Source organism: Rattus norvegicus, chromosome 5, assembly GCF_036323735.1.
Source record: "Rattus norvegicus strain BN/NHsdMcwi chromosome 5, GRCr8, whole genome shotgun sequence".
Lineage (NCBI taxonomy): Eukaryota > Metazoa > Chordata > Mammalia > Rodentia > Muridae > Rattus > Rattus norvegicus.
The window spans coordinates 60,592,550-60,663,654 of NC_086023.1; the positions used below are offsets into that span (position 1 = coordinate 60,592,550).

General features: G+C 44.2%; 3 protein-coding genes and 1 non-coding gene across 9 annotated transcripts in view; 2 read left to right on the forward strand and 2 right to left on the reverse strand.

The window, feature by feature from the left end:
* Positions 1-788: 788 nt before the first annotated feature.
* Positions 789-26,397, reverse strand: Aptx (aprataxin). Of its 6 annotated transcripts, none has more exons than XM_017593171.3 (9): positions 26,104-26,291; positions 21,149-21,264; positions 18,990-19,126; positions 17,194-17,240; positions 16,716-16,982; positions 14,961-15,020; positions 12,780-13,006; positions 6,695-6,798; positions 789-5,533 (listed from the first exon to the last, which is right to left on the reverse strand). In XM_017593171.3, the coding sequence occupies exons 2-9, from the start codon at positions 21,181-21,183 to the stop codon at positions 5,379-5,381; spliced, it is 1,032 nt and encodes a 343-aa protein (XP_017448660.1). In that variant the 5' UTR covers positions 21,184-21,264; positions 26,104-26,291; the 3' UTR covers positions 789-5,378. The 6 variants fall into 6 exon arrangements, with proteins under 6 accessions (XP_017448660.1, XP_006238090.1, XP_006238089.1 ...); NM_148889.2 differs by having other exon boundaries at positions 5,287-5,533; positions 21,075-21,264; positions 26,104-26,241; XM_006238028.5 differs by lacking the exon at positions 21,149-21,264 and having other exon boundaries at positions 26,257-26,397.
* A 19,457-nt stretch (positions 26,398-45,854) lies between these two features.
* Positions 45,855-56,766, forward strand: Dnaja1 (DnaJ heat shock protein family (Hsp40) member A1). The gene is made up of 9 exons (NM_022934.1): positions 45,855-45,965; positions 47,019-47,160; positions 47,257-47,434; positions 49,982-50,086; positions 51,841-52,068; positions 54,233-54,347; positions 55,317-55,432; positions 55,722-55,822; positions 56,253-56,766. Exons 2-9 carry the CDS (start codon positions 47,029-47,031, stop codon positions 56,469-56,471), a joined length of 1,194 nt encoding a protein of 397 aa, NP_075223.1. The 5' UTR covers positions 45,855-45,965; positions 47,019-47,028; the 3' UTR covers positions 56,472-56,766.
* Mir207 (microRNA 207) lies at positions 46,247-46,324 on the forward strand. Its single transcript, NR_032107.1, has one exon. It is a non-coding gene; the product is annotated as a microRNA 207 (primary transcript).
* Positions 56,767-60,130: 3,364 nt separating the features above from the next.
* Smu1 (SMU1, DNA replication regulator and spliceosomal factor) overlaps positions 60,131-71,105 on the reverse strand; it is an 18,572-nt gene continuing 7,597 nt past the window's right edge. Inside the window, 6 exon segments of the mRNA NM_057195.1 lie at positions 60,131-60,390; positions 61,070-61,222; positions 62,363-62,530; positions 65,375-65,501; positions 66,135-66,262; positions 67,667-67,783. Coding sequence (NP_476543.1) covers positions 60,292-60,390; positions 61,070-61,222; positions 62,363-62,530; positions 65,375-65,501; positions 66,135-66,262; positions 67,667-67,783 — 792 coding nt within the window. The 3' untranslated portion in view covers positions 60,131-60,291.

Sequence of the window (71,105 nt, forward strand, 5' to 3'; positions counted from 1 at the left end):
CGACTTTAGATCCAGCACTGGGGAGGCACAAGTGCCCCAAGGCACAAGACCTCTGGGTTTCAGGACAGCCAAGGCCATATGACAGAAGAAACCTGTCTTAAAAAGAAAGAGTCGGGGTTGGGGATTTAGCTCACTGGTAGAACGCTTGCCTAGCAAGCACAAGGCCCTGGGTTCGGTCCCCACCTCCGAAAAAAAGAAAAAAAAAAAAAAAAAAGAAAGAGTCGTAAGGAGACTATTACTTTGGGCAACTCACATGTGCTGGTAAGAGTTAAAACACGTACATATTTTAAAGTCTCGACTCTGAAACAGGAGACTTACATAACTTCCCAGAAACCTTAGGCCAAAAGATGATTAAAAATTCTTATTCAAATGCTGCCACCCGGTGGTCAGAGTGAGAAAACTCTGAAATGCTACCACAGAAGAAACTCCCTATTTTGTTAGCTGAAAATCTAATTAGGTGGAAAAATAGTCTTCTCTTCGTCCCCCTCACTTCTACCTATTAGAGATCCTTTGCCCATACAGGATGGCATCAAGAGGTTTATCAGCTGAACAAACTGGCTGACCAGACAGCACACTAACTAGCTCCTTATATCCCAGTGCAAGAGAAGTCTCTTTACTATTTGCTTGCAAAACATGACACAAATTTATTCACTCAGTAGAATCTTGTGTCCTTTATTTCCATGTAGTCAGAATTCCATTGTGAAGGTGAGAGAGGACTCCATGGGAAACAGAGTCCTCACCTGTCTTAGTTAGGGTCTTACTACTATGAACAGACACCATGACCAATGTAAGTTTTATAAAGGACAACATTTAATTAGGGCTGGCTTACAGATCAGAGGTTTAGTCCATTATCAAGGCAGGAGCATGGCAGCATCCAGGCAGGCCTGGTGCAGGAGGAGCTGAGTTCTACATCTTCAACCAAAGGAAGCCAGGAACAGACTGAGCATCCCCAGGCAGCTAGGAGGAGGGTCTCCAAGCCCACCCCCCCACAGTGACACACTTCCTCCAACAAGGCCACACCTTCTAATAGTGCCACTCCCTGGGCCAAATATGCAAACCATCACATCACCCTATGTGGTCATGTAGTTGTGCCTCACATGGGCTCCGGCCTCAGGGGATCTGGGTTAAAGGCCTCCACATACAACAGGCACCTTTTTCTCATTCATGTGAAGAGTATGCAATGGGCTGTCAGCTTCAGGGGCAAGTTCAGTCAGGTCTACATACTGGGGTCTCCTAAAACCTTCAGTCTCCTTTCACTCAAGGTCAGCCACATCAGCTGTATTTGAGAAACAGACCTATCACTGGGTTCTTGAAAGCAAAAATAAGTTCCCAGCTGCCATAGGCTAGAGGGTGCCTGTGGTGTGGAAATGTTAGCAGCAGGTAAGAATCTAGGTGGTCCACAGGCTCCTTAGAGTGCCAGAAGTCTCTCCTCTGCCCTGCGCTCCACCCCTTACCTGCAGGGTCCAGCCACAGAAAGGTTAGTTGACTCATGATAGCCTACACATGAAGGTGTCTCGTGCTCTGAAAACATTATCTGAGAACACTTCCTAGCACACACCCAGAACTGCTAAGGCAGTTGGGTCTTGAACTCAAGACCAAACTGAGCTGCATGAATTCCAGGTCAGTCTTTGCTACACAGTAAGACCAATCTCAGAACAAAGTGGTGTCTCTGCCTCTTTGTCCCATGTGCCAAGAAGGCTTTGTACATGCTTCAACCTCTGCTATGCTCTGCCTCACGATGGGCATAGAGTCAGGAGAGCCAAGACCTTTGAAATACCAGTATGAGGTGACTGTTCTGAGTCTGGCTGATTGCGTTTCACAGGATGACCTCCAGGGTATCTGTCTTCTGGCAAAGGACACAATTCCATTCTGTTCATTATTTATGGCTTAAATAACACTCCATTATGCACCTCCCAATTCTGAATGCCCTGGGATACCATAAAGCCCGAGTGACAGACAGGCAATCACACAGCAGTCATGTTCACCACCAAAGGCAGCCAGGACAGGAACTCAGACAGAGCAGGAACCTGGAGACAGGAGCTGAGGCAGAGACCATGAGTGGGGTGCCCCCACCCCACACTGGCTTGCTTCCCCTGGCTTGCTCAGCCTGCCTTCTTATAGGACCCAGGACCACCAGTCCAGGAGTGGTACCACCCACAATGGCGCTAGCCCCACTGATCCCTAATTATGAAAATGTCTTACAGCTGGAGCTCATGGAGGCATTTTCTCAACTGAAGGTCCTTCCTCTCTGATGACTCTAGCGTGTGCCAAATTGATACACAAAACCAGCCAGTACACCATTAGCAACATTCAAAAAGAAAGACCATTCTAAAGAGGCAGATCTGAGCATTGCTGCAAAAGGGAATATTTCATGACAATATTTCCACTCTCAGAAAACACTGAATTTTAATTAATTATGGGCAATGTCTATCTAATCCTTGTACATTTGCTTATTTTCCTCTTTGGTGGGATACTTGAATCCCAGTACCCTGGCTCTGGACTGGCAGATCTCAGCAAGTTCAAGGTCATCCTAGTCTACATGGTGAGTTTAGGGTAGCTTGGGATAAGGTAGGAGAGAGAGAGAGAGAGTGTGTGTGTGTGTGTGTGTGTGTGTGTGTGTGTGTGTGTGTGTGTACGTACTTGAGAATTAAGTTATTTCTTTTTTTTAAGATTTATTTATTTATTATATGTAAATCGGATCCTGTTACAGATGGTTGTGAGCCACCATGTGGTTGCTGGGAATTGAACTCAGGACCTCTGGAAGAGCAGTCAGTGCTCTTAACCCCTGAGCCGTCACTCCAGGCCCTAAGTTGCTATTTCTTAAAAGAGTACTTCTGACTTACTGGAACTCAGTGGGTAAAGACACTGAGTCAAGCTAGTGAGTCAATCCCTAGGGCCAATATGGTGGAGACAATTGACTTCCAGAAATTGTCCTCTTGTGTACACACGCGCGCGCGTGTGCGCACGCGCACACACACACAGTGTCAGTCCATAGTAGCAGAGATGGGTGTCCTGTTCACAGGAGGTAAAGCAGCCCACCAGGAGCCGGGAAAGGGTATAGCCTTCAGGGCCTGCCTGCTCCTAGACACCTACTTCTGCCAGCCCGGCTTCACCCTAATGGCTTCACAGTCATCTAAACAACACTGCAAGGAAAGGACCCACGCTCCAGAACATGAGCCTGAGTTATCCCAGATTCCAGCCATAACAGCTGCTTTGATAACAACTGGTCTTGCCTGGCCATGATGGGCCAAATAATATGCTTTGGTACCTTAGATAGAATTTTATTTCCCCTTTTTAAATCTTTTATTTATTTGCTTCTGTGACATAGGGTCTCATGTAGTCCAGACCTCAAGTTCACCATATAGACAAGGATAACCTGGAATGCCTGGCCCTCCTGGATCTACCACCTCCTAAATTTGGGATTGCAAGAGAATTTGCCACTGTGCCTAGCTTTAAATGTGGCTGGCTTTCTTCTACTTTGCAGTCTCCCAACATCCCTCCCTCTGACTCTGAAGGAAAGCTTCAACTAATTGTACAATGACATGTCTGTCAAGTAATCCAGAGTCCAGACAGTCTTCTTCCCCATGGTGATAAAAGCCCATTTCGGAGAGGAGGGCTAGGGAATGAATAAACCTCAATACCTCAATACCTGCTTCCTGCCAGTCATTATTGACATTTTTCCTCTAAGAGATCTATTTTTTTTATTTATGTATTTATTTATGTATAAGTGCACTGTGGCTGTCTCCATGCATACCAGAAGAGGGCATCAGATCCCATTACAGATGGTTGTGAGCCACCATGTGGTTGCTGGGAATTGAACTCAGGACCTCTGGAGGAGCTCTTAACCACTGAGCCATCTCTCCAGCCCGAGATCTGATTTTTACAGATTTAATTATGTGTGAATGTGTGTCTGTATTCAGGTTTGTGTACTTGAATGCAGTGCCCACAGAGGTCAAGAAGCAGGTGCAGGATCCCTGGAGCTACAGGCAGCTGTGAGCCACCTAATATGGATGCCGGGAACAAAACTCAGGTCCTAGGAAGGGCAGCATGCACTCACCCCAGTCTTAAAAAAATCTATTTTGGGCAGAAGGAAGAATGTAAGCATGGTCACCTCATTCCCCAAATGTTTCTCATTATACCTGACATTCTTACGCTGTCTGATACAGACACTCCTAGTAGTTTACAGCAAATACTCATTTTAATACTGATGTGCTAAACTATATTGTATCAGGTGGAAAGTAAATGAACTATTTTGCAACATCTGTTTTTCTAAGATACATTATCCGAAGTTTAGTTAAATGTTCTGTAATTCTCAAGAGCAGTGGCTGAAGCCTCCGTAAAATCTGCCTGAAGCTAACAATACACACTGCCCAGGCTGCCCTCAACACAGACTGCACTGTTAACTGACAGTTCACACCATCCCAGGATGCCCTCAACAGACTGCACTGTTAACTGACAGTTCACACCATCCCAGGATGCCCTCAACAGACTGCACTGTTAACTGACAGTTCACACCATCCCAGGATGCCCTCAACAGACTGCACTGTTAACTGACAGTTCACACCATCCCAGGATGCCCTCAACAGACTGCACTGTTAACTGACAGTTCACACCATCCCAGGATGCCCTCAACAGACTGCACTGTTAACTGACATCACTGTACAAGGCTGCCCTCAGAACAGACTACTGTTCACTAACAGTTCACACTGTTCCATGCTGCCCTCAGCACAGGCTGTACTGTTTACTGGCAGTTCACACTGCCCCAGGCTGCCCTCAGCAGAGGATGTACTGTTTACTGGCAGTTCACATTACCCCAGTTTGCCCTCGACACAGGCTGTACTGTTAACATACTGTGCCCAATATTACCACTTCCAGTTCCCTGGCACAGTCATACACAAAGTATCTCTCTGTGCAGATGACTGCCACATATGTTCACCCAGGCACTCAGCCTGGTACAGTAGATTGAAAGCCTCCTCATGGAGGGAAGAGGAATATCATAGAGCAGGAACCAGGCCCCCTCAGAACCTCAGCTATCTTGATAAAAAGATAGAACATGATCCAGGGGCAAGGGTAGGAACAAATACATTACCAGTCCTCTGCTTCTACATCTTGTATTTGAACCTCAAGCTGGCTCTGCCCTCTTATTAGTCAGGCCTGACATGGTCTTGGGAAGAGTGATCAGGCATGTCTCATCCTCCATTACCAGAAAATATACCATACAAACCCATATTCCCAGTTCCTGACCCAGAGTCACCCTGTGTGGTCACTCAAGAATAATAAGCTTTGTTTTGAAGAGCTGCATGCTTTAGTTCAGGACTGAACGGAGCGCAGGCAATGCAGAATGATGCTAGCACTGCACTCGGTCACCAAGGCGAGTGTCACCCGCCCCAGTGCTTCCTGAGGTGCTCCTTCAGCTGTGGGATGGAAGGCAGCAGCTGCTGACACTCATGGCAACGGAGAGGCAGCTTCAAGAGTTCGCAAGTCCCATCTTTAACAGTCACTCTGCCAGCTTCCTGAACCATCTTGATCACAGCTGCAAACACAAGTAAAGAGCAGATCCCAATTATCTTGGAAAGCTGGTAAGACATCAAGAAAAAAACTAAAAAACATGACTCTAATCGACATATCCCAGTATCCTAACGCTCAGACCTTAGAGTTAGACTTCACACTGAGAAAATGTACTCGACCAGATTCTGAGCCTGAGCAGCCTATCTTTGAGATACACACTCCTTGAGAACACACTCCACGTAACCACATCAGGGGCTCATCACCATGCTTTTCCCCAGACGGCTCTTTGCAAAATGGTGGCTGCCACATTAACACCATATCAGTACTGAAGTTGCATAGAAAACATACTGGGAAATGCTTACATTCCAAACATACTTAACATTCCTGCCCCACTGCTAACAGGAGAGACACCTACTCAACTCCTGCCACAGGAAACAAAGAACTACTGAGCCCTCCTGATCTAAGAACCCTTTTGCATTTGGACATAAGTGTCCCCTCTAAAGCCTGTATTGAAAGTGTGGTCCCCAGATGTTGGTAGCATTGAGGTGGTAGCAACTTTAGGAGATGGGACCTCCCAGGAGAAAATAAGTCACTGGGGACACCCTTGAAGCTGTCCCAGGTCCCTTCCCTGAGTCTCTCTCCTCTTTCTCTCACTCCCTGACTGCCGAGAAGTGAGCAGCTTGGCTCCTCCTCGCCCTCCCTGCAGTGTTCAGCCTCACCATAGCCCAGCATCAGAGGCATGGGCAAGTCCTCTCAAACATGAACCTACATACGGTTTTAGTTTCTTAGGTTACGTCAGTATGACACAATGACAAACAGCAAAGTCTGGGTAGCGTCAGGTTCAGAACCTGTTCACACACATCTTCCCAGCAAAGAGTCTAATCCAGCTTTCCAGCTTCAGGACACCTGGCATTAATTGGCATTAACCTTACTGAGCTGCCATGAGCTCATCTGAGCCTGACATAACAGCTAACTGGGCCCTCCAGGATGTTCACAGCAATGTAGCCATCCTAGTACAATGAAGCATCCGTGTTCATTTTAGGAGTGGCTTTTTTATAGAGAGCACTAACTATATGAGGCTCATCTGAGGCCAGGTTGTTACTGAGAGAAACAGCTGAGTCAGAGAGGAAAACATCTAAGAAAATGAAGTAAATATTAATAAAAATAACAACAGAGTACTCCTTACCTTGTGACTCCAGAAAATATTCTGTATTGAAAGAATTCCAATGCTTTTTGTTTTTAAGGCAAGGAGAATCAAAATCCTGGCTGATCACATGAAGATGTACATGGCTATTTGAAAGTTAGAGAACAAAACAGAACCAAGTATTAAAAACTATGGATAATCAGAACGACAGCAGTCAAGGTAAGTACAGGTGCATAAAGTTCTGACCCTGTGTTCACTCGGTCACTGAGCTGAGAATAGTTAGTGTTTGCCATGTGTGCTGGGCAGTTTCATATCAACTTGACATAAGCTAAAGTCATCTGAGAGGAGGAACTCTCAATTAGAAAATTCTTCCAGCCAGGCGGCAGTGGCACCTTCCTTTAAGCCCAGCACTCTGGTGACAGAGGCAGGCAGATCTCTGTGAGTTCAGGGCTAGCTGGGTCTGCAGAGTGCATTCTAGAACAGCCAGGGCTGTACGAAGAAACCCTTTCTCAAAACAAAAAACAAAAAAACAAATAAGAAGGAAATGTCTCCATAAGACCAGGCTGTATGAAAGGCTATAAGGTATTTTCTTAATGAGTGATTGATGGAGGAGGGCCCATCAATTCTGGGTGAGTCCATCCCCGGGCTGGTGATTCTCGGTTCTATAAGAAAGCAGGCTAAGGAGCAAGCCAGCCTCTACATCAGCTCCTGCCTCCAGGTTCCTGCTCTGAGTTCCTGCCCTGACTTCCTTTGATGATGAACAACAATACGGAAGGGTAAGCCAAATAAACCCTTTCCTCCTCAAGTTTCTTTGATCATGGTGTTTCACAACAGCAATAATAACCCTAATCAAGACATCATCATGCAAGCACAACGACCTAAATTTAATTTTCAGCACTGAGGTGAAAAAGCCAGGCACAGCAACACACACTCTCCTAGCCCTGAGGAGGCAGCCTAACAAATCAGCAAGCTCCAGGCTCAGGGGTTCACATCTCAAAACATAGCGTAAAGGCTAGGTATGGTGTATGCCTTTAATCTCAGCACTCTGGAGGCAGAGACAGCAGAAGCTCTGTCTGTAAGTTCAAGTGAAGCATGATTTGCATAGTAAGTTCCAGGCCATCCAGAGCTACACAGTGAGATGCTATCTCAAATTGATGGATGGATGGATGGATGGACAGATGGACGGATGGAAAAGCGGTAGTGAGAGAGACTGTCTCAAATAAATATAAAAATAAATAAGGGAGAAAGCAACTGGACACAGACACACACACACACACACACACACACACACACAAATATTTAATGCTTAGTAAGTATCTAATTAAACCAAGCACTAGGTTTCATAGTGAATAATATAGGAAAGGACTTTGTATCTAGAATAATTAAATTCTAATGAAGAAAAACAAATAAGAAAGAAAAATTCAAATAAAGAATAAAATGTTTTAAAAGAACATGCCATGCATGCTGGCACATGCCTGAAATCCTAGCACTGGGGAAGTTGATATAGGAGGATCCTGAATGTAAGGCCAGCCTGGGCTAAACAGTGAGAACCTGTCAGAGGGGGGGGGGGGGGGAGAAAGAAAGGAAGAAAGAAAGGAGAAGAGAAGAAAAGAAAAGAAAACTAGTTGGGAGGATCAGAGGGGGACAAAAAGAACAAGATATAATCAATACACATTACATACATGTATGAAAATGTCATCATGAAACCCATTATATATAATATACACTACCAAAAAAGCAAAAGGAGGAAAAGAGAGAAATGCAACAGTGATCTAACCCCTGCCCTAATCCAGTCTAAGCCTAACACTAGAGCAGTTAACAGTGCCAGAGAAGGCCTCTGCCAGATGAAGCAACAGCTAGGCAACTGTGTCTTCAGAGGCACAGTTCAAAATCCTGAGATTCTCGAGAAGCAGCTTTGTGCAAATGGGGACCACACTGAAGGTAAGGAGGACACAATGATGGCCAGAATTAGGAGAGCCAAAGAGCAGGAATTCAGCGGGAGCCAAATCATAATGGGTCTTAGAGGTCTGTAAGAGTGCTGTGGTTTTGTTCTGACTACATCAGGGAACTGCTGGAAGAGTTTAACCAGAAGAGATTATCCCACTTGTACCTTTAAAAGACCACTCTGGGTGTTGGGAGAAGGGACGGAGAGTACGTAAGGTAGGATATACGGGGTCTGACACCAGGCTACTGCAACAGTCAATGCCAGAAACCAGCACAGCTTACACCAGAGCTGCAGCAGAGATGACGAGAAACAACCCAAGTTGGGCCATGTTGCAGAATAAGACAGGACGTGCTTCGTGGGTGCACATTTGGGCAGTGCCACTTGACGAGATATTCGGGCGGAGCTAACAGCTCTGTTGCTAATGTGCTTGTGTCCTACGAGCGTGAGAATCTGAGGTTTGATCCCTAAAAAGCACACACACACACACACACACACACAGAGAGAGAGAGAGAGAGAGAGAGAGAGAGAGAGAGAGAGAGAGAGCCAATTATAGTGTCATGTACTTGAAATCCTGCATGGGAGAGGTGGAGACAGGTGGACTCCTGGGCTTAGCTGGCCAGCTTAACCTAATCAGCAAGTCCCAGGTAGTGAGAGTCCCTGTTTCAAAAATAAATAAATTAAGGTAGATGCACCTGAGGGGAAAGGCACTTGGCATTCACCTCTGACCTCCACATGCATGTGCACAAGCATAAACACACACATGTGTACACACACACACTCGTGCCAGTAGTTTTACTTTATTAAACTAAACAGAATGCCTTTTGTATAATTTTTTTCTTGGAATTAGTGGTATTTCACTTTGTCCCATTAATAATCAAAAGCCGCCAGTATGGAATACAAGCAGTAATAAGTGAGTAAAAATGAAGGGAGCCATATTAAAGAGAGTGAGAGAGCAGTATTTTGGCTAGATACTGTAAAGCTAAAGGGGAGGAGAGGCTTTTCACAAATACTGTACTACAGCAGTAAATGTCTTTCCACAGAAGATGGGTAGCAATACTATAAGTATATTTATGTATGCTCGGACTGAACACACAGTGAGCTCATTATAATGAATAACATCCAGTTTCTCACTGCTGGAGAAAGAAGACAAAAAGGCAAGCTGGGTGTTGTTTGTGGAGAGGGACTGGGAGGCAGGAACCAGCACATCCTGGAAGCTAAGCCGGGTCAAGTCCGGAAAGAGAACCTGCAGGAATCACCACTTCCCATACACACACGAGAACGCAAGTCAGGGAAGGGGAGGGGGCTTAGGATTTGTTTTTACTTCCTGGCTCTACCTGCTGAGAGGACGAGAGGACGTAGAGGCAAAGACACCCTAAAATCAGCCACTCGTACCTCTATAGAAAGCTGGGGTACCTAGGTCTCTCCGGAGAAGATGAGCCCAGGATACCAGGAAGGGACAGAAAATAACCTAAGCCTTAAAAGATGTTGGGGACAACAAGTGACGAAGAACCAATCTAAAGGAGCTTCCGGTGACCAAAGATGAAACATTTTAAGCAGCAAAAAAATTAAAGTATTAATTAGAATGTACAGAACTCCATGAGCAATACTGGGAACGAAGTTCTGCACACAACAGAACAGTTCACACAGTAGATGGGAGGGGCATGAAGAGGAAAGAGTACAGCAGCCGCAGGCAGGCAAGCAGCCCCCACTCCAGCTGAGTGTGGGCGGCAATCTGTGATCCCAGCACTTGGGAAACTGAGGCAGGAAGTCAATTCTGAGATCAAGGTCAACCTGAACAAACAGCAAGATCTAGGCTGACCTAGACACAGACTGAAGCCAGTCTCAAACAATTAAATAAAAATAGAAATAAAGTAAAATCACCAATGGTAATAAAACAATGGGTCTAAATTTGAGTGACAAGATAGAAACAGTCTTGACAAACTATCAAAGGTCACAGTCATCTCAACAGCACACACCTCTGACAGAATGAGGACACTTCACAGATGTCACACATACCTACACTGAAGGAGATCTCATGCCAGGGATGAACACACCTAAGCCCAGCACCCAGGAGGAAGGATCATGAATTGAAGACTAGCCTAAACCATGTGATTTCAGGGCCAGCCTGCACCCAGAGAAACCCAGCCTCGGGGCTGGAGAGATGGCTCAGTGGTTAAGAGCACTGACTGCTCTTCCAGAGGTCTTGAGTTCAAATCCTACAACCACATGGTGGCTCACAGCCATCTGTAATGAGATCTTCTGCCCTGCAGGCACACATGCAGACAGAATGCTAGATACATAATAAATAAATTAAAGAAAAAAAAAAAGAAACCCAGCCTCAAAAAAACAAAACAAACAGCCAGTACTCATCAAATGCATGAAGATCAGGGACTCAGACTGTGGAGGCTGAGGGCAGACAAAAAGTAAGTGCTTTGTGAATCCTGAGGCTGAAAAAGAACACATTAGCAAAAACAGGTGACCTTCAAACAAGCCTACCTTTCAGTCAGCAGGGGAAGGTCTTTGTTCTACTTCACATGTTACATTGTATCTTTTAATTAAAAACATTGCTCTATAGTAGGAAAACTTGTTAAATTTTCCTTTGTTGTTGGTTTTGTTTTAGAAAGTGTCTCACTTTCTATTATATGTATTCAAAAATTCTATCCGGCTGGAGATGTCATTCAGTTAAGACAGTGACACCAGGCATCGTGGCCTATTCTATAATCTCAGCATTTGGGACACAGAAGCAGGAAGATCAGGAACACATGGGCCAGCCTTGGCTACCTGAAGCCCTACCTCAAAATAAGTAAATAAACAAAGGTAAAAATGGAAAAATAAAAGTATGATTAAGGGTTGGGGACTTAGCTCAGCGCAAGGCCCTGGGTTCAGTCCTCAGCTCCGAAAAAAAGAAAAAAAAAAAGTATGATTAATACCAATATGACACATCTTAAAATGGCTAGCTAAGGGGTCGCAGAGATGTCTGAGCAGTTAAGAGCAGCGGCGGCTCCTCTAGGGGGACGAGGTTCAATTCCCAGCACCACATGGCAGTTATCAACCATCTCTAACTCCAGTTCCAATGGATCCCATGCCCCCTCCTGACCTCCATGGGCACCAAGCACACATATAATAGAATATATGCAGACAAAACATCCATACACATAAAATAAAAATAAATCTCTAAAATATTCAAGTGGTTATCTGGAGTAGAAAACACCTGTAGCCGCAACCTCAGGAAGTTGATTTGACAAGAGTAAAAAAAAAAAAAAAAAAAAATAGAAACTTATAAAAATCTAAGTTTTATGTTGTTTATTATAGTATAGTTTTTTAAAAGTTGGGAGTGAAGCATATCCCCTATTGCTTGGACCAAATAAACTGAAGGAATTTGTCCTGCATGCAGTTGTGGGGAGAAAAACAACCATTTTGCTCCAAATCCTTCTGCAACTAAGCCCATGAAGAACAAATCCCACATTCTCCCCTCATTTTATTTGAAATTGTGCATACCCTGAGCTTACATTTACAGAAGTCTATGGTGCCTTGTTTCCTTTAGAGCAATGGTCCTTAACCGATTAAGGTTAGAATGGCAACAAGTCACAAGCCACTGAGCCTCATCTAAGGCAGAGGAGCTCCTTCATCAAGCCTGCATGTTAAGATACTTAAACTCGGGGTTGGGGATTTGGCTCAGTGGTAGAGCGCTTGCCTAGGAAGCGCAAGGCCCTGGGTTCGGTCCCCAGCTCCGAAAAAAAAGAAAAGAAAAAAAAAAGATACTTAAACTCCCAGCTGGGGAGACAGCTCAGTGGTTAGAGCACTGACTGCTCTTCCAGAGGTCCTGAGTTCAATTCCCAGCAACTACATGCTGACTCACAACCACCTGTAATGGGATCCAATGCCCTCTTCTGGTGTGTCTGAAGACAGCTACAGTGTACTCATATAAATAAAAAATAAATAAATCTTTAAAAAAAAAAAAAGACACTTGAACTCTGAGAAAAATAAGAAACTACAGGGGACTGAATTACATGCAGAAGCAGGAACTTGGGCTCACAGGCAAGTTGGGCAAGTATGAGATTTGGCCCATCTGCCTCAGAAACCTCCCATCTTCTCCCCTGGACCTTAAAACTACTCAGACACTCAAGTCTAAGCTGCTCACCCGAACCAAACCAGTGTGCACCACCTCACCCCAAGGCTTACCTCATGCTGGGAATGGCATGGTAACCCAGTCGGAAGCGCAGTTTGCTGGATCCAGTAAAATCTGCTATCACCTTTTCCCCTACTGCGTGCATGTGTTTGAGAAGTTCGAGGTGTTCACTGGTCACAACCTTCAGACTGGAAATGGAGGCCCATGGTAAGACCAGCCAGTGGTGCCGGGCCTTGGGGTATTTATCCTTAATCACCACCACCTGATCATCCTTATAAACCTAGCAGAGAGCACGGGAAGGAAGAGACATGCGCTGAGGATTTTTGTCATGTGCCATCTACTCCTTCAGTAACTTACTTGAAAACACAGTGGAGAAAGTTTGAAGAGGTAGAGCAGACACAGACACTGACAGCGTCTTAGCCCTGTCACATCATTACACAGTGAAGAGTCAGGGTTCCAACCCAAACCTCCTGAACTCCAGAGCCCATGTTTTTAAACACAGTACACAGGATGCAGAGAAGATACACAATACAAGAGTTCTCAAGAACCAATGTAAATCTCCCCAGACAGGATCCAATCGTAGCTCTCACACCACAGACCTGGAATACATGTGTGGAGAGTTGGAAGAGCCCTGACTGAGGCAGAGCACTAAGGCTCCTCAAGGACAACAGTGACTTCTGACAGGAAGACAGCATTACTACAGTCACCATCTGACGGTCCCTTCAAAGGGCCTTGCTGGGGTTAGCACTTTCTCTTTTTAACATTTATTATTTATCTGTGGAGACCACAGGACAACTTAACGTTGTTCTCTCCTTCTGCCACGTTGATTCCAGGGACTGAACCCAAGTCGTCAAACTCGGCAGCAAGCACCCTGACCCACTAAGCCATCTTGCCAGTCTACAATCTCTCCTAATAGCACCCAGAAGGTAAAAAGAGACAAAGCAGACAGTATATTCACCTCACGAAGTGAGCGGGGGTTTGGGGATTTAGCTCAGTGGTAGAGCGCTTGCCTAGCAAGCGCAAGGCCCTGGGTTCGGTCCCCAGCTCCGAAAAAAAAGAAAAAAGAAATGAGCGAACTCCAGTTACTTTTTATAAACCCACTTTAACAAACTCACGAACAAAAACCAGCACACAGAGTAAGGTAGTCACTCACACACACACTTGCCCATTACCCACTGCTATACAGCTCATGAATTTTCGTAGTTAAAATGGCCATTCTGAGGCTGTGGAGTTTCACTTAGGGTTTAACACTTTCACTATCAATTATAATTTATGCACTTATGTACAAAAAAAGAGAAGAAACTATGAGAGCTCACACTAGAAAAGCTTGCATGACTCAAGTGTCCATCAACAACGAAAGGGTAATGTGCTATATACACAAAATGGAAAAGGATTCAGGAAATCAGGGGCTGGGTGTGGGGGTGCATGATGTTATCCCAGCACTCAGGAAGCATAGGCAGACAGATCGCTATGAGTCTGAGCAAAGCCTGGTCTACATAGCATGTCAGCACACCCAGGCTATAGAAAGAGACCCTGTCTCAAAAAGGCGTGGGGGAGGCGGGGAGAGATGATCTTAAGAGCACTGGCTGTTCTTCCAGAGGATCCAGGTTTGATGCCCAATATCCACATGGTGGTCAACAATCATCTGTAATCCCAGTCCCAGGGGATTCTTCTACTATCCCCAAGCACCAGGCACATACATGGTACACAGACATACATACAGGCAAAGCGCCCTTCACAGTAAAATAAATCAAAATTTTTTCAAAAGAAAAAGAAAAATGAAATAAAAATCTACAGGAAAATGGATGGACTCAAAAAGTATAATACTAAGCAAGGGGATCCAAAAATCAGGAAATTTTTCCTATATGACTCCTAGTCTATAATGTATACATGGATGTGTGGAAATATATAGTAAGCGTAGGTACAGTATAACATTTAGAGAGGAGACCGGGGCTGGGGATTTAGCTCAGTGGTAGAGCGCTTACCTAGGAAGCGCAAGGCCCTGGGTTCGGTCCCCAGCTCCGAAAAAAAGAACCAAAAAAAAAAAAAAAAAAAAGAGAGGAGACCAAGAAATGTGGTATTAAGTGATACTTGTACTCATAGAGAAGTACAGTAAACAGAATCAACCCCACTAGGAAGAACCGACATCCTTTGGCTTCATTTATAATTATGACTTTTGTAGTATGGTCTTGTACTGCATGACAGACACTGAAACTATACACTGTTATTCTGACCTGCATTTTGGGGTCTTTCATAGATATCTTCAAGCCTTGACTCCAGTGGCCCAGTGATTCCTAAATAGAAAAACAATGTAAATCTAATGCCAAGAATTAAATGTAGCTAATTCTACTTATCAGCAAAGTCCCAATAAAGCATGGAAGTAAGATTAGTTTTGAGAATGACTCCCTCTACTTCAGTTCACTGCCCTTTAGGACCACAAGCCTCCCCAGTGTCTTCTACATTTAGAACTGAGTGTACAATGGAGGCCTACTGTGGAACTTTGTCCAATGACCAAGGACTGTTCCCGAAGACAAGCGGCTGTGATTACCTGAACAAGGCTGTAACAAGAATGGGCCAAATACTCACTTCCTGGGAGTGAGGAGGGGGATACACAGCAGCTCCCAGCTGCCGAGAGGGACACTCCTCCCTGAGGGGCAGTCACACTTAAGTTGCCCATGCTCCTGTAACCACGACTAAACTCACTGGTTCACCGACTTAGACTTGGGTGGAATAGTTGGCCTGTCATTAGTGCCAGATCGGGGGTGAAGAGACATCTGTTCACATCTCCCCAGAAAAAGTCCCATAAAGCCAGAGTACAAATCAGCCTCCTTGCCTGTTTATTCTCCAGTGCAGCCGAGCCAAGCTTCTCCTTTGACATCAACATGTGAAAAACACTATCAAATAGGCAGACAAGCAAGTGACCCGTTTTAGTAGTAAACGTTAATTATGCTATTATGGCGAATAGATAGATGTATAAGGAGTGGATGAAGTCCTGAATGAGTGTGTGTTGTTGCTATGACCAGTCATGGCAAGGACCTCAGTGCCTAGACGGATTCCTCAGATAGGGCCCAGAGGGATAGCAAATGGCTGGCTACACAGGGAATGCAGAAACCACAGGTCGTCCTCCAAGGTGTTTACAGCCGAGATTGCTCCCTTACAGAGCCCTCCTACCAATGCTACCTAAACCTCCCTCCTTGTGCAGCTATATGCAATAAACCCACGTCCTCAGCTGCGATGTGTAAAATAATCATGCCGAGTGCACTGGCTGGTTTGTGTGTCAACCTGACACAAGCTGGAGTTATCACAGAAAGGAGCCTCCCTTGAGGAAATGCCTCCATGAGACCCAGTTGTAAGGCATTTGATCAAAGTGGGACCCAGCCCATTGTGGGTGGTGCTGTTCCTGGGCTGGTGGTCCTGGGTTCTATAAGAGAGCAAGCTGGGCAAGCCAGGGGAAGCAAGCCAGTGAGTAACATCCCTCCATGGTGTCTGCATCAGCTCCTGCTTCCTGTCCTGCTTGAGTTCCAGTCCTGACTTCCTTTGGTGATGACCAGCAATGTGGAAGTGTAAGCTGAATAAACCCTTTCCTCCCTACCTGCTTCGTGGCCGTGATGTGTGTGCAGGAGTAGAAACCCTGACTGAGACACTGAGTTTCCAGGCTGTTGGTGCTGCATCTCCACTGAGCACAGCCAACCCACTTCCGGCTTTTCTGTATGTGTCTGTCCTTTTTCTTTCCCTCACTAAGCCAGGCAGGGCGTGGCACACTGTCCCCACTGACTGCTCTGTCCTTCTTCAAGTGGTGTACCTCAGGAACTTAATAGAAAACCATCTAAAGGGACGTTCACCAAGTGCTTTCCAGGCCACAAACAAGAGACTCGTTCATCATGGTTAAAAACCCTCATTAGATTAAAACCCCGTCACTGTGTACAAACAACTAAGCAGTCATTCCCTCAATTCATGTCCCCAGCATCTACCCAGCACACTATGCTCACCTCCTTGGCGGCTCCATGCTTGCCCGTCTTAGGGGACACAGAGCACTGGCTGGGGCTGGCCCCAGCCTCAGCTTCCATCTCCTGACTATCACAGTCTGGCCTCTTTCTCTTCCTCTGTGTTACGTTAGGGCTCTCTGCCACCTCCTCAAACTCCACCATGTATGGATAAAGTTCATTCACCATGTGGAGAACCTGACCAGGCAGCAGCTTCATCTCCCGGTCCTTCCCAATGACGACTTCGTCAATGCTGGTGGGATTGACCCCCATCTGCAGATGGATACAGCATGGCAATGTAAGTAGATGGCAGCAGTGCCACTGGAGATAGGGCTGCTGCACTAACTGCTTCCTCTACCCCCACTCCCCACTCCATCACGTCCCATGACAGAGGAGCACTCACTAGCTGACAGTCTGAAACAACATCCTAAGAAAACTATCAAGTTTAAAAACAAAAACGGAAAGACAGGTCGCCAACACATACCTGCTTAACGTTGACATATCTCTTGTTACACTCCGCTTTCAACTGTACTGAAAGAAATAAGAAAACATTAAACACAGACGCAACCAAAACCAGGTACTCTGTTGTCCCTAAAGAACAGCAAAGCGTGACTGCTGCAGGCAATCCATAGCTGAGCTGATTCTGCTTGGCCTGGGCCTACAAATCCCACCACGTTCTAATAGCTCCAAACCCTTCCATAAAATGCCCTTCAGTGAGCAGGCTCTGGTGGTAATCCCAGGCTTGGGAAGTAGGGTCAAGACCAGTTCAAGACCAGCCTTGGCTGCCTAGCCAGTGTGTGAGGTCAGTGTGGAATATGTAAGAATATCTTAACTACCCATACACACACACACACACACACACACACACACTATATTACTGTATGTTTTCTGTTACCTACTGCTAATACGCTGGCTGAAAACCTGGGATGGTGAAGGGAGGAGAGGCTGCAAAGACGGCTCACTGGCTGATAGTACTTCCTTGCTGCTGCTTTTTCCAGAGAACCTAAGTTTGGTTCCCAACACTGGACAGCTCATTACTACCTTTGACCCCAATCCAGAGGAGTCTGATGCCTCCACAGGGAACTAAGTCAAATATACCCACATAGACACACATATAATTTTAAAAATAAATCAGAATAACAAACAAATGCTCAGTATCTTTCACTCTTTAAAGCTGCTTGCGGTGACATACACCTTTAAATCCCAGCACTTAAGAGACAGAAGCAGGTGGATCTCTGCGAGTAAGAGACCAGCCTGGCTCATATACTGAGTCCAAGACAGCCGAGGCTATATAGTAAGTCAAAAGAAAGAAAGAAAGGGAGAGAGAGAGAGAGAGAGAGGAAGGAAGGAAGGAAGGAAGGAAGGAAGGAAGGAAGGAAGGAAGGAAGGAAGGAGCGAGCTTTCATGAACCCCTGTGGACCCCTAGCCAGCTCGGGATCACGGACTGCCAACAGGAGAGAAGCTCTAGCTCATGATTAGATAAGATTCCACTACTGAGGAAAAGAAAAAAAACTTCCTAAGAGTTGGGGCTGAAGCTAAGTAGAGGACTTGTAGAGGGCTTCTCTGGCATGAGCTTCAGGGCAGGAAATATCACCATCAAGTGACTTCAATAGAGAAAGAGGAAAAAGATATGATCTTGGAAAACAGGAGTTCAAGCTGGCCTGAAGGAATGGAAAGAATGTTCAAGAAAGCACGGCAGAACCCCAACTCTAGGTCCAGAACCTTAGGACTTACACTGAGCATGCCTACAGTGTTCAGGGGAGAGAGAGAGAGAGAGAGGGAGGGAGGGAGAGAGAGAGAGAGAGAGAGAGAGAGAGTGTGTGTGTGTGTGTGTGTGTGTGTGTGTGTGTGTGTGTGTGTGACAAGCTGGAGGCCACATTCTTAGAGACCTACCCTCTGTGTGAGGCAGTGGTGAAGGCTGACACCACCCCACTGTGACTCAGACAGGATTCAGCTTGATGATTCTAGAATTTACTTGTCTTTCTGCTCAACGCATTATTTCTGGACACAGCAGAGTGCAAGCCTCAATCCTGCCGTCCCAATGTAATAAAATACCAGTCACCCCTCCCTTACCTGAGCCTGCCTTCCTTATGGATCACTGCACTGAGAAGACAGAGTCCAGGACAGCCCAGTCCAGGTTGAGCTAAAAGAACACAACTAAGGAGCCTTGTTTTTGGACTACACTAGGTTTTTCAGCAAGAACCAGGAAATGTGTTTCTCTGGTTATCACTGTCCCCCAGATCTAAACACAGTCATCTTCACATTGCTATGACCAGTTACCTTGCTGTCGGGAACATTTCTTATCTGTGATCTTGGTCTCCGGGCTTCGACCAATCACAACAGCTTCTAAATGGGGAAGTTTGATTCGCTGGTGCCAGCAGTCCTGTCTCACCAACCAGCACACCCGCATCTTGGCTCTAAAAACAACACAGAATTGCTGAAAAACAAATCACCCAGGCCACGCCAGCCTCACCACACATGCCTTCGAGGATGGTCACGGACAGGTGACTTCACCTCCCTCGTCTCAACTTCCTCGGCTATAAAGTTGTGCTAATGACAGGACTCGGGAGGCTGCTGGGGTTAATGCAGTATTTAAACATTGCTAAGCAGTCAAACACTCGTCACACATTTGTTGACATCCTATGCCAGGCACTAGGTTAGATGCAGAGTCCCTCCCTCAGAAGTGAAACTGCCCCTGTGTGCTGAAGAGCCTGGAGTAGGTGTGTGAGTGGACGAGGCATACACTAGCTACCATAATAAGATACAAGCACTCTAAGAGAGAAACTGAACGTGCTTAGTCCAGACAGGACTGGCCCTGGACCATATTAAAAAGGGTCTCATGAAGAAAGGGGTACATTTGAGGGTTGGGGCTGTGACAGAGAACCAAGAACTGAACAATGAAGATATGGGACCAAGAGAGGCAGCTGAGCAGTAGCAGCACTGACAGTCCTTCCAGAGGACCCATATTTGGTTCCCAGAACCTACATCGTGGCTCACAACCATCTGTAACTCCAACTTCAGGGGATCTAATACCCTCTCCTGACCCCCACGGGCATTACACACATATGTACATTTACATACATACAAACAAAACACTCTAAGAAAAAACAATCCTAAGGGAAAAGTTCTTCAGATCTCTGGTGTCTATGTACTAGGCTTCTCTCTCGCGCTCTCTTTTCTTTTTGTTTGGGGGTGGGGGAGTTAGTTGAAGTCAGGGCTTTGCACATGCTAGGCAAGTGCTGTCGCTGAACTACATTTCTAGCCCTTATTTTATTTGAGAGAGGGAATGTGTGTGCTTGTCAGTATGCACCATATGCAATACCTGCAGAAGCCAGGAAAGGACATCAAAATCCCTGGACCTAGAGCTACGGCCCCTATAACCACCATACAAGACTTATTAAAAAAAAAAAATGGAGTGGGGGCTACAGTTCTAATTTGTAAGATGTCATTAAACAAATTAAAGGATTTATAGGAAGACACTGCTTAGAAATAGAAGTGAAGAAAGTACAGAGGTGGCTCAAAGATTAACAGTACATACTGCTCTTGAAGAGATACCAAGTTTGCAAGCACCTATACTCCTGGCTCCAGGGGATCTGACACTTCTGCCCTCTGTGGGCACCTGCATTCACATGCACACACCACCCTCCTCCCCCTACACACACACACACACACACACAATTAGAAAATAAATCTTTTTTCTTTTAAAAAGAAAAAGAGGGGGTTGGGGATTTAGCTCAGCGGTAGAGCGCTTGCCTAGCAAGCGCAAGGCCCTGGGTTCAGTCCCCAGCTCCGAAAAAAAGAAGAAAAAAAAAAAAAGAAAAAGAAAAAGAGATGAAAAATCAATTTCATATTGGTTCCCTTAGCTATTGTTTTTTGGGGTGTGTGTGTGTGTGTGTGTGTGTGTGTGTGTGTGTGTGTGTCTGTCTGTCTGTCTGTCTGTCTGTCTGTCCACACATGCGTACTGCAAACCAAACCCAGGACCCTGACCTTGCTAAATAAGCACACTACCACTAAGCTAAATCCCCAGCCCTGAATTTTACACCAGAACACAATTAATTCACTTGGTGTGTGAAAGATCCAAGAGTCAAGCTGAGATACACAAGAAGAGTGGATGAACTGAACATGTTTGAGAGAGGCTGAAGCAAAGAAAAGGGACGAGGCGACCCAGGCAAGGCTAGGACTAGGTCTTCAGGATGTTTTTCTACCCTCTAGAGCAGTGGTTTCTCAACCTTCCGGATGCTGCAATCCTTCAACACAGTTCCTTAGGTTGTGGTGACCCCAACCACAGAGTTATTTTCATGATACTTCCTAACTAATTTTGCTACTGTGATGAATTGTAATGCAAATATCCGGAATGCAGAATACCTGATATGTGACCCCTGGGGAAGGGGTCGAGAGCCACTGCTCTAGAGCCTTATCAATGTTCGAGCTTCTGGTACCTTGGGGGATATCTTGCCTCCTGCCCAAGCAGCATGCAGGCCTTCTGCACGATTGCTGTATTCAGAAATGAAGATCAAAGAAATCATATTCTTAAAGATGAGAATATTGTTACCATCTGCAAAGACAAGAGGATGCAAGGCAGAATGAGCCCGAGGGGCACATCCTCAGGGACTGGTTAGTGTGAGCACATGCAGGCCAAGGAGGTTCGATGCTGCAGATTGGTTCTAATGCTATTTATGTTCATCTGACTCCCAAACTTACATGGGAACCAGCAAATCTGCCTGAAAGACGCTGAGGGTCCCTGCCCCAGTTGGCTTTGATTGGTGAAATAAAGTTGCCTGTGGCCAATACTAGGCAGGAAGACTGAGGCGGGACTTTAGATTTCCCGGGCAAGGAGCAGGAGAAAGAGGAGTTTTTAGAATCACCAGGCCAGGATGCAGAGAGATCAGACTAGAGGGAGCAGGAGAGAAAGCATCCAGTAAGAGTCAGGGAAGTAGCCCCTGGTCAAGGAAGCAGCCCCAGGGGCCACTTCCCCGATTGGGTCTGGGGTAGCAAGAGTGGCCCAGCCTTTGAGCTGCTTAGGGCATATTAAACGTGTGTGTGTGTGTGTGTGTGTGTGTGTGTGTGTGTGTGTGTGTGTGTGTGTGTGTGTGTGTGTTTCTTACATTCGAGAATCTAGAGCATTTTGGCTGGTGGTATCAAGAAGCACACAGTGCAGACAGGGAGTTCAGAGCAGATTAACAATTTACTGCTTCAGTTCAAAGTTCTCTGTCAGTCAGAAAAGGCCTCCAAAACTACCAGGTCAGAGAAGGTCAGAAGGCAAAGGGACTGAGCAGGAAGCACTGAAACAGGCATCTCAGGTTAAAGGGCGCAAGTGGCGGTGCAGACTTCCTCAAGGTGAGCATGAGTCAGGAGAAGGCTGACTTGGCTGCCCCAGATACGCTGCCTCAAGAGTCACTCAAATAAAGGGCAAACTTAAGGAAAGAACACCAGGACGAGAGGCTAAGCTTCAACAGCCAAGATTTACATGTCAGAGTGCGATAAAACAGCAGAAGCCCAGGAATACCTAGCCAACAGTTATGTGTAGGCAGAGGAGTTCAGGAAGCTGGGATCAGAGACTAATCCAGAAGCTGCTATTAAAAGAGACCAGAAAGTCCAAAAGACAATTCAACAGGTCTCCGACAGGAGCTGATATGAAGATAAGCTGTTCATCTAAGATCCTAAACCCAGGCCCAGTGGTGATCCCAGGCAGATCCCATTTAGAATGCTATGTTCCATGGGGCATCCATTGGACCTGCTACAAACTGATGGATAGGCAGGTAAGACAGGAAAGTGAGGCGTCCTCACTGGGTACTGAGAAACAAGTCTTCTGACTGACAAAGAAGCCAGTGGACAGTGCAGCTTCTGAGTAGGAGGAGAGGATTCGATGAACAGCGAGGAACATGGCGAGACAATGGAAACAGCACTCCCTTCTGCCACAAATACAGACACATTCCCTGAAGTTGTCAAGTTGTGATGTTCAGATGCGCTGCTCCCTGGAAAGCCGATGCGGTTACTGCACAATGCTCACGACAAACCTTAAACAGCAGGTTGGCCCATTTGAGCCTCCAGACCCAATTTGTAGGAATTAATAACTGTAGAATAAAAGAACACAGAAGGCTGGTTGTTCCTGAACCTTACCCAGACCCTCCAGTAAAATTCCATAAACTATACGCAAGCATCATGACAGCAGATATCATGCCTACCTTAGCACTGTAATTTCCAGCATTTACCCCTTACCATATAACGAGCCTACAAAAATCAGCAAGCTGTCAATCAATGTTGGCAGATAACTGATCAGATGATAACTCTACCAAAGTTCTCAAGGTTTTCCACCTTCTCTTTACTTCCTTGAGACAGGATCTCACCATGTACCTCGGGCAGGCCTAGAACTTGTTATAAAGACCAGGATGGTTTTAAACTCACAGAGATCCACCTGTCTCTGCCTCCCGAGTGCGTGAGATGAAAGGGGTGCACAAACACACCCAGGTGGGTTCCTCATCTTAAAGTAGAATGCCCCAAAACAGGAGTTCATTGTACCATTCCCTCTCCCTTCTGCAATGACCCATTTGCTGACTACACCACTGGTCATTACTCCCCGATTAATTATGGTTTGCTTGTTTGTTTGTTTTTCTTTTTCCAGACAGGGTTTCTCTGTGTAGCCTTAGCTGTCCTGGAACTAGCTCTGTAGGTAAGGCTGTTCTCGAACTCAGAGATTCATCTGCCTCTGCCTCCTGCTGGGATTAAAGTCATGTACCACCACCACCGCCCTAGGAATCTTAGTTAGGGTTTCCATTGCTATGGAGACCCCATGACCAAACCAACTCTTATAAGGACAACATTTAATTAGGACTGGCTTACAGGTTCAGAGGTCAGCCCATTATTATCAAGATGGGAACACGGCAGCATCCAGGAAGACATAGAGCATTTCACCTCTTGTTCTGAAGGCAGCTAGGAGAAGACTGGCTTCCAGGCAGCTAGGACAAGGGTCTTAAAGCCCACCCCACAGTGACACACCTACTCCAACAAGGCCACACCTCCTACTAGTGCCACTCCCTGGGCCAAGCACAGACAAACCATCGCATTAGGGAACCCAAATGATCTTGGCAAGTGGCGTGCGGCCTGAAATCTATCTTGAAGCACTGTTAGCACTGAGCTTCTGAAGGGCCACTAGCACAAGTATGGAGCTGAATTTCCAATTAATTTAAGCACAAGTGACTGTGGAGACTTGAATTTAAGACTGTCAGCCTCTAATTCCTCAGAGGTTACTTATTTCACAGAACTGGCCCCAGTGGCCATCCTTCTCACTCTTCCCTCCCCAGACATACACGCGGGCACCTTTACACACACAGACATCATCATTCTAAGCATGGTATTCTGATGTTGACTTATCCTTCTCTCCTTCCTAGAGACCCAAATCTTAGATTTCAGGTCCCATCTCCTTGGAGGCCAATGGAGTTGTCATCTTCTCACAGCCTTAGGAACGAACTCCCCTCTGTATCCCCATTCGAGAAACATGGAAGAAAAGTCTTGGAAGACTGCTGCTGGCCTGCTCTTGTATCCCAGGATCCCAGGTGTTCAGCATAACCTATTAAGAACATACTACATGGGGGGCGAGAGGGGGGGAGGGCTGGGGAGATGGCTGAGTGGTTAAGAGCACTGACTGCCTTCCAGAGGAGCCAGGTTCAATTCCCAGCACCCACACGGCAGCTCACAACTGTCTATAGCTCCAGTTCCAAGAGGATCCAACACCCTCTTCTTGCCCCCCATGACCACTGCATGCACATGGTACATGCAGGCAGGCAAAACACTCATACACAAAATAAAAATGTAAAAAAAAAAAAATTAAGACATTCTACACAGTGGGTACTATGCTAAATGTCTCATTTACAAGGTCTCACCTTCACTATGGAAAATTAAGGCACAGACAAGTAAGTACCGTGTCAAGCAACCAAGACTCTGTGCCAGAGTTAGAATTTCAACTCTTTCCAAAGAATGGGTTCTTTTTTTTTTCTTTTTTTTTTCTTTTTTTTTTCTTTTCTTTTTTTTTTCCGGAGCTGGGGACCAAACCCAGGGCCTTGCGCTTGCTAGGCAAGCGCTCTACCACTGAGCTAAATCCCCAACCCCCAAAGAATGGGTTCTTAACTACTACACGATACTGTTTGGGGGCTCACTCACTCAATCTCAATCAAGATTTTTTCATGCCTACTATGTGCTTCATGCTATTCTAGCACTGGGAGTCAAGAGCTAATGCATATGTCCTCCTTTCAAAAGCCTCCAATCTCACAGAAGACCCAGAAATAATTATAATCAGTGGGGTATGATTTGCCTGTAGAAAGAGTATTATAGAAATACAAACCCTTAGTACCCTGTGAAGGAAAGTTTTCTGGAGATGGGATGGGCTTATAAACTTGATTAATTTGGTAGGAGTAGGCAGCCTATCTGAGCAACAAGAACCAGAAACTGGGATTAGGAAGACAATTTCTAGGCAAAGAGAACAACAAAGGCAAACACAGGAAGACATGGCACAGTGCATGGAGAAGCATTAAGTGATAGTGGAACCTAAAACTGAAGGCAGAAGGGACCAGAGACCCCAACAAGCTCCAGATAAAGCCCCATGTGACTGGCTGACAGCTGAAAAATTGTACGTTTCAATAGATTTTGAAATTCAGCAGTCAGTGAATGCTTGCTTAAAGAATAGGAGGTGTGGGGACGACATATCAGCAAACAAGTCACTAACAACCAAGCAGGAATTGGACAAAGATTTCCTTACAAAGATCATCTTGGAAAAAAAAAGTATAAAAACCAAATATGCATTTCTTTCCCACATAAACAATTCTGTAAAAAGATTTCTATGACAGAGGTCTGCAGTCTCAGTATTAAGGAGGCACAGGCAGGATATCCAGAAGTTTGAGGTCATACTACTCTACATACTGTAAACCATCTTGAAAAAAAAAAAAATGTACAAGGCCTGTATCCCATCACTGGGAGGTAGGGACAAGGGGATCAGGAATTTGAGGCCAGCTGGGCTAGTGGGGATGCTGGGACTCTTACGAAATCCCCAATACATATCGACTCCTCCAAAGTATTCTCCATCAATTCCAAATAGATGTAATTTCAAAAGCCCCAGCTTTGTTGAATCAGTCTCTGCACTATATGAAAAAGGCCTTACTGCTTCCGGCATTATTAAGGCCCGCTGAGGACACTGCTAGGGCGCCTCAAGTTACTCTTGGAAGGCGTTTCTGGCAGAAACAGAACAGCCCCGTTGGCACGGACAGTGTCCACTGTTTATCTATAAATCTTTTCAAGCAGATCTTGCAGCCAACTAGGTACAAGAGTCGGATGGGGATGGGGGGCGGGGAGTCAGAGAGGTCGGAACAATGAGGCGGAAACCAAAACTCTGAAACACGCCCACCTGAACAGGACGAAAGGGTGGGGCTTGGTCCACCCAGAAGGAAACCTCGAACTCCACCTTCAAGGTATCCGCTCCGGGTTAGCAGCCCCGGCCAAACGCCCCTGCTGGCTTCTAACCCAACCAGCTACGAAAGCAGGCCGACCACTAGCTTACCTCGACTGCACACTTACAAACCTCCACGCTACTCCGCTGCGCCTCGCCGCTTCCGGTGCTGAAAGATGATGTCACAAACTGCTGCCTAGCAACTGGTGATGATTTCAGAGTTTTTTCCAGAATTGGCCGAAACGTTCTCTTGCCGGATACCCTGGTCGAAAAGTGGTCGTAGCAGCTAGTTGTTTCCCGTGAAGATAACTCCTTTGCCTTCTCTGAGGCATCTAGCTGTCATAGCCTCCCAGGGTCTGAATCCGGAGAGATTTCAGACAGCAATCTCCTGTGGCTTTTCTATGCAGCCAAGTCGTCTCTTAGCACTTCCTCCTCAGGAAGCTTGCTATATGTTAAAGCCATCTTTGAAAGGGAAGGAACGAGGTTGGAGGTAGTGAGACAAATTCATTCTGTAGCCCAAATTGGCCTTGAACTCGCCAGAATCTCCTCTTGCCTTAGATTCCCCAGTGCTAGGATTGCAGGTGCGAGCTACCAAACACAGCTTTGAAGCCATCGGTTAAGCTACAAGCTGGAGTGCTTTACCAACCACTCACGTTCAAATTACACTTTCCTTCTCTAAGGAGAAAAAGACTAAAGAGAGAGACAGAGGAACCCTGCTAAGATTTTTTTTTATGATGTCTTCACTAAATTAACTGAGGGCAATCAGCAAGGCAGGAGGTTGGGATGACATATTTGTACTGATTTTTATTGCAATTCCAGGACGTTCCCTAAAAGTCTTGTATTGTAAATCACCAAAGACTTCTTGGCAGATGAAAGAATTCCTATCTCGTGAGTACATCAGAGTGTAGAATCTGAAACGCAGTAGAAACTGAACCTTTCAGAGTCTTTTTTTTTTGGGGGGGGGGTTGTTTAGAAAACAAGGTTTCACTGTACCCTAGGCTAATCTCAAACTCAAGATTCCCCTTTCCCCTACCTCTGAAATACTAGGATAACAGGCTTTCACCCCCATTCTCAGCTAGGAGCTCTTTTGTTTCTTGGTCAGATGGGTTGCTATTGTTTCCTTCCGTGGAAAAGCGGGCTCCACTAGTCTAATAGAGCTGACAAGACAGGATGGGAGGATGTTCCTGGGAACAAGAGAAAGATGTGCTTTTGTTGGCAGAGAAGATGCGGGTGTATGTTAGGATCAGAGCGGGAAGGGAGGAGGCATCAAAAGCTGTGCAAGCCTCAAGGCTGAGAACTCGGTCCACAACTGCTTAAGATACGGAGGCAGATCTGGTGACCTGACAGTTTACATTTTCCCTCAGGATTAAACATCTTAGCCAAGGCTTCTACGCAGATTCCATTGTGTCTCTTACAGCTAAAAATTAAACCGGGTCATTTGTACAAAATTGGTCAGGGTTTTCATAGGCACTGTATTAGGTCTAATCCATTGTCTGCAGTGCACTGACCAGAAAAACAAGGTTGTCTAGAACAATCCATGGTTAAGGGTAGGCACTTAAGACAATCATTGGGGTTCACATTGTTTGGGGACTAAGCTCCCTGTTTCAGCTTCTCTATGAATTAAACAACTACTAATTTTTGTCTTCCACTATTCTTCTCTTAACTTCCATGGGTTTGACCAGCCTGGAAATAACATTTAAATGAAATCATGAAGTATTGGTTTTTGTAATTAATTTATTTCACTTAGCTTGGTGTCAAGTTTCATCTACAATGTGGCACACGTCAAAAGTTCCTTTTTAAGGCTAATGTTTTTCTTTGGGTTTTATTTTAAATATTCTTTCTTTTTTAATTTATTGATTTTTTTAATGTGTATGGGTGTTTTGCATGCATGTATGTCTGTACACCATGTGTGTACCTGGTGTCTGAGGAGGCCAGCAGAAGGCAGATTCCCTGGAACTGTAGTTATAAGAGACTGTGAGTTGGGAATAGAACCCAGATCTTCTGAAGGAGTAACCAGTGTTCCTACTGACCCATCTAGCCAACCCAACACACATATTATTCTTTCTCATTTTCCTTTTTCCTCCATTTCTTAAAGACAGTGTCAAGGCCTTAAAAGATGGCCTTAAATTTCTGATCCTCCTGCTTCAGTTTGTTGCTGATGTTGTTGTTGTTGTTGTTGTTGTTGTTGTTGTTGTTGTGAGACAGGGCCTCACTATACCTCTGGCTGTCCAGAAACTTTTTATGTAGACCAAACTGGCCTTGAACTCACAAAATAAATTCTGCCTCTTGAGTACTGGGATTAAAGGCAAGCACCACTAAACCCAATTTTGCTTTTGTTTTCCCAAGTGCTGGGACTGTTGGGTTGTTCCTGTCTTTTGACTTTTGTGAATAATGCTACGTTTATGAGCATGGATATTCAAAACATCAAGATCTGCTTTCAGATACTTTGGAAAGCAGGATTGTTGTGTCACATAGTGTGTGTGAGTGTGTGTGTGTGTGTGTGTGTGTGTGTGTGTTCTGAGCAAGTGAAGTGTGTAGGCCAGAAGACTATATATATTAAATGTTGCCCTCACTCCCCACCTTAATTTTTGTTTTGTTTTGTTTCTTTTTGGGTTGGGACTGTTTGTTGTTTGTTTGTTTGTTTGTTTGATTTCTGATACAGGATTTCTTTGTGTAGCCTCGGCTGTCCTGGAACTCTTTGTAGTAGAACAGACTAGCCTCAAACTCACAGAGATCTGCCTGCCTCTACCGTGAATAGAGGGCAGTGACCATGCCAGGCATCCATCTTAATTTTTAAAATGGTGTCTCTCGTTGAACGTTGAGCTCACCAGTTAGGTTAGATTAGCCCATAAGCTCCAGAAGCATCCTGTCTGCCTCGCAGCACTGGGGTCGTAGGCATCGGCTAGTACATTGGGCTCTTTTACACGGGTGCTGGGGACCTAAACTTAGGTGATGGGCCCTCTGGGACAAGCACTTTCCCAACTGAGCCATCTCCCAGCCAGGGCCGTTTTATTTTTAATACTTTGAAAACAGTCACAATGCTTTCCATGTCAGCTGCATGGCTTTACATTCCCCTAACAGTGCCCAGACACAGTTTCTCTGTGCGCTTGCCAACACTTTGTTATCTGTGGCTGGTTTTGTGGTTGAAAGCAGCCACCCACAACGGTTTCTGATTTACAATTCCCTGATGACTAGGGATGGTGCTCATTTTATGTGATTATTTTTTTCCAGTTGTGCATCTTCTTTGGAGAAATGTCCAAACCTTTTGGCTATCTTAAGGTCGACTTCCTGGTATTCGTGTCGTGTTGTTGGAGTTGGGGTGGGGGAGCTTGGTGATATATAGCTCAGCGGTAGAGCATTTGCCGAGAACATGTGAAGCCCTAGGTTCAAGCCACAGCACCAACAAGGACCTGGAGGGCTTTTCCCTGCCCTAAGTGTGGCCCTGGGCTTCAGCTGGCCAGCATTCCTGCCTGTTTCTCAGGCCCCCTTTTCAGTTTGTTAGTTGTAACCTTAGATGTACAGGAGCTTAGTGTCTAACTTACCTGCTGTAATCTCGCTGCCTCTGCGTTTATTGTCAAGTCTAAGAAATCACTATGGAATATGCTGTGAAGTTCTATGTTCCCTTCCATGGACTTTGGCTCAGTTTGCGTTTGTTTTTATACTGCAGAAAGCGGAATTCCTGCATCTTTTCTGTGATTATCATGTTCCCGACACCATTTGCTGAAAAGACTGTTCTCTCATTGTTGGTCCTGTCACCCTTTTTAGAAACGCACTCGATCGTGCATATAAGGCTTTATTTCTAGGTTCTGGTCTGTGTCCTTTATGTAGGTGTGTCTGTTTGCCTGCTCCAGAATCACAGTTTTCATTGCTACCTCTTTGTAAAGGCGTTTGAAGTCAGAAAGTGAGAGGTCTCTAACCTTGTTCTTCTTCAAATTGTTTTGTCTGTTTTCACTCCGGGTTTTGCTGTTTTGGTCAAACAAAACAACAGATGAAAGTCAGTTTTGTGGGCTCTTAAAAGCAAATCAATAAATCTAGCAAATTCTGGTGATGCACAACATCTGGGTTAGCACTGTGTTAGCACTCAACTGTTGATGAATCGGCTGTTTCTGTGAGAGATTAAAGAACATCTTTGAGTTTTAGGGAGACTTCAAGACCCTCCAGGTCTAAGGGAAAGGCAGTTGCAGCCAGAGGCTGCAGTCCAGTGGTCCACAGACTTTCTCCAAAAAAAAACAAAACAAAACAAAACAGAGTTCTGAGAGAGAGAGTACAACTAGGAGACTGTATTTTGTTTTGGTATTTGGGGAGACTATGCTTAGATTCTCCAGAGAAACAGTAAAGAAGAGAAGGATTAGAAGGATTACGTGAACAGTCAAGAAAGACCCCTCTCTTGGCTGAGTGGAACGGTATATGCCTGTTACACCAGTACTCAGGGCAGAAGCAGGAACATCATGAGTTCAAGGCCCCGATGTGGGCTACTTAGGTAAAGCCCAGCCAGAGCTACAAAGTGAAATGATAGCTCAAACAAATAGGGGACAGGACTAGGGGTATGACAAAGAGGTGCCAAGTATGTGCTAGGCTCTAGGCCTCAGGGGAAGGGGTGAGAGAGAAGGAGCACAATACCCACAAAGAGCCTACAGTGGGGCTTTTAGCCACGTCAGACATCCACGGGAGCTGAGTGCAGTGGAGTTGTTAGTGGGAAGCAAATGGTCAGATCTGAGCAAGGATCAGACATCCAGCAGTAGATACATGACTTAGGAACTGTATGTGGGCTCATCGTTCAGTAAACAATAAAGCTGGAAAAGGGCTGGGGAGATAGCTAAACAATTAAGGTGCAAGCATAAAGACCAGAGCCTGGATCCCAAGAGCACATACGAAAGCCCGGTGGTTGTGAACAGTCCACCTGTATGTAATTCCAGTGGGCAGAAGCAGAAACCACCGGATCTCCAAAGCAAACTGACTGGTAAGACAAGCTATACTAGCCAGCCCTGGGCTCAAGAGAGAGAATGTCCTTACCATGTTCATAAAATGGAGAGTCATCAGTGAAGATACTGAGGCCAATGTTTACATGTGAACATGAATACACTCACACACACACACACACACACACACACACACACTTAAAAAAAAAAAAACACCACCTCTGAAGAGTCAGCTAGGAGTGTCTGGGTTTGCTTCCTAATGCTGTAACAAACAATGTAACCAAAATCAGCTTAGGGAGAAAATGGTTCATTTCAGCTTACAGCTTTTGGCCCATCATGCAAGGAAGGCAGGGCAGAAACTGAAGGTAGGAATCTAGAGGCAGGAACTGAAGGGAGACCATGGAGGAATGCTACTTACTGGCTTGTTCTCCTTGGCTTTCTCAGTCACCTTTCTTATACAACCATAACATCAAATCATCAAAATTACCTAATACAATTACCTTGTAGTAATGGACGAAAACCTACTGAAACAAGTTTAGATACAGGTTTCATAACATCCAAAAACAGCTCTATAAAAAATGATTTTTGTCTGCAAGCTTCCTCTGGCTCCAGGGGCCCTGTCTGACCACGCACGTGTTAGAAATGAGGATTTCTGTCCCTTGGATAATGATGGAAATGACATGAAGAAGTGGATGAGCATCTCCCTGCCTCAGATGGGATGATGTTGGAGCCAGCAGCCTACTGTCTCCCAGAGCACCCAGCTATCCAGAGATGTCACCTCAATTTACCCACCCTGTGCATTCTCTCTCTCTCTCTCTCTCTCTCTCTCTCTCTCTCTCTCTCTCTCTCTCTCTCTCTCTCTCTGCTCTCTGTCTCTCTCTCTCTCTCTCTCTCGGCATGTCTTGGCTTCCTCTCCAAACCGTTCATACTCAAATCCTCCCGCGAATATCTGCTTGTGGAAAAATCCCACCTGAGGCGCTGCTCCTGACCAGTCTCTTAACGGTGGCATTTTATCTTTTTAGTTAACTCCTACTGCTTCTCAGCTATTTTATACCATGACACAAAGATAAAAATATAAAATTTATAGAGCACACTGTGTGGGGTGTGGTGGCGCACACTTGTAACCCCAACACGTGGAAACTAGAGGCAGGTGAATCCAGAGCTCAAGGACAGCCTAAGCAACATGAGACCCTGCTTAAAGATTAGAAGAGAAAAAAAACAGGCTTGGTATCGAACAACATTAGTCCCAGCACTTGGGAGGCAGAAACTGGAAGATCTCTGAGTCCAAGGCCAGCCTGGTCTACAAAGTGAGTTCCAGGACAGCTAGGACTACACAGAGAAACCTGTCTTGAAAAACAATACCTGGAGTAAGTTTAAGGGACTTGGGCAAGTCTTTGAGGAATTTCAGTGACATGTTTTCATTATACTTACAAATAGCAATTTTTAAAACATAAAACTTTTAGGAGCTGGTCGGTATAGTCCAGTGGCACAGAACTTTCCTAGCATGCACAAGGTCCCATGTTTGATCCCTGAACCCAATAAATACATACTTGACAAGCTAGTACTAATTTGGCCAAATAGCAGAATATTTAAGTTTTATGAGAAACTTGTTCTGGAGAATGTGTTCTTCATGATGAAGTAGTGACAGGCTTTATGGTTGTATTTTCGTGGTAATATACTCAAATCCCTGGCTGTTGTATCTGTACTTGGCACAGCAGTACAGAGTTTCTGTCCTATAAACATGATGTCTTCACAAACTGTACCCTACAGTACTCCAACTCCTGCTTTTAGGACTGGTGACCACCTTCCGACATGGGTTCATGGCTCACCTCTCTGAAGGGCCTAATTTCTAGGAGTGGAGATGCTAACCACTGTGACTCCAAGCACACACGTTCGTTCCACTGGTGGATATTGTTAGAACTCTTTTTTTTTAAACATTGTTTTAACATTTATTTATCTTTGTGTGTATTTATGTGGGTGTGCTTGTAACACATCGAGACTGTGGAGGTCAGAGGGTAAACCTCTGAAGTCAGTTCCCACTCATCTCTATGCGGGACCTAGGAATCCAGGTTCAGGGTGTCAGGCACACAGATAAAAGTATGACATTTATACAGCACACGTAGGCCCTCTACCTGCTAAGCCATCTCGCCGTTCCCATTAGAAATTATTTCAATTCAGTAATGTTTGTATAAATTATAGATGTTGTGGTCTATGTTAGAATTTCTTACAAACATTAAGGAAGACAGAAAAAATAAGGAACACAGAAGCCATCGGGGTCCTGTATGACTCAACCCATTGGCCTCCCACTAGCTCTTTATTCCCAGGTTTGTAAAGCAATGTTGAACTTCCTCCACTCCTCGCACCCCAATATATCATTTTGATCCCTGGGGCCCACATGGTAAAAAGAACTTCCATAAGTTGTCCTAGGACCTCCACACATGTCCTGTGGCACTCTCACCCACACAACTATGCCATACACATACAATAGTTTATAAATAACTCAAGAAGAATATGAGGGGTGGCTCAGCAGTTAAGACTACTGGCTGCTCTTCAGAGGACGCGGGCTGAGCGCCCAGCCTCTATCCACATAGATATATACACATGCACGCAAATTTAAAATCATCTTTAAAAGACTACAGGATGGGGGTTGGGGATTTAGCTCAGTGGTAGAGCGCTTGCCTAGGAAGCACAAGACCCTGGGTTCGGTCCCCAGCTCCGGGGGGAAAAAAAAAAGACTACAGGATGTAGTGACATCTTTGCAAATTCTAGAACTTGGGTTTCTTTTTTAAAAAAAACAAACAAACATAAGAATGTGCTTTCATTTTAATCCAGGTGTAGGGATTTGGGGCTGTTTCAGACTGTCCCCAGCAGCTGACAGTGATTGCTTCTTGCTCTAGAAGAGGTGTAGTTTTGCGAAATGGAGGGTGGAGACAAAGGATGGGGGAAAAGGATCCACAAAGTAGCAAAGACCAGTTACGGTAGAAAAGAAGCAGGCCGTAAATATGTAGGTCACGGGATGCTGGATGCTTATGAAAAAAATAAAACCAGGTAAAGAACTGGGAGGCTATTTCTGTCTTGTAAAACGCCTGTCTTGAGAAGGCCTGAAAGGAAAAAGTCATGTGGATAGTTAGGTAGAAAAAGAAACCATCATGTGAGTTTAGTGCTGTTTAAATGAGAAGAGTTTTCTTCTTTTTCTCTAGGTGAGGTGGGTGACACTCAGCTCTGTTGCCCTCGAACTCCTCCTGAATGTATGTGCATTCGCAAAAGTTAAAAAGGGATCTCCCAGGGTTGGGGATTTAGCTCAGTGGTAGAGCACTTGCCTAGCAATCTCAAGGCCCTGGGTTCGGTCCCCAGCTCCGGGGGAAAAAAAAGGGATCTTCCCCCTCTGCTGCTAAGGGTCAAGCCCAAGGCATGTTCGTAGTCAAGCACTTTCCCACTGGGTTGCATGCCCAGACCCTCCCGAATGCTCTAAAGATAGGGGAACTAGAATATGTGGTCGAGCAGAGAGACACGGATCTCTCATGAACTGTTTAGCCTTTCTTCCTCTGACAGTTTCTTTAGTAGATCCATCAATTCTCACCCTGGTGTACTTCCCCTGCTACACTGACTCAGGACCTGACAGGAGCAACTTTGGTCAATGACCCACCAGCCATGCTGTGAGAATCCTAGATCAGCCACACTGAGAGCCACGCCTCAGCTGAGCTCTCTCACACCTATCAGCCTACACAAGCTCCATCCCCAATAGAGCCATCCCAACAGCTACACAAAGAACAAAGATGGCTGCCCCTGCTGGATCCTGCTCTTGGTACAGATCCTGCTCTTGGCAGTTACACTTTTTTTTTTTTTTTTTTTTTTTGGTTCTTTTTTTCGGAGCTGGGGACCGAACCCAGGGCCTTGCGCTTCCTAGGTAAGCGCTCTACCACTGAGCTAAATCCCCAGCCCCTACACTTTTTTATATCACCACCTTTGGAGGCAATGTGTTAAAGGGCATTAAGTAATCGGGGTGTAGAGACAGCATTAAATAGAGGGGGGACAGGCAAAGTAATCGGGGTGTAGAGACAGCATTAAATAGGGGGGGACAGGCAAAGTAATCGGGGTGTAGAGACAGCATTAAATGGGGGGGACAGGCAAAGAAACAAGCGTTGTGTTCCTATTGTTTTCTGGGTTTAAGCCTGAAATGTCTGAAATTTGAATCAAGGCTCGCCTTAAGATGAAACTGCCTTGGGGTTGGGGATTTAGCTCAGTGGTAGAGCACTTGCCTAGCAAGCGCAAAGCCCTGGGTTCGGTCCCCAGCTCCGAAAAAAGAAAAAAAAAAAAAAGATGAAACTGCCTCGTGCATAAATGTTAGTTAGTGGCTCACAGCTGTAACCCCAACACTTAGGGGACAGACATAAGAGGATTTGGGCAATTTCAAGGCCAAAGTGGCTTACATAACCAGCACCAGGCCAGAGAGGGCTGCAAATGATCATTTCTATAAATAAATAAATAAATGTCAGTTTATGTCTGTCCCCTCACATCTGTAAACTCATGAGGGAAAGGATTATATCCGTCATGGCCGTCCTTGTTTGATGGCCTAGAAAAGACAACGTTTTAATACACTGGCTGAAAGGAGAGGTCATTAGGACGATTACATGCATGCGGAGGACCCTGGGATTAATCCTTAGTGGGGAAAAAAAATCAGTGCTGATTTACTAGTTCTATTATGTCCTCTGCCTGAATGAGATAATTATTTTATTTTTGGTGTATGGCTGTTTGGCCTGCATGTATAGCTGTGCACCATGTGAATGCATGACCAGAGGCGCCAAAAGGACAGTTGGATCCCCTGGAACTAGAATTACAGGCTATCGTGAGCCACTGTGTCTGTGTGAGAACCCGACCCAGGTCCTCAGGAAGAGCAGCCAGGGCTCTCTCAATGCTGCACTCTCTCTCCAGCCTTCAAGATGATAATTTTTGTAACTTATCATTGTTAGCAACTGTAATTAGAGACACCCTTCTAAGGACTTTATACCTACAGTCATGTGTCCCTTAACTGCAGGCAAGTGCCCTAACAGACGCATCATTAGGTGATTTTGTCATTTGGGGATGGTGGTGCAAGGTGTACGTCAATAAACTGAAATGACCACAACGATGTAATGTTATGGAAACTCTGTCCTTAATCAAAACATCATTATATCATAATGGCTATCTTAATTCATGTAGTCCCCATAATAATCCAGTTATCTTGGAGCTATTATTATTCCCTGTTGTAGATGAGGAAACCCGGGCACAGAAAGTATAAATAACTCGCTTATGGCACAGATCCAAGATTCAAACAACAGGGAATCAGTTTCCAGAATCTATAAATCAAACTGTCTTCAAACTTGTAATTCTTTTTTTTCAAAGATTTATTTACTTATTATATATAAGTATACTGTAGCTGTCTTCAGACACATCAGAGAGGACATCAGATCTCATTACAGATGGTTGTGAGCCAACATGTGGTTGCTGGGATTTGAACTCAGGACCTCTGGAAGAGCAGTCAGAGCTCTTAACCACTGAGCCATCTCTCCAGTCCCAAACTTGTACTTCTTGCTCAGCCTCCAGATGGTAGGATTAGAGGAGTGTACCACTACACCAGACTTATACAGCACACACACACACACACACGCGTGCACGCGCGCGCGCGCGCGCGCGCGCCTCTCTCTCTCTCTCTCTCTCTCTCTCTCTCTCTCTCTCTCTCTCTCTCTCTCTTTAAAATCCATATATATTCTTGGGGATTTTTTGGTGGGAGGACATGGGGGTGGTATCAAGACAGGGTTTCTCTGTGTAGCCCTTGCTGTTCTGGAACTCCCTCTTTAGATCAGGCTGACCTTGAACTCACAGAGTTCACCTACCTCTGTCTCCTGAGTGCTGAGGCTAAAGGCTTGTGTCATCACCACCCTGGCAGATCCATATTTTGTTAACCACTACCCTGCCTTTCCCATTCTCCTGTGCTGCATCTGGCAGTGCAAGGGTGGGGTGGGGTGGGGCTGGGGCTGGGGCTGGGGAGTGTATTGTTGGAAAAGAGAAAGGTAAGAGGAAACAGCAGGAGACAACAGCACCTTACTCATAGTAACAATGGCATCATCTCGGCAAGAGAGGTCGGGGACTGCACGAAGGGCTGCAGCTCCTGCTCCAGGTCGCCTTTCTGGTGTCAGTGACTAAAGGTGAGGGGAGAGGACCAGAACAGGTGACAGTCACCAGGAAGAAAGATGTATAACACAGGCCCTTTCCCTCAACTTCTAACTACAGTAGCTGAATTTCTGATGCAACCCCAGCTTGTGGGCTTAGCCAATCCCCGGTCTTCAGAGAGGGTCATAAAGTTCTCTGAGTCTGAGCTGCTGGCCCCATCCGAATGCTGTGGCCTGCCGCTCAGCACTGATAATAAAGACCAGCCTTGGTACAGATACCCTCCCTGCCTCTGTGCTGGGAGACGGCTTGGGTGCAGGAGCCTAGACGTAAACAAAGTCACCATGAGCTGGTCTCTTAGTTGGCTAAGTATGAGATTTTTCCACCATTCTCACCACCAGAAAGTGTACACACAAACTCTCCTGTTTTCAATCCCACATTTGAAGACATGAGAACTTCATAGGAAAGCATTAACATGAGCTGGGCTCGGTAGCGTTCCTCCGTAATCCCAGCATTAGGGAGGCAAGTACAGGGGGACTGCCACAGTGTGAGGCCAGCCTGGGCAATACAGCAAGTTCCAGGCCAGCCAACTAAGGGCACATAGTATTCTAGTACAGTCTGTCTGTTGCTATGATAAAAAACAAAGTGCCATTGCTGGGCTTGGTAGCACAAACCCTTCATCCGATCACTCAGGAAACAGAACCAGGCAGATGTTCCACAAATTGCCAGGCCAGCCAGGGATATACAGTAAGACCGAGTCTCAAGAAACAAAACAGTAACCGAAAGCAATTTGAAGGAGTAGAGAGTTTATTTGGCTTACAAGTTACCTTGCCTCATGGAAGGAAGCCAGAACTCAGGCAGAAACCTGGAAACAGCGATCAGGAGAATGCCTCAAAGACACTGCTGGCCGAGGGCCGACTTAATTGGGGCAACTCATCAAGCGTTCCCCCTCTTCCCAGGTGGCTGAGGTTTGCGTCTGCTGAAGCTGTGATACAGAGCCATATTCTTTCCCAGTTGGCTTCCTAAGTGTGTGGGGGTGGGGGTGAGGGGGGTCATAAAGCAAAACAGCTCATATTTCCATTGGATTTTATGAACACAGAAAGAATCTAGATGGAAAAAACTATCACTTCAGAAGACACCCGATAGCAAAGTGAGGTAGAGAATTACCTACGTAGATGTGCGTGTAAATAAAATACTCCACAGGAGTACGTCAAAGAAGGGATGCTGCCAGCCACGGTGCTCTATGCCTGGCATCCCAGCTCTCCAGGCGGGATGATTGTGAACTTGAGGCCAACACGAGCTATAGAAAGACTTCCTCAAAAAACTAGAGGGTGCCTGGAGAGACGGCCCTTCTGCCACCTCCCGTGCCAGGCAAGCATGTATGCAAAACATCTGTACACACTAAATACATCTTTAAGGTAAAAAATGGTTCCGAGCTAGGGGTGTAGCTCAATGGTTGAGCTGGGTTCTTGTTTTGCACATGCAAAGCCAGCGTTCAGCTCCTAGTACTGGGGGAGAAACTGACAGATGGGATTTATGAATTGAAATTATCCAGATCAGAGGATATCAAAAGGCATCTTGTTCCTTTTCTCCTTTGGGTTGGGGTGATTAACCCAGAGCTTTGGGCTTGCTAGACAAATGCTCCACCGCTGAACTAAATCCCCAATACTGTGGGGCTGGTGCTGTGGCTCAGTGGTTAAGAGCATCGGCTGCTTTTTCCACTGGACCAGGTTCAACTCCTCTCACCCATGTGGTTGCTCACACCCACCTGTATCTGTAGTTTCAGGGGCTCCCCCACCCTCTCCTGGTGAACATGGGTCCTGTTACTGATCTGCTCTTCATAGCCTACTCTGCCTGCTTTTTTAAAGCCATTCAGGGATACCAGGATATAGCCAGGGGTAGGACCAGCCACAGTGAGGGGCCCTCCCACATCAATCATCAATCAAGACCGCCATCCAGACTTGCACCCAGGGTGATCTTACAGAAACACTCAGATTCCATGCTTGTTCCTCGATACATCTGGGTTTGTGACAAGGTGACAAAAACCAACCAGTGCACCTAGCTTTTTGTGTACAGGTCGGCCCCACATGCCCAGAGATGGCACCACCCACCTGCAGAGCTGGGCCATCCTGCATCCATTAGCAATTATGCCACAGATGTACCCACAGGCCAGTCTGGTTGAGGCACTGCCTCCCTGGAGGGTCCCTTTTCCCAGGTGTGTCCAGTTGACAACAAACTAACAAGGACATGTGTGAATGAGGGTGCTTATCTGTGGGTGCCCTGGGAAAGCCAAAGGCAGATGCTTGGGTATCATCCTCTGTGCCTTTGCACTTCAGACCTCTCATGGAGAAGTGACTAGATCCTGATCTGACCAGACTGGCTGACCCGGGAGCTCCTACGACCCACCTGTCTCTGCCTCTTCAATGCTAGGATTTCAGACACAAACTGCTATACCCAGATTTTTCTTTTTTGTAGCCCCAGATAACCTGGAACTCAGAGAGATCTGCCTGCCTCTGTACAACAACCCCTGCCCCATTCCCACCCAGCGATGAGATTAAAGGCCTGTAGCACAGAGCCCACCTCATATCCAATTTTTATATGGGTGCTGGGGATTTGAACTCAGGTCCTTGAATATGCAAAATAAGTTCTCTCCCCCAATGAATCATCTCCTCACCCTCTTTTCTGTTTGAGATAGGCTTTTGCGATATAACCCAGGCTAGCCATGAACTCTTGATTCTCCTGCTCTCCTGTTTTGACCTAATGCTACCACCATATTCAGGATTTGAGTCTCTCTCTCTCTCTCTCTCTCTCTCTCTCTCTCTCTCTCTCTCTCTGTGTGTGTGTGTGTGTGTGTGTGTGTGTGTGTGTGTGTGTGTGTATACATGAACCATGCCTTTAATAAAGAGGTAGAGGACAACATGTGGGAGTTTGTTCTCCTCCTCCCTGTGGGTTCTGGAAAGCAAACTCAAGTGCCTTTGCCCCCTGAGCCATCTTGTCAGCTGTTGAGTTTCTTGAGTAGTGTGCTTAACCATATCTTAAATGTTCACTGACTCTTCTATCAATTGTCCATTTATATTATTTGAGCATTTTCTGATAAATGAAAGCCATTTAATTGGGCACAGTAGATGCTTATCATGTGTTGTGATTTTGTGTATTTTTAGCTGTTTACATAGTGTCTATATCTATTTATACTTTTTGGCCATATAAGGATTTTAGTTAAAAATAAGGGCCATACATCTTCTGAACCAGGCAAGTCCTCAACTGGAGGGATTGGGACACCAACCCAGGCACAAAACCTTTGACCTACATACAATGTGTCCTGCCTGCAGGGTATGCTGGGACCTGAGCCTAGCAGAAGCGTCATCAAAGAAGTCAGAGAGATTTCATCTAGCAACAGATGGGAACAGAGGCAGAGACCCACAGCCAGACACTAGGTAGAGCTTGGGAAGGGGAGGTCTACTGAGGCAGAGGAGGAGAGACTGGGGGAACTAGAGGGGTCAGGAACACACCATGAGAACATGGCCCACAGAATCAACTGACGGGCACTCATGGGAACTTGAGAGATCAGGAAATCTATAGGAGTCTGACCTAGGTCCTCTACGTATATGTTATAGCTAAGTAGCTTGGTGTTCTTGTGGGAATCCTAACAGTGGGAGTGGGGGACTGTCCCTGACTCTCTTGACTACTTGTGGGACCCTTTCTCCCACTACTGGGTTGCCTCGTCCAGCCTTGGTGTGATGGTATGTGCCTGGTCTGACTGCATCTTGTTATGCAGTTTTTTTGGTCAACGTCCTGCTCTTTCCTAAGGGAGGGAGGGGAAAGAGGGAGAATCTATGGAAGAGGCATGGTGGGGAGGGGAAAGGCTGGGGTAGGAGAAGGAGGGAAAACCTCAGTCCATATATGAAAGAAGAATAAAGGGTGGGGGGCGTGTTTCAGTAGAGGACACTACAACTCTCAGTAACCATGTGGCCAGATCACAAGTGGCTGGAAGTGGCTGTGGGCAGTGACCAAATAGTAATGATTCATACTCTCTGCTAAGAAATAAGAATTGTTTTCAGAAGCTCTGGATGATTTTAGGAATGCCTGTGTCAGAGAGCTGCAACCTGGGCATGTCCAGGGCCTCACTATACTTTCACTCAGCTCACAGCCTACAAATACCCAGTGCTCATCTGAGATGATGAAAACATGCCTGGAGTGGCCGAGAAACCCGTGAACAGTGTCTGGAGAACGCCCTCTCTCCTGCGACCGGCCTGTGCCCTCCCCAGAAAAACAGAAGAGGTGCCAGCTGCGGTTCCAAATAGATGGACGCAGGATGACTTGGAGTTCAAGGTATCCTGAACTACACACCAAATTCAAGTAGCCTGGGCTACATGAGACTCTATCCTCCCCAAAAGAAAAGCAAAAGAGAAAAGGAGATGGGGTTAGGGGTAACTTAAATGAAAAGTTTGTACTTCTTAAGAACATTACAGACATATCAGCAAACATTCTCTCCCTTACCCTATCCTCACACCGGCAGTTACACTACCAAGCTGGATTAGAAGGCTGAGTGAGGATCCCTCTGTAAGGCAGGATGAATTAAGAATTAAGCTTTGGGGCTGGAGAGACGGCTCAATGATTAAGAGCACCGACTGCTTTCCAGAGGTCCTGAGTTCAAATCCCAGCAATCATATGGTGGCTCACGACCATCTGTAATAAGGGATCCGATTCGCTCTTCTGGTGTGTCTGAAGAGAGCGACACACACACACACACACACACACACACACACACACACACACACACGTGCATGTGCATGTGCAATAAGAGGAAACTGAACGGAAGGGCCAAATGTGGTGACTCATACCTGTAATCCTAGCATTTGGAGGCTGAGGCAGGAGGACTAACCTAAATTCAAGACCAGCCTGGGCCACAGAGTAAGACAGGAAGTATGGGATTTTTTTTTAATTTTATTATTTTAGGTGGACGTGTACTTTGTCTGTATGTATGTCTATGCACTGCATACATACACTGCATACATACACTGCATACAAAGAAAAAATGTTAAAGCAGTAAGATATTAACTTCTCACATACACTCCCAAACAGGGTCTTAAATATCCCAAGCAGCCTCAAACTTTCTATGTAGCCTCCGTTGGCCTTGAACTCCTGAGCTTCCTACATGAGCCTCCCAAATGCTGGGATGACAGGTCAAAACCAACGCATTTAATTAAGTTTTGACTTGTAAAGCTGGCAAACATTTAACAGAACAACAAGAAAGCAAATTAGAATCCCCTACACTCGGAAGGCTCATTCACACACGTGCTGCTGGAAGCAGCTTGAACCAGCATACAAAGTCGATATAACTTTCAATTTGCAGTCGCATTGGCTCAGCGGTTAGGTGTTTGTCCTAAAGAAATATTTGCTGCAAGTGTGGTGGTAGAGGCCTGCAATCCCAGCTCTTTTCAGGCTGAGTCAGGAGGATTGCAAGTTTGAAAACAACCTGTGCTGCATAGAGGTCTAGAAATTGGGTGTGGTAGCGTATGCCTGTGAAGCTTGAAGGGTCAATGGCTCCCTGCTTCGGGGGAGCTGAAATCCACCCACCTCCCCTGCTTTCCCCCCTTTTATTTTCGAATCACTTCAATCAACTCTAATCTACAAAGGAGGATCATGTTTTTGAGGCTGGCTTGGACTACACAGAGGGTTCGCGGTCTCAACTCTGTGAGGCCTATAGGAGGTTGAAAAAGCACGAAAGAAAAATAAAGTTTGTATGAGAACCTAAAACTGTATTTGGAGATCTTCAACACTTAACCATAAAATACTGGAAACTGCTGAAACATTGAATAGGGAACAGGAAACCACATCAAAAATAACAAGGCTGATTTATTTACCCCAACAAAACGATGTTGTAAACAACTCGTGCAAGACGGTTTTCTTTCTTCTTTTTTTTTTTTTTTTTTTTTTGGGAGCTGGGGACCGAACCCAGGGCCTTGCGCTTCCTAGGTAAGCGCTCTACCACTGAGCTAAATCCCCAGCCCCTGTTTTTTTTCTTCTTTGCAGTCCTAAGAGTTGCACCTGGGGCTTGAACAGGCTAAGAAGCACTCATTCTGTGAGTTAGGTTCTCACTCCCAAAGATGGTGTTACACCTAATTCGAGTGACCTTGAGTTCACCAGCCTCTTGGTTCTGCTTCCTAGTTCTGAAATTTCAGGTGAGATCTCATTTCCGTGCCCCCCCCCCAAAAAAAACACATATGAAGTTGCTGGACATTTTTTGGGCTGTTTGTTTGTTTTGAGATAGTGTCTTACTCTGTAGCTCTGTCTGTCCTGGAACTTGCTATGTAGACTGGGCTGGCCTCTGTATCAGAGATCTGCCTGCCTCTGCCTTCAGAGTAAAGGCGGACTTTATCAGCCTAGCCCGATTTTTTTTTTTGTTTGTTTGTTTGTTGGTTTGTTTGTTTGTTTGGTTGGTTGGTTTTGGGGTTTTTTTTGTTTGTTTTTTTTTGTTTTTAATTCTGTTTTTTTTTTTTCTTCTCTCATTACAAGTTAAGTTCCTTGAGGGTAGGGGCCATGGCTTACAAAAGTTTTGTATTGACAAGGCCTAGAGTACACCTGGCATATTAGGTAATTTACTCCAAAGCGCTGGCTTAAAGCAGCAGTTCTCAACCTGTGGGTCTTCATCCCTTTGGCAAACCTTTAGCACACATTTATATTACAACTCATAGCAGTAGTAGCATACAGTTATGAAATAGCAATGAAAATAATTTTATGGTTGGGGGGTCTCCACAACATGAGCTAGAATAAAGGGTTGCAGCATTAGGAAGGTGGAGAACCCCTGCTTTAAAGACATAACCTATTGCTAGATGTGATATCTGAGAAGGCAACATGAGATGAGAAAGATCAGATGTCTCTCAGCCAAAACCAGAGCACATAATCAACCATCTATGGCGTAGTGTTAGTGACTGAGTTTAGTGAAAGCAGTAATGGTGGTGGGGCAGAGCAGTACAACATTGAAATTCTAAAACCATTAGCTTTTTAAGACTAAGAGCTGGGCTGGAGAGATGGCTCAGTGGATAAGAGCACTGACTGCTCTTCCAAAGGTCCTGAGTTCAATTCCATGTTGTGGCTCATAACCATCTGTAATGGGATCTGATGCCCTCCTCTGGTGTGTACGAAGACAGCAACGGTATCCTCATAAAAGAATAAAAAAAAAAAAAAAAAAAAGACTAAGAGCTAAAGATGTCTTTGGGCAGGTTTGAAGGCAGCCTTTACAGCTCCCTTAGCTCTGGCTACATCCCTGTGACCTCCTTAAAGCACTGCTCAGCTGGTGAAGCACAGAAGACCCGAGTTACCTGTGTAAAGGAGAGAACTACAATAATGGTCCACAGTTAAAACACACACAATATAACAAACATTTAACACATCTTATTCCACAAAAGTCTAAGCAGGAGGCCCCATGGTCTTCCTCTTCACAACTGCTCAGAGGCTGAAGAGTTCAGAGTTTGAAGCCAGCTTTGGCTACAAAGAGAGTACCAGGCCAGTCTGGGCTCAAAAACAAGGCTAAGGGGTGTAGAGAGATAACTAATCCGTTTAAAGCACTGGTTGCTCTTGCAGAGGCCCCAGGTTCACTTCCTAGCATCCACGTGGTGACTTAAAATTATCTGTACCTCCAGTTACCACAGGAACTAGGTATGCATGGGGTGCATAGACACACATGTAAACAGAACACTCATATACAAACAGTAACTAAAAAAACCTTAGAAGTCAAACAAGAAAACTAAATAATAAAATGTGACTAAGTTATCTGGAATAGTCAAATTCATAGATTCTATGTCTCTGGCTTCCTTGGGCACCTATACACACAGATACACACGATTGGAATTAAATCTTTTTAAACTATGTGAACTCTTTAAGCTTGCACCTCCACTTCTTTGATGTGTCTATTGTGTTACTGAATAAGAAAAACATTCACTGTCCCTTGAAAGCTTAAGATTCAACTTTGCCAACTATAGATTTTGATTCACTAACTGGAAATAAAAACGGTCAAAAAATTGAAACAATAAACTAAAGCAATTAATTTCGTGTTTTGCTGCTACTCTGCAGCCAAACTGGGTGGCAGACTGACTAAAAAGGTGCGTGAAGCATTCTAAATGTTTCCTGTTTGGTGCAGTCCCAGGTTCTGTCCGCCCAAGTCAGAGCCAGAAGGATCTGAAGCCTGGGCTCATCCAAAAAGCTGTGACAGGAGTGCGCTTGGGTGAAACCACCGGATCCAAAGCCTGCAAGGCTAGTCTAGGGACTAGGCCCGCCTTGCTCAGCATTTCTTGCCCGCAAGGCTCAGAGCTAAGGAGCTGCAGAAAATTAGACTCCGGTGAGGTTAGGATCCCTTCTGCACAGCGCCTGAAGCACTCGTCCCCGGCTTACGGCTCTGGGACATGACCTCTCCACCTCAAGACTTCCGCCCTCTGGTACCTCGCATAAAGAAAAAGCCTCTAGAAGATTCTACAAGGATCGGGAACCCGGGCCTGAGTCCACCCCCACAAGGCCCTTGGGCGCAGCCACTCTCCGCCCCCGCGCCGTTGCCCAGGTAACCGAGGGGCGGTGGCAGAAGCGAGGGGCGGGACTTCCGGCAAGTGACGCGCCCGGGCTCCGCTACAAAAGAGGTCGGCTGCGGCGGGCCGGGCGGAACTTTCCAGAACGCTCGGTGGGTGGTAGAGGAGCAGCGTCTGGCCGAGCTGCGCTGTGCTACGCTCCTCTTTCCGCTCTCCGGCGCCGGCCCGCTCACCGGTGAGTCTAGGTCCTTGGGTCTCCCTCGGTCGCGGCGTGCGGCCTGGGCACCAGACAGCCGGGGAAGCCGCAGCCGGAGGCGGTTGGTCCCGCGTGGGCGGGGACTGTGGGTTCCCTGAGCCGGGCTCGGTCTTCGGAAGGCTGCCGGGAATGCCCGGCGCCCTGCCCGCCCGCACGCCACGAGGCGGCCCAAGGCCGAAGCCAATTCGCCTCCCGCCTCAGACTCTTCGGTGCGCACCGCCGCCCGGGCTGGGTGGGCAGCGCTGCGCACGCGCGGACCGAGGCAGGGGTGAGGGGCTGCGGGAGGAGCGGGGCGGAGGCTGCGGCTTGCGCTTCTCCTGGCTCTCCTCCCTTTCTTTGTTGAGTCCGGCCTTCCCCCTCCGCCTTTTCGATCAGGGTGGGAGGGAGAAAGGAAGGAAACCTTAACGGTCGGCGCCAGGTGCCGGGGAAACCCAGAGGGCGAGTCAGCTCCGCAGGCCTGAGGGGCGAGAGTGGGTAAGTTGCGAGCGAGCAGGAGCAGGATGGCGAAGGGGCCTGGGCACCTGCTCTCTCGAGCTGGTCTCATAAGCCACTCCTCCACCCCCGGGTGTCCAGTGTCCCTTTCCGGCGAGGGTATGGCCTTTATCAGATGTACAAAGGCAGTGGTAATGTACTAACCAGTGGATGGAACCTATCAGTGCTGCTTTGGGTTACTAGCAAAACCTCTGGGGGAAAGGAAACCGGAAGAAACCCAATAATTCATGTGTTAGTGCAGTAGAGCAGGAACCAGCTGCTAGACAGACTTTCCTTCGCCTTCCCTGAAATTTAAATTTAGTCTGTTAGAATTTACAGCTGAATCATAGCAGGAATTTTTACCTTTTAAGACGTTTAGGGAAGGCTGTATTAATATGAGATAAAGGCAAAAAACCAGATTGCTTTAGTTCTGGTAGTTAAAAACTATAAGTTAAGAGCCAGTCATCTCTCAGGAGGCAGAAGCAGATGTTTTTTTTTTGTTTTGTTTTGTTTTGTACAAAAGGTAAAAGCAAGTTTAAAATTATCATTTTCTGATTTCAGGCTGTAAAAAATGGTGAAAGAAACTACTTACTATGATGTTCTGGGGGTCAAACCCAATGCCACCCAGGAAGAATTGAAAAAGGCATATAGAAAATTGGCCTTGAAGTACCACCCTGATAAAAATCCAAATGAAGGAGAAAAGGTAAGCAGCTCAGCAGTGTTGCCATGTGAATTAAGTCTGTACGGTAGCTGTGCTTTCTAACAGTTGTTTCTAATGGGATATCCTTTTCTGAAACAGTTTAAACAGATTTCTCAAGCTTATGAAGTTCTTGCTGATTCCAAGAAAAGGGAACTATATGATAAAGGGGGCGAGCAGGCGATTAAGGAGGGCGGAGCAGGTGGAGGTTTTGGCTCGCCCATGGATATCTTTGATATGTTCTTTGGAGGAGGAGGAAGGATGCAAAGAGAAAGGAGAGGTAAGAAAAAAATCTAGCTTACCTGCAGCAGAACAAAGTAACTGCTGATGAAAGAAAGACTTGAGAATTTATTTAAATGTTTTTTTACTCTTTAGCGTGATGTTACATTCTGTCCATGAACTGTCTCTGACTTCTGGTGTCATTTATAATTGAGTTGCTGTGGTTGTTTGGTTTGTTTGGTTTTTTATAATTTTTATTTTATGTGCACTGATGTTTTTGCCTGCATGTATGTCTGGATGAGGGTGTCAGATCTTGGAGTTATAGACAGTTGTGAGCTGCCATGTGGATGCTGAGAATTGAACCCTGGTCCTCTAGAAGAGCAGCCAGTCCTGTTAACCACTGAGCCTTCCCTCTAGCCCCTATAATTGAGATTTTATGTAACCAAAAAGTAGCTAAGCCAAAAAAGCAGGTATAACCAACTCCATATATTTTCAAACAGTAGGGTAACAAATTGTAGTAACAACTTAGGGTTTCTGGGCTGGAGAGATGGCTCAGTGGTTAAGAGCACCGACTGCTCTTCCAGAGGTCCTGAGTTCAAATCCCAGCAACCACATGGTGGCTCACAACCATCCGTAATGGGATCTGATGTCCCTTTCTGGTGTGTCTGAAGACAGCTACAGTGTACTCATATACAAAATAAATAAATCTTTAAAAAAAAAAAAAACTTAGGGTTTCTAAGCCCTTTTGTATCTTAGATAATATCACCTGCTCTTAGAACTCAGTGGTAAGTGCAGTGGCCTTTTTCTGTTAAAAATATGTTGGAGAAGGGGTTGGGGATTTAGCTCAGTGGTAGAGCGCTTGCCTAGGAAGCGCAAGGCCCTGGGTTCGGTCCCCAGCTCCGAAAAAAAGAACCAAAAAAAAAAAAAATATATGTTGGAGAAAACGAAACCTTTTCAAGCAAAGACTGGATACAGCTCGTTGCCTCCAGATAGCCTGCTGCCTGTTTACTCTTCAGCTTCATTAGCTCAGCTTAGATGCATTGACTGTTGGATCAAAAGACGTATTTTATGGGAAGACAGTATTGGAGGTTAAAATGGCACTTTGTTCTCAATATAGTTAATACAAACTAATGGGTAGGCACAGTTAGAACAAATCGGCAGCCCATTAAATTTCACTTTGCCCTTTTAAAGGTTTAAGAAGACTTGAAAATCTGTTTACTGTGTTTTTATAAGAATTTACCTATGGGCCTGAGAAATTGCTCAGTGGTTAAGAACATTTGCCATTCCTTGCAGAAGATCCAGATTTTGTTTCCTAGCACCCACATTAGATAGCTGGCTCACTACTGCCTGAAACTCTAGCTAGCTCCAGGGGACCAGACAACCTCTTTTGGCCTCTTGGTTAAACATGTATGCACAAAAAATAAAAACCTATAATCCCAATCAACTGCTAACCATAAGATGGTATGAGCTACAGAAAAGTTATGACTAAACCTTTTTGGCTTAGATCAGTTTGAGGGGTTTTGTTAACTTGTTGCTGCTTTGGAAAATGTACTTGGTCATTTTCCAGAAGCTTTATTTTTCCTTTCTTGTATTCAGTATAAAGTTGAGAAAGCTCTAACTTTCAATTTGAGAACCTACATGCTTACATGTTCTCTTTATGATAATAAAAATACAAAGTGAAGCTAGAAGCACAATGTAGTGAGACTTTTAATAACCTCATTTAAAGAGTAAATATTTTTTTACGTATGATATTCAGAAAGGATTGGAACTTTATTTAGTAGTTAGGCAATGTTGATAGCGGTGGATAAAGTCCTAGTGGAAGGATCACTAGCTAGGAACTTATTAACCGTTGGTGGGTGATTTCATTTTTGTAACCAGGTTGTCCTTATGTGATCTCAACCAACCTACTTCCTGTTGTAGCTAATTATATGTGGCAATCTTTTGTCACTAGCCAGATAGGGGTCTTCAAGTTGAGTTAATTTAGAGGGGGGGGAAATTCTGTCCAGCTATAGTAGCCACCACACTTAAAATTGTATCTAGTAATTATGATTAGTGATTACAGTATTATACAAATAAAATGTGTCCATCATTACAGAAAGTTCTGTTGGACAATATTATAACAAAAGGCCTGGGTAATTTGAGACACCAATGTTAGCCTAGCAGTAAAAACTATTGAAACAGAAATAGAAATTGCTATTTCAGTAGTGTCTCTATTGGCTTCTCTGGCCAATCTTGATTAGAAAGAATTTACTGTGCTAAAGAATGTTTGGATTAAGTAACTGGCCATGTTGCTTAATAATGCCTAACAAGTAAAACTTTCAAAGGGATACATGCTTTGCATTGTGAAATGTGCCTGAACATTGACTTTTAAGGGTAGTATTTTAATTGCTGGATTTCTAAGAGGGTCTCTTGTGTTGATGAACTGCTCAGTTTTCTCATCTATGATTAGGTAAGCTTGAGAATCAAGTGATTGGAGGAATGTTGTGAGTATAGTTCAAAAAGATATGTAGCATGAGGCTGGTCTTCCATTATCTTTTGCCATTTTTATAGTGCCTTCAACAATGAAACGTTACAGATGGGTATTTAATGAGCAATGTTTTTATTCTAGGTAAAAATGTCGTGCATCAGCTCTCAGTGACCTTAGAAGACTTATATAATGGTGCAACAAGGAAACTGGCTCTGCAAAAAAATGTGATTTGTGACAAATGTGAAGGTAAGGGTTCTTAAGTGTGCTGAGTTGTTGTTAGTGGGGTTGTTGATGGTTTTTGAGAATAGGTTTTTGTAGGTTTGTTCCCCCCCCCCCCCCCAGCTGGGGACCGAACCCAGGGCCTTGCGCTTCCTAGGGCAAGCACTCTACCACTGAGCTAAATCCCCAACCCCAGTTTTTGTAGATTTAAGCTGGCTTTATCTTTTCTTCCTCAAATTTCTGAGCCACAGGGATTACCCCATACCTACCTAACTTCTAAAACTGAAATGCAACACTAAAAGCAGCTGAATCTTCTACCAAGAGAAACACAATGACTTTGTTGTGACATTTTCATGCCTGTATATAATTTTCATCATTGCTCTCTTCTCCAACTCCTCTTCCTTACATTCCTCTGTGTGCCTGTGGTTTGATGGCCCAGTGAGTCCTATTAGAGTTGTTTACAGGAATGGGGAAGGACTGTTCCCCAAAGGACAGGCACCACAATCAGTTAGCTACATGTAGAAGAAAATGTCTCTTCAGGGATGAGGCCTGGTCATCTGCTCCTTCCTTTATGACAAGATGTTGATGGGCCTAATCCTGTGTAGATCCTAACACTTTTTTTAAACAACACTTTGTACATTTTATATGTATGTTGTGTTTGTGTGGGATGTCAGAAAACTTGCAGTAACTAGTTTTTCTTCAACCATGCATGCATTAAAAATCAAACTGGGGTTGGTTAGACTTGGTGGCAAGTATTTTTCAAACTCTGATCTGTCTCAGTGGCACTAAATTAGCATCTTTTTGAAATTAATACTTAAGTTTTGTTTTTCATTTGTTATTGTTGGTTGGTTGGTCATCCAGGCTTCTGTCTCTAGTTCCTGAGTGCCTCCTAGTGTTAAATGTACAGTGTATACTACAGCATTTTGTCTACCCTTTTTTTTTTTTAAAGAAAAAAAAAGGATGGTCCTGATTCCAGGCATGTTTTAGATCTCTTATGAGATCGGCAAAACCTTGTCTCAAAAAAATTGTGCTGTGGGAACACATAATGTAAGATTGTGGTACAGGCTGTCTTGGAGTTACTGCTCATCTCACTACTCCCTTAAAGTGTTCTGAAAGTGAAATTCACTGTTAAGACCGCCCACTTCTTGAAGCTGACTAAAAAGGCTTGACACTCCATAACACCTGTCCCTTGTTTTGCTTTCCTGTGTGTTTATCTATGTACTGCTGCATGCAGTACCTGTGGAAGCCAGAAGTTCAGATCCCTCTGGAACTGGAGTTAAAGAGGATGTTTGTGAGCCACTATGTGGGTGCTGAGGAACAACCCCAGGCCCTCTGGAAAAGCAGCCAATCTTAATCCTTTAAATCAGTGAGGCATTTCTTTACAACTTGCCCTTCCCTTCCTATATCATCATCATCATCATCATCATCATCCACCTCCCCTCCCCCATCTGTGCCAAAAATCCTAAGAGTGGTGCTCTGACATCCTTTATCTAAAGACACACCTTCCCTTCACCCCACTCTCCAACACATGCAACTGCTTTTGCTGACCCATGTGTCTTGTTTAAACTAATTCAAGAGGAAGACCTCTCACCCTCCTCTTGACAATTGCTGAGATTCATAGCTTGCCTTTGTTTGCTTTTTCTCTCAAACTTCCAAAGAAGAATATTAATTTATCTGAATTGTACATTTTAGGATATCAGTCCATAAGGCCTTAAATACTGCGGCATTAGATTCTTGGTTACTGCTAAGTTAATGTATAAGTTTCTTTTAAAACTGTCTAGGCCGAGGTGGTAAGAAAGGAGCAGTAGAGTGCTGTCCCAACTGCCGGGGGACTGGCATGCAGATCAGGATTCATCAGATTGGACCAGGAATGGTTCAGCAAATTCAGTCAGTGTGCATGGAGTGCCAGGGTCATGGAGAACGCATCAGTCCTAAAGACAGATGTAAAAGCTGCAATGGAAGAAAGATAGTTCGAGAGAAGAAAATTTTAGAAGTTCATATTGATAAAGGTGAGTACTGATCCACTCTAGTCTGAATCATGTGTTTTATTCTGACTGTTTGATTCATAATGTGTATTTTGGTTTTTTGGTGTTTTTTTTGTTTTGTTTTGTTTTTTTTTTCTTTTTTAACCTTCATTACCTTTTGTACCACTTCCTTTTAAATTCTTTGCAAATTTATCATTTCGTGGTAGAGGTTTTTGTGATGTAATGTTTAATTAGGATTGCTTGCATGAGTGGGGATTATTTACTGGAACATGTACAATTTAACAGTGGCTATAGGATTTAAGAAAAGGGCTTCCTGCCAGTAACACCAACTTTCAGTAATTCTTCCAGTGAGGGTGTGGCCTAATGAACACGTCATAATTATTTTTAAAACTCTCCTTAAGTTGTATTTCTCTTACTGAGATGAGGATTTTTTTAAAGATTTATTTATTTAATATATATGAGTGCACTGTAGCTGTCTTCAGACACACCAGAAGAGGGCCTCAGTTCTCTTTACAGATGGTTGTGAGCCACCATGTGGTTGCTGGGATTTGAACTCAGGACCTCTGGAAGAGCAGTCAGTGCTCTTAACCACTGAGCCATCTCTCCAGATCGAGGATTTTTTTCTTCTGTATTGCCCAGGCTAACTTCAAACCCTGACCTTTTTGACCAGAAAACATGTTTCTTGTTTGAGACAGGGTGGGACTCCTGCTTCTACTTCCTAAGTGTTGGGATTACAGATGGATGGATAGTAGTGTAGTTCACTCATATTGGAATTAAGAGCATAGTAAGTAAGTCTGGTGGCAGTGGAGGCAGAGGCAGGCAGATCTCTGAGTTTAAAGTCAGCCTGGTCTGTTCCAAGACAGCTAGAGCTAAACAGAGAAACCCTGTCTTGAAAAACCCAAAGGAAGAAGGGTTGGGGGTGGCTCAGGGTTTAAATGTGTAGCCCAAGCTGCTTCTGCCTCCCACTACTGTGATCATAAGCCTGCCCTCCAAACTTGGGTCCTGGGCTCAGTGGATAACACTTATTGTATTTCAATGACTTGAAATTCCCACCATGGAAGAGGGGGGGAAATGCTAACTTTGGCCATATACTACTAGTCTATGTACTTCTCCCCTGGAGGTCTAGGAGATGGAGACGGCATCACTGGGGCTTGTTCAGTGAAACAGAAGGACCTCTGAACAGGTGGTTAACACACACACCCCACACACACACACACACAGAGTTAAATAAATCTTCATTAAACTAAAAGGTGTAAGTTACCATTAATGAAGCCAGTAAGAATCTTAGTACATAGCATAACCTTTTTAAAATTTGCAGTATTGGAAAATACTCAAGTGTTTTCTATGTGGGCTAAGGCAGCATCCAATAGTAAACATTTGGGGCGGGTGAGACTGACTGGCCTTGAACTTAGAGGTCCTGCCTTTTGAGTGCTAGGATTAAAGGCTAAAGGTCTTCACCATTACCTAGCTGACTTTTTTTAAATCGGTCAAGCTAGTAGAAACCAAATACTGGGTAATTAATCTACCTATGGCACAAGATTTTGAGTTTTTATTTTATTTTTTTAAACAGATTAACATAATAGAGGTGATGAGAACTGAGAGTGGAGGAAGCTTCATGGGGAAGAAGTCTGGATTTTGAAGTTAATTTTCTTACTAGAACTGCTATGCTAGTACAACAGAAAAAAGTCAATTGATAACTGTAGCTGAATGGTAGTGATTACAGATTGTTACATAATCAGAATAGTTAACTGGTTATAGTGTTTTGCCAGTTGTCAATTTGCTTCTAACATGAGTATTTTTAATCTTCAGCTGTTTAAATGAAATAAGTCTATAGGAAAGTTGGCTGTGTAGCTAAGTAGGTAATATTTATGCGATTAGAAGCTGACTCTGTAGAAAGTTGTCTCGTCTACTGTGTTACAGCCTGCTTCAGCGCCAAACTAGACTGGATTAAATAGTCCTTTTTTTCCCTGTCATCCACAAAGACATATACGTGCTAGAAGACATACATGCAGAGGTCAGGACATTTTGAAGGAATGTTACTGAGGATTGAACCCAATGCCTTGACATAATGCTATACCACTGACCTCTACATCCGCAGACCACATCTGTATTTCAGTAGATTTTATGATCCTGACCTTAGTATCTGGTCTCTGATATCAGTAAAAGTACAAAATTGATCTGTGTTTAGGCATGAAAGATGGTCAGAAGATAACATTCCACGGTGAAGGAGACCAAGAACCAGGACTGGAGCCAGGAGATATTATCATTGTGTTAGATCAGAAGGACCATGCTGTTTTTACAAGGTAAAGACTAATCACTCTCCCAAGCTGAGACTAATTTGGTTGAATGAGCTTTTCTTCACTCTCAGAACACAGGTATATGTAACAGACTGCAGTGTGTTCTATAAAAGCTCATTAGCTCTGTTTTAATTGTAAATGGCTGGAAGTAGAATCAACCCTTTTTATCTTACAAGTAAATTGTTGACTAGATTTTTTCTGTGAGCATAAGTGGATAGCAAGCAACTGGAGAAAGCTACGTAGAAAACCCTGCTCCCCTTCAATCTTGAATGGTCAATTCAAAAAAGGAAATGCTGTTCACCAATTCCCCATTCTTGGTTCATAAGGAGTTTATGTGTAAATATCCAAACTATATTAATAAGAAACTAAAATTTGGGACTGTTAAGTATATATAATTTGTGTCTTAAAACACAAAAATTTCCAAACTGGACATGAAGGTAGGTGGGGGGGTGGAGATAGTGTGGAAGGTACTTGTTTAGGTGAGGATATTTCACAGGTATTTATTCTGTATTGGAAAAGTATAAATATGAGGGAATGTATTAAATAATTGGTCTAAATAGTTGAAGATCCAGCTTGTTGATTTTGATTTACACTAATTCCTATATTTCAAATATGTTTGGCTTCCCTTAACCCCAATGTGTATTTTGTTTGTGTGTTTTAAGAAGAAACCAGATTTAAGGTTAGGCAACAATTAAGAATACATTGTTTAGAATGTGTGAAAAGAAAACTTGTTTTAAGACCAGTGATCTTCCCTGCTTTTGGTTACTACCTCCCAAGTGCTGGCAGTTAAAGACCTACACCACTGTGCCCAGCTGTGTCCTAAGAATTTTGAAGCCTTGCTGGCTGTTTCCAAAATAATTCATTTAATCTCAGCATTCAGTAATTTGGTTTTCAGAGTAGGGAAAGAAAAGTTTGTTTGTTGTGCTATGTACATAATCATTTGAAAGATAACTGTCCTTATTTGTATTGCTGTAGGCGAGGAGAAGACCTTTTCATGTGTATGGACATACAGCTGGTTGAAGCATTGTGTGGCTTCCAAAAGCCAATATCTACTCTTGACAACCGAACCATAGTCATCACCTCTCATCCAGGTATGGTAACTAGATGAATCTGTTTCTCTGCTTTGCTTTTTTGTCTTCTGATAACTAAGAAGTAATAATAGGTATTGAGAAAAGTGTCCTGCTTTTCTTCCTTGGTTATATATCCTTAGGGCTGAGGTGAAGTTATATAGTGAATATTGGTTACCTCTTAGAAAAGCCATAAATGAAGGCAACAGGGCTGTTCAACCATAAAACTCAAAATTTTCTGTTTTTTGTTTTTTTCTTTGCCTTATACAAATGAGGCCATACCTAAGAAAGAATTTGGTTTCAATGTCTTTAGGTCAGATTGTCAAGCATGGGGATATAAAATGTGTGCTAAATGAAGGTATGCCAATATACCGTCGGCCATATGAAAAGGGACGTCTAATCATTGAGTTTAAGGTAAGCTGTAATACTCAAACATTTGAGAATGGTTAGCAAGTGCATTTAAAATCTCCCTTTATCCAGTTAAAATTACAAGTGGTTGACAGATAACTTTTGTTAGCACCTAGTGGATATGGTGTGTACCTATAATCTAGCACTTGAAAGGTAGAATTGGGAGGGTAAAGAATAAATCATCTGGTTAGGCAGTGGTGGCCCACACCTTTAATCCCAGTGCTTGGGAGGCAGAGGTACTTGGGTGTCGAGTGTGAGGGCAACCTGGTCTACAGAGCAAGTTCCAGTAGTCAGGGCTACACAGAGAAACCCTGTATCAGAATGGAAAAAAAAATGTCATCTTTGCATAGTGAGTTTTGCAAGGTACATCTAAAAAAATGAGTAATTATGTGTTTTAAACTCCTAATGATAGAATGGAATTTTTTTTTTCAAACAGGTAAACTTTCCTGAAAATGGCTTTCTCTCTCCTGATAAACTCTCTTTGCTGGAAAAACTCCTTCCTGAAAGGAAGGAAGTAGAAGAGACTGATGAAATGGATCAGGTAGAACTGGTGGACTTTGATCCAAATCAGGAAAGACGGCGTCATTATAATGGAGAAGCGTATGAGGATGATGAGCATCACCCCAGAGGTGGCGTTCAGTGTCAGACCTCTTAATGGGCCAGTCACTCTTTGACCTTGTGTATGCAGTAGTGAATGTGGGAAGGACTGTAATCATAATATGCTCACTACTTGGCTGTTGTTTTTGTTTTAATATTCAACTATAGTAGTGTTTTAAAAGTTAAATGAAGAATAAACACAAATATAAAAGCTCTGACTTTGCCCTGTATGTATGATGACTTTAATGTTCAAGATGAAAATGAATACTTGTAAAAAACTAGTTTAAAAAATGCCCTAGCATCTGTTAGGCCATATCTTGTGTAACTGATAATAGCGTGTACATTAGACTGACATGGTAGGTATGTGTTGTATGACCCTTCGTTGTTAAGCTATGGAATTAAAATTCTGTATTTAACTGGTAATCAAAAGAAAACAATTAGTTACATGTTGGTCTGTCTAGTTGTACGAAGTGAACTAATTGTGATGCCTTTGCATTGTATTGCCTCAGCCATTACTAGAAGGTGGCATAATACATTTCGCCTGTGATATTAGTGATAGAAATGATACATTCCTAAAGTTTATCATAAGCTACTGCTTAAGGGCTTGCTCTTCTAGATTGCATTCCCTTCTGCTGTGCCATTTTAAATATAAATATATATATATAAACTGAAAACATCACCTTTTTCCCCTTCCCAAAGGCCCTTGCTTGGGTGTAGTGACTTCCAAAGCCCAAGTAACTTACAAATTAAAGTGAGATCTGTATGTTGAGAGGTGATTTGCATGTATAGTCCAGGAAAGGCGTTCCTTGGGTCTGTTACAGGCTTTCTATTCAACTTAGGCTCCAACGTAACTGCAATTTAATGTTGGTAGTATAGCAAATTATGAATAGATTTGTTGTATGTTTTGAAGTCACATGCTTACATGCTTAAATCTGGTTATCAGAATTTAAGCAGTTACTGAAATGTATGACTGTCTAATATACTGATTACAAAGTGTTCCCAGTGTGTCACTGCAGGCCTTTTTTTCCTCAGTTCATCAAAGCATTATGGACTTTTATGATGTACTTTTTGTTGGGCTCAAGTCAGAAAAGGGAACTGCAATCAACCTGGATGAGACTTCATGTCAATCAACAGTCTTTACCTGGGTTTGTCACATCTCTTCTAGTCAGGAATTTAAAAACATGTCTAATTTGAAAGTAGACTGAAGTTTCCTTCATGGGGAGAACATTTTGAGTAAGCAAATACCATTGTGACCCAAGAGGATCAAAAACCCATTTCAGGCATGCAGACAAAACACTCAAACTTGGCATATAAAAGGGTTCCCCAAGCCTTCAGTATGTCACTGGTTTTCACTTTAGGCTGTGAATGGAACTGCCTAGGAATGGTTTTGTTTTAATGTGCTTTGGTGTGTGTCAAATCCCCTCAAATGTGCAATGTGGGTGCCGGGAACTGAACGCAGCAGCCAGGGCTCTGAACCATCTATCTGTCAAGCACCTAATAAGATCAGGTCTTACCCTGTTGTGATTTAGGTCCAACTGGGTTATATATAGTATCCTTAAACATAAAGATGATCTAATAACAGGGATAGAATTGTATCACTTGGGACAGCCAGGCATGGTAGCACATGCCTATAGTCCTAGTCCTAGTATTTAGGAGACAGAAGGATAAGGCACGGGTTTTGGGTTCAAAACCAAGTCTGTGCTGTCAAGCCATATCACTGGTCATAGTGTTCCAATTTTAGAAAACTTTACCTGGGATTTTAGCACTAAACAAGAACTATTGGGCTAGGCAGTTGACTGAACTGGGTAAAAGCATAATCCTTATAAAATGTAATGCCTTTTTTGGGGGTTGAGAGGGGTCACGACAAGGTACTTCTAGGCTTACCTGGAACTTTTTTGCTTCCCAAGTGCTGGGATTAAAAAAAGGCATGCATCACTTCTGGCTTACTTAAACCAAGAAAACACGTGACCTTCAACATAATAAGCTTTTCAGATATGAGGTGCTAACATGCTGTATAGCTTTAGCATTTATGGTAAGATCTTTGAGAAAAGTAAAAATCTACTTGAAAGACAATATAATATAAAGTATGCTTGTATGGGCTATGGGTCTCAGTAGTTAGTATAGATCTGAAGTTACTAGTTGAGTTTGGTGGGCCACACACAGACTTACTACCTCCCCTGACTTTATAAGGAAGTCCTAGGTACTGAGCCCATACTACAGGGCCCTTAACACCTTTAAACTGGCACCACTAGGTATTAACCAGCCTATACAAGGTCCACATATAAGGAGGTTCTCCCTATTTGACGCCCTCAATGGGGAGTGGATGCCAGGGACAGGCATCAGTTTCAATGCTTCCCTAGCCCAGAAGGGCTACTCAGGGAGGGTCCCTCAGCTTGCTATGTGAGGCTTAAGAGAAGTTAGTCTTCCAGGTTCCGTCCAAATTCAGCTGAAGGATGGACAAGGTGATCTAAGACTTTACCAAATATGGCAGTAACTATATTTTGCAGGTGCTGCAATTACAGGCATATGCCTAGCTTGTCAAACTCTTGACTCTTGACCAGGAAAAGGTCTCCCTATATAAACTTTTTTTGTTGGTTTTTTGTTTTTTTCCGGAGCTGAGGACCGAACACAGGGCCTTGCGCTTGCTAGCTCTACCACTGAGCTAAATCCCCAACCCCTATAAACTTTTTTTAAAAAAGATTTATTTATTATATATAAATAAAGTTTAGCTGTTTTCAGATACACCAGAGGAGGGCATCAGATCCCATTACAGATGGTTGTGAGCCACCATGTGGTTGCTGGGAATTGAACTCAGGACCTCTGAAAGAGCAATCAGTGCTCTTAACCACTGAGCCATCTCCAGCCCCTTTTGGCTTTTCAAGACCGGGTTTCTCTGTTAACAGCCTGGCAACTGTCAATCAAACCAAAACATGCATGCAATTGAGAGATAGCTACAGCCCCAGCTCCAAATGTAAAATTTGGTAATGACTCTCAATTAAAAACTTAGGAGAAGGCTGGAAAGATGGCTCAATGATTGAGAGCACTGTTCTTCTAAATGCCCCAAGTTCAAATCTCTGTAACCACAACCATCTGTAATGGGATCCAATGCCCTCTTCTGGTGTGTCTGAAGACAGTGACAGCATACTCATAAAATCTTAACAAAGTTTTTTAAAAGGCCTTACTTTGTTGATACAGCCTAGCATAGTTATCTTCACTATAAATGCTCTCTGTAGCTTTCTAAATGTGAAAGACAACATGGAACCCACTTTTAAGGATTTTGTTGACAGAACAGTTTTTTAGTTCACTGAAAAGTATCATAAGAGATTAAGTCTTTTCTAGTTTTTCTTCACAACAGTCCATTTTCAGTATTAAATCATCCTCTACATAGAAAAGAGAGAGATACCCAAACATCAAATCCCATAAACCCTGTAACTTGTTCCAGCTGGAATACAAGAGCAGAGTTCAGAATGAGAAGGCTGACAACAGAACAAAAACTTTTTCATGTCTGCCCTCATAAGCAAATATAGTCTGACTGAACCACAATAATTTTATGAAAATTCCTGTTTAAGAAACAGTTACCATTTAAAGTATCTTAAAGCCATTAGTTTATCTTCTTTTATCTGGGGCAGTCACTGTTTTCATTAATCTATCAAAAGATTTGAGGTACTGCTATTTCTAGAAGAAAAATGTCTTCACTTGAAATGCTAATGAGCACTTATGGTAAAGAGAGGTTTATTAAAATCTTTTTTAAAAGAACCCGTAGCTACTGACTTATTTACAAGTTTTATGCTAGGACGCAGACATGAAAAAGTAAAAATAATACATGACCATGCCCTCCACTTAAGTACACGCTCCTTGGCTGCACTGTAAAGGCTGACTTAGGGTTTCCAGAGCTTCAGGAGTCCATCTTCACTGTAGGTGGCAATCAAGTTCTGGTGCGGGTGGTGTGCAATTCCGATCACATCCTTTTCATGAACCTAGAACATGGAAAGCAGTCGGGGTGCACAGGTCTTAACAAGAGGCCTCCAGAGTTGGGTGAGGAAGAAGAGACTTGAGTGGCCACACACTCTAGGCACTGCTTAAAAGAGGGCTCTCAAGTCACACTGCACTGTGACATAATCAAAAGGTTTTTATCTTGCTAAACCACTAAAATTTGGAGACTTTATTATAACAATTGGCACTAATTACTCCTCATAAGCTGGGTGGTGGTACATGCCTTTAATCCCAGAAGGGAGGCAGAAACAGACCGATCTGAGTTCAAGGTCAGCCAGGGCTTCACAGAGAAACCCTGTCTTGAAAAACCAAAAAGAAAGAAAAGGAGGAAGAAAATTACCCCTGATAACTTCAATTTATTTGAAACTTAATACTCTAAAGCTGTTTCAAAAGCAATTAATTTGGAAGGATAACATGCAAGGAATTTACCTTCTAAAGGAACTGGTAAAAACATTGTCTCTCCAACCCCTCTGCCGCAGATCTGGCCTAGTTGGCTAGACAGTATGTTCCTTCTCTGCTTTCTGACAGTCATCCTCTTCCCTAAAGCAGAGCTGTACTACAGTACACCTGAATTCTAATGTCAACTACTTACTGGTAAATGCCTCCAATGAGGACGCCTTGGACTGGAAAGTCAAAGGAAGGCCATTCCTAGAGCTTACTCACCGTCAGAGTTCTCTCCAGCTTGCCAGTGACTGTGCTGAAGCAGTAGAGCACAAAGTCCTCCCCAACACAGTAGATCCACTCGCCACGAGGGGAGAGGGCACAGCAGACAAAGTCACCACCCTCTCTTTTACCAGAGCTGAAGCTTCTGACAATCTAGAAGACGCCGTAACAAAACAAAAGCAAGACAAGATTTAGAGCAGGTCAACTGCAGGCAGCTCCTCTACCCCTGCTGCTGACCTAGTACTTAATAAGGACTTTCTGTTTTGAGACAGGGTCTCAGGTAGCCAGGCTGGTCTCGAGCTTCCTATGCAGCAAGGTTGACTCAGAATTGACTCTGAGTTCCTGATCCTTCTGCCTCCAACCTCCCAATGACAGGTGTTCATCAGTAGACACAGAGAAAACACAAAAATTTCAAGCCTGACATTTTTACACTGTTATTTTGCACTTTGGTTACTATCACAAGTTCCATTCAGAATGTGTTAAATCCTCCTGCCTGAAAATAGTCAACAAATAAGCTACCTAAAAAACAGCTGAAAGAAATTTTGAATTTTCCATCCAAGTCACCAGCTCCATCTGGTTTACTGACCACGTTCTCATGAGGCAAATTCATTACCTCACGTCAATCATTTTCTAAATCAATATACTTCTAGTTTTCAGTGTTACCTAGACTTACGTTCACCAGTCCACTCTCAAGATATAATGCCCATGTCCCACCCAGGACGGACCAACTAAGACTTTGCTTTGTGACATACGACATTAAACTCGGCTTGGTAGTGCTCACCTGCAGTCCCAGCACGTGGGGGCTGAGAAAGGGGACTCAAGAGTTCAAGGCCCCCGAGGCTACAGTAAGACACTGCTGCTTTCTTCCCACTGGTATCCCACGTTAGCCTGTGTGGTAGTTAGATGTCCCAAGAGCAATCCACACCACACTGGACCTCCCTAAAAGGGAGTGCTGCTATCTACAGGAGGCTGAACAACAGACCAGAGCAGGGCATGGTGGTATCCACTTTTAAACCCAGCACTCAGAAGTCTGAGAGAAAGGGGTCACTGAGTTTGACGGTAGACCAGGCTACATAGCAACACTCTCTCAAAAATCAAAGGACAGATTGTCTCAAAAATCAAAGGACCGATTAGATAAAGGATAAAAAGGTAGACACACACTAGAAAAAGGATGTCCTTCTGCACGCATGTCTACAAATACACACAGCTACAAACAGTTTAGAATTAATGAGCCCTTGTTTGGTCATGGGGACAGAACCAAGTTCAGTGTAGAAGCACTTTCTATGTACTCACCTGCCCCTGCATGTTCATGATGACCACTGTGTTCGATCGGTTGCACACAACAAAATGCTCTGGGTTTTTAGGAAGCAGAATTACACTATTGACTGTAATATCTGTCCCTGCAGTACTGCCCAGGGATTTAAAGGTATTTGAACATTCGGTGGTCTTCATATTCCAGATCTACCACAAAAAAAGTAAAGCATAAACATTTAGACTATGAGAATCTCTAAAGTTCTAAGTCTTAAAAATTAACAATAGGTTAATAAAAATGAGTTAAATTGACTCAAATAAAGCTACTTGACTTTAAGAGAATCAAATAACCAATACTGCCATATGTGTGATAAACATTTAACTTCTTCAGGACTTAACCAGTATAACATGAAAACAACAAGCCAAACAATAAAAACCCTTTATGACCCAGGATCTTTTCTTATATATTCTTCCTTTGCTAATTGAACCATATAACTACCTATCTTCTTAAACAACCAGAAGCTGGCACAGTGGCACAGAACTAAGTTCAGCTATCAGGAGGCTGAGGCAGAGGGATCCCTAGTTTGAGAAATTATGTTCTAGATAGAATAGCCTGGGGAAGGGAGGAAAAGGTTATTCAGGAACTGAGGACATGGCTCAGTAAAGTGCTCGCTAGGCAAACATAAGGACTTACTCGTTTCATTTCCAGCACCCACCTAAGAGCTGGGTGCCAGTAATCCCAGAACTGGGAAGGAGATAGGACAGGCCCTGGAGCTTTGCAGCCACCCTTTCTTCTGAATCTTTGAATTCCAAGGTCAGTGAGAGGCCCTGTCTCAGTAAGTTGGAAGCTGAGTGTGATGGTTCATGCCTGAAATACTGCCAACCCCCCTGAAAAAAAGCCTAAATAACACAGTGAAGCAACTGAGGACCACCAGGCAGTACTGACCTCGGGCCTCTAGGTGCATAAGGAGACACGCACACCTCACATGTACAAACACATAAACAAATACTCAAAAGGCATTAAAATCAAAAGAAAGGGTAGTTTAGCAGCTTAGCTACAGGGTTGGGAGTGGGGAGGTGAGGTGGGCAGATCTCTTATGAGTTCAAAGCCAGCCTGGTCTACATAGGACAGCCTGGTTTTCCAGGACAGCCAGACCTACACAGTAAGGCTGTCTCAAAACACCAAAATAAGTAAGTAAGTAAGTAAGTAAGTAAGTAAGCAAGCAAGCAATAAAGTGTTTGTGTAAGCATAGACCACATATAGGCATATAGGCAGGTCCCTGAGGTGGCCAGAAAGGCACCTGATCCCCTGGAACTGAAGATACAGACAGCTTGTAAGCTGAGACAGGGCCTCTCGCTGACCTTGGAATTCAAAGATTCAGATGCAATGGTGGCTAGAGAGCTCCAGGGACTGTCCTATCTCCGTCCCAGTTCTGGGATTACTGGCATTCAGCTTTCATGTGGGTGCTGGAAATGAAACCTGTAAGTCCTTATGTTTGCCTAGCAAGCACTTTACTGAGCCATGTCCTCAGTTCCTGGGAAACTTTTTCTCCCTTCTTTCCCAGGCTACCCTAGAACATGGTACAAGGATCAAATCCTTGATTTTCTGGAAAAGCAGAAAATGCTCCTAACCACTGAGCCTTCTCTCCAGCCTCTGAAATAACTGACTCTTTAAGGTAATGAAGAAAGACCAAATACCTCAGGTGAGATTTGCCATGCCAAGGGTATTTGAAAGTTCTGAGCTCACATATTTTTATTTATGAATACAAATGTTTCGCTTGCCTTTATGGATGTGCACCATATACAGCCAGCGCCAGAGACTAAAAGAGAGAACTGAACCAACTGGAACTGGAATTACAGATGTTTAAGAGCCACCATGTAAGTGCTGGGAACCGACAGGACTCTCTTTCAAGAGCGGCAGGCACTCTTATCCACTGAGCTGTCTCTCCTGCACCTTGATTAGTTTTGTTTTGTTTGTTTTACAAGACAAGGTTTCTCTGTGTAGCCAACTGTCCCAGAACTAGCTCTGTAGACCAGTCTGGCCTCACAGAGATCCCCCTGCCTCTGCCTCCAAGTGCTGGGATGAAAGGCTTGTGCAACCACCACTTGGCCCCTTGTTTTTGGAAGACAAGGTCTCACATAGACTAGGCTGGCACTGAACATGTGGTAGGTAGATCTGCTTCCGATTCACAACTGCTGGGAGGTTCTTATTTCTGTGCAGAGATACTCTCTCGTGCAATGTATGGAAGCGTCACTGTCAGTAAGAAAGCCCATGGCCAATGAGCCGAGGCATGATTAGAAGGTAGGACACCCAGCAGAGAGAAAGGATTCGGGGAAAGAGGCACACAAGATTCATCCTACACATAGAAGACAGTTGCATGAAACCGAGGACCAGGTAATGAGCCATGTAGCATGACCTAGAATAAATGGATAATTAAGTTATGAGCTAGTTGGGAACAGAGCCAAGCCTGTTGGCCTAGGCATTTGTTCACATATAAGAAGTCTCAGAGCCATTATTTTGTGAACCTGGGCGTGGATAGAAAAGCCCACGGGGACTGGGGATTTAGCTCAGCGGTAGAGCGCTTGCCTAGGAAGTGCAAGGCCCTGGGTTCGGTCCCCAGCTCCGAAAAAAAGAAAAAAAAAAAAAAAAAGAAAGAAAAGCCCACGGTTACAAATGGCTTTCTGTTTCTATGCTTTCTCCTCTTCAAATGTAAGGAAAGCCCTAAACTTGGGGAGAAACACAAGAAACAGGGATTTTCTTGGTCACTGAGGCTTCTGAATTCGACTGTAAGTGCTGACCTACAGCTATGGAAGACTGAACTACTGTATGTTTCTATGAATGAAGCATGACTAAGTTCAGAAGAAGTCTTTTTCTATACACAATAAAGCTTGGGTTATATGAGTTAGAGGTTATAGGAATGCATACCATACAGACCAATAAGGAACTTTGGTCTCAGACTCACATGCTGTATCGTTACCATCCTGACCAACAATACCTTCTTAAAAAGCAACGCAGGGCAGACAGCCCAGAATGAGTGAAGGGTAATACGTCACCTTCACAGTGCCATCAGAGGATGCACTGATAATGTAATGCCCATCTTGTGTAAATGTTGCCTCATTGACAAAGGAGGAATGGCCTCGAAATTCCTTAAGTGTTTTTCCAGATTTTAAACCATGAATTCTATCAAATAAAAGTAAAAGAATAAAATCCAGTATGTTATTTCTGGAAGCTAGATGAATTATAAAATACAATATTAAATGAAGAAGTATACATAGTATCAATTTTATTATGTCAAACAATCAAAGAAAACCAATACAAACTCCACAGCAAGAGACTTGGAGAAATGTCAGTAACCCAGGCTTCTGTGCAGTCTAGGAAATGAGAGATTAGTAATTAGTGGTCTCAGCTGTGTCCCAACAATCTGTCTTCTAAAGTGATTAAAACACAGATGGCTCCACAGACCACATTTTTGTTTTTAAGACAGAGTTTCACTAGGGAGTCCAAGCTGGCTTAGGACTATTTGTCTCTTCCATCCAAGCCCTGAGAGCCCAAGTTTCCACCTCCACACGTAGCTTCACAGACCACGCACTGAGATGAAGGAAACACTGTTATTTCACCCTTCCATGTCTTCTGGATAAAATCTCAAACACAACTGTGCTGTGCCATCTGAGCTGGAGAAAATGAGCCTCACATACGCTTGCTGTCCACATCACCCCATCCTGGAAACAGCATAGAGACACTAGGAACCTCTCCCTCAGGGGCCTCGATCTACTCAGCAAATCTTCAGGAAGACAGTTCAGGGGTTCCTCTTACCTTATTGTCTGGTCAAAAGAAGCACTGAGGATCTGACTGCTGTCCTTGGAAAAGCTTAGACAGGTGACACCTTTACTATGTGCCCTTTCAAATCTTCTCAAACACTGTCCACTCTGAATCTTCCAAACCTTTATTAAGAAAATGAAGGGGTTGGGGATTTAGCTCAGTGGTAGAGCGCTTGCCTAGGAAGCGCAAGGCCCTGGGTTCGGTCCCCAGCTCCGAAAAAAAAAAAAAAAAAAAAAAAAAAAAAAAAAAGAAAATGAAACATGTGGATAAAGTGTTGGCAGATAGAGTTCACAACAGCACGCTAACTACGAAGGCGGCATCAAGCTGCATGCCAATGGTTTATTTGGTATGTCTAATGCAGCAACGCAATGACACAAATCTTCTCAAACTTAACTCTTCTCTTATAAATTATTAAAATAAAAATTCAAGGCTAGGAATTTAAACAACAACAAAAACCACCTCAGTAGTGGACTGGAGAGATGGCTCAGTACTTAAGAGGACTTGCTACTTTTGTAGTGGTTCAATTCCCAACACCATAATGGGAGCTCAGAACTGCCTGCAAGTTCAGTTCTAGGGAACTGAGGCCCCTTACTGACCTCCTGGAAAACAAGCACACACGGTGCACGTGTACACATGCAGGCAAAGCACTTGCACATAGAAAATAACTCCTAAAAACAAACTTAAGACAAACCTTTAAAACAAGCAAAAAAAAAAAAAAAAAAAAAAAAAAAAGCCCAGGATAAGAGTGCTTGGTGCTTGTCTAACTTTCACAAGGCCCTGAGTTCAATCCCAAACACTACTAAAAAACAAAACAAAACAAAACAAAGCCCCCAAAAACAGTAGCTGAGTCCATTAAGCAGTGAACATTTCCATAATCACCGAGCCCCAGGTCCATAATCAGCAGCTAAAAACAAACCACAGCTGGATTAGCTGTGTACCATCTCCCTTAAATATGCATCAACATGTAATACATTACAGGCAATGAGCTACAACCAAAACAGACATGAAGTGCTAAATCTGCAATTTACCAACTGTATGACTTTAACATGTTAAGAGACCAACCCAGAGAGAATTATTAGTAAAATGGAACAAGAAAAAGAAATTAGGGGTTGGGGATTTAGCTCAGTGGTAGAGCGCTTGCCTAGGAAGCGCAAGGCCCTGGGTTCGGTCCCCAGCTCCGAAAAAAAAGAACCAAAAAAAAAAAAAGAAAGAAAAAGAAATTAGCATCAAGTTGATGCTCAATACACAGGAGCTATTTGGATAATGAGTGTCATGTGTATCACACCATTAAAAACCTTGAAGACAGCTGGGTGGTGGTGGCACACACACCTTTAGTCCCAGCACTTGGGAGGCAGAGACAGGCAGATCTCTGAGTACAAGGCCATCAAGTTCTACAGAGTGAGCTGCAGGACAGTCAAGGCTACACAGAGAAACCTGTTCTTAATAAGCCAAAATAAATAAGCAAACAAAACAAAACAAAAAACTTGAAAATGCTAAATACAAGCACTCGTGGCACTGATTCATACCTTGATCTTTCCGTCTTGGGCCCCAGTTGCTAACATTTCAGTGTCTCTGCTGAAACACATGCAGAGGACAGCATCATCCATCATCATGAAGTTATCCTGGGCCTGGTACTTAAGATCCTAAAGTCAGTAATGAATAACAGTTGTTAAAGTAACTTGAAAACCAAACCAATGACCCAGTGGTCCCGCCCAAAACTTTTGAAAGTGACTAAAAGCAGGATGCTAGATTGTGTCTACCCAAATTCCAAAGCAAGTATCTGTGCCATGCACAGCTTCCTTATGAACAACTGATAGACTAGGGATACATAACTGTATGCAATTCAGATGACACTGTACAAAGTACCAGCCCAAGGTGGGTATGGGGGTGCACCTCAGAGCCTCAGGTGACTCACTGAACCTCTCTAGGCAGAATGGCTCTCCAGTTTCACACTTTCTGTCTTCAGTGCATCTGAATTTGCTTCTTTAGGGGATGATATGAGAAAGTAAGCATGTGTCTCAGACTGTCAGCTCCGGTTCCTAAAGTGATCTGCTGGCATCTGTGCCTGACCATTCATCTGTCACCTGTCACTATTGCAACAGAGCTTGCTTCACTTCCTCTTTGGTCTCATCTGTATTTTTGAGGCATGGAAGTTCTGGGATTGGAGGATGGGATGTTATTACTACACATGGAAAGTGGAACTATGATTTTTCTTCTAATTATAAAGTGAGATTGTTTCATGGTTTAAACAAAAGGGCCAGAAAGATGACTTAGCTGGTAAAGACACTTGCCACACAAGCCTGGTCACCTGAGTTTGATCTCTGCAACTCATGTTAAGGCAGAAAGAGAGAGTCAACCCCACAAAGTAATATTTTTCAAGCCAAACATACACAAAGTGTAAATCACTCATAAAATCCACGCCCTGGCTGGCAAGATGTAGGTTAAGAGGTTTAATTTCTACTGCTGTGATAAAACACCATGGCCAAAAGCAACCTGGGGAAGAAAGAACTTCTTAAACATCAAGGTAACAGTCCTTCACTGAGGGAAGTGAGGGCAGGAACTCAAGAAGGGCAGGAGCCTGGGGCAGGAGCTCATGCAGTCCTGGACAAATCTAACTAACTTCCTCCCCACAGCTTGTTCAGCCTGCTTTTTATGACACCCAGCACCACCAGTGGGGCTAGGGTTGGGGGCAGGTAGGGGACAGAGAGGGCTTAGAGGTAGAGAAAGGGTGGCATTGCCCACAATGGTTAGATTCCCCCCACATCAGTCACTAAGAAATGCCATACAGGCTTGCCCCTAATCCTATTACATGGAAGCTTTTCCTTGATTAAGATTCCTTCCTCTCAGATGACTATCTTCTGTAAAGTTGACATAAAACTAGCCAGCACAGACATCTATGTCTGAAAGTTTGACTCCTGAGACCCACACAGTATCAGTAGAGAACCAATGCCCACAAGTTGCTCACCCACTTCAGTATAGGTACCACAGACACAAGCACCCATAAACAAAGAATAAAGGTAATTTAAAAAAAAAATCACTATTTATGAAATTTAATACTCAGTAATAAAGTTACATTAAATTAACGAATAAAAGGCAATAAATAGTAATCTGAAGGGAAAAACAAGTTGGATCCACACCTACTTTCTCCTCCTATACAAACCCAGGTGAATGAAAAACTAAAGCAGTTCGGCAGCGGAGGGCACTCCTTTAATCCCAGCTCTCAAAAGGCAGAGCTCTCTGAGTTCAAAGCCACCCTGGTCTACAAATCAAGTTCCAATATAGCCAGAGAAACCCTGACTCAAAAAAACAACAAACTAAATACAGGATTTAAGAACTCACCTCAGAAGTAAGAGTACTTGTGCTATCGTGTGAAAGGTCACAAGTTCAATTCTCAACAGAAAAAACAAAGCCACCCTTCTCATGGCCCACTGTGATGACATATACCTATAATCCCAGCAGTCAGGGAGACAGAAGCAGAACTGCCATTTTGAAATCAGCCTGCACTGCATGGAGACTTTACACTGAAACAAGCAAGCAACAAAACAAAACAATACAAAAGGAAAAAAGAGGACTGGGGTAGGCAGGACGGCTCAGAAGCTAAGAGTGATTGCCCTCCCAAGGACCAAGTTTGGTTACCAGCAAACAAGCAAGGAGACCAATGCCCTCTTCTGGCTTCCTTAGGAAGGACCAAAAAAAAAAAAAAAAAAAACAACAACAAACAATGAGAAAACAAATTTTATTTAAAGAAATAATCAAGCCATTAATGCAAAACTGAAAGCCACTTCAGAAGACTAAAAATCAAAAATTTTTAGCATGTAATTTTTCCCTTATGTGGACTATGTATATCCACATGTGCAGATGTCCACACATGGAGGCCTGAGGCTGACACGGAGTCTATCAATGAAGCGTGGTTCAGCTGAACTCAGAGCTAACCAATATGGGTGGTGTGGTTAGCCAGTTTGCTCCTCCTTTCAAACACCGGAATTATAGGTGGGCTGACAATCCAATAGATACATGGGTTCTGGGGCCCTCAAGTTTTCACACGTACACAGCAAGTGCTTTTACCTGAGTCATTTCTCCAGCCCCTGCAATGTGTATTTTGATTTCCTTAAAAGAGAGTCACTACGGGCATTAAGTCCACACTGTACCTTTACAGGTTGTTATGAATGTTTTTAAGGGATGGATGTGTATTGGGCTTTGTATGTTTAGGTGGGCAATTATATCTTATCAATTGGGGGGGGGGGAAGAGAGTCACACAAACCCATTTTTTATAAAAAAGGAAATGGACAGAGGGGCTGGGGAGTTGTTGTCTTACAAGGATGAAGACAAATCAAAACTCATGGAAAACACAGGGCACGGCTCACATTTGTAATCCCTGAGCTAGGAAAGCAGACAGGTCCACTCTACGCCCATGCAGGCTGGCCAACTGGAGGCCTTCCACACCAGTAAGAGACCCTGTGTCAAAGCAGAAGGCAGGCAGCATCTAAGCAACAGGCTGTCCTCTGGCCTCCACATAGGCACGCATATGTACATACACACACCTGCACACACTAACTCACATGTACACACGCATGGGTGTGTGGTACTCAGGCTTCATGGAACAGAAAGCTGTAATGTACATAAAATTCACTCATAACAATACCATTAGTGCTGTAATTAGTTCAGACTGGCAACCATTTTAAGGGACCCCTGACTCACTGCATCCAATTCAATGCCATTCAGCAATTATTTCACCAGAGGAGGCGAGCCGGGGCATAACAATACTACATGCATGTACGCGTCATCTGTGCACCATTACTAAGAAGACACATGAGTAACTGCAGCTCACACAGAACATTGCTGGAAAGCCAAGAAATGGGTAATCATGCCACAACCAAGGAAGAACTCCGACTACTTCAAGAACAAAGTAGGAGTCTCACACTCTAAGACCTCAGGACACTTTTCTCAACTCTAGATAGACATGTT

What these genes read in the sequence shown, in the direction of transcription:
- Aptx (XM_017593171.3), bottom strand. Translation starts at nt 21,183, where the DNA reads ATGCTGCTTGGGCAGGAGGCAAGATATCCCCCAAG. An exon ending in GAAATGTTCCCGACAGCAAG is followed by an intron (nt 17,241 to 18,989) that starts GTAACTGGTCAT and finishes TATTTCTTTCAG; the next exon opens with TACAGTTGAAAGCGGAGTGT. An exon ending in ATATTTTCTGGAGTCACAAG is followed by an intron (nt 5,534 to 6,694) that starts GTAAGGAGTACT and finishes TTGTGTTTGCAG; the next exon opens with CTGTGATCAAGATGGTTCAG.
- Dnaja1 (NM_022934.1), top strand. Translation starts at nt 47,029, where the DNA reads ATGGTGAAAGAAACTACTTACTATGATGTTCTGGGGGTCAAACCCAAT. An exon ending in GATGCAAAGAGAAAGGAGAG is followed by an intron (nt 47,435 to 49,981) that starts GTAAGAAAAAAA and finishes TTTTTATTCTAG; the next exon opens with GTAAAAATGTCGTGCATCAG. An exon ending in AGAAGTTCATATTGATAAAG is followed by an intron (nt 52,069 to 54,232) that starts GTGAGTACTGAT and finishes ATCTGTGTTTAG; the next exon opens with GCATGAAAGATGGTCAGAAG.